This window comes from Trachypithecus francoisi, unplaced genomic scaffold (genome assembly GCF_009764315.1).
Source record: "Trachypithecus francoisi isolate TF-2019V2 unplaced genomic scaffold, Tfra_2.0 Contig00057_ERROPOS647011, whole genome shotgun sequence".
NCBI classification, from domain to species: domain Eukaryota; kingdom Metazoa; phylum Chordata; class Mammalia; order Primates; family Cercopithecidae; genus Trachypithecus; species Trachypithecus francoisi.
Genome location: NW_022680466.1, coordinates 58,156 through 129,553, shown reverse-complemented (window position 1 = coordinate 129,553; position 71,398 = coordinate 58,156). Strand labels below are relative to the sequence as shown.

At 46.7% G+C, this 71,398-nt stretch overlaps 2 protein-coding genes across 8 annotated transcripts; both read right to left on the bottom strand.

Annotated features, from left to right (window-relative positions):
* Positions 1-20,327: 20,327 nt before the first annotated feature.
* On the bottom strand, positions 20,328-65,655 carry LOC117087100 (ADP-ribosylation factor 2-like). 7 transcript variants are annotated; one of them, XM_033217274.1, is made up of 7 exons: positions 65,530-65,655; positions 64,615-64,738; positions 53,590-53,633; positions 53,165-53,280; positions 46,779-46,889; positions 35,791-35,915; positions 20,328-20,396 (listed from the first exon to the last, which is right to left on the bottom strand). In XM_033217274.1, exons 3-7 carry the CDS (start codon positions 53,619-53,621, stop codon positions 20,352-20,354), a joined length of 429 nt encoding a protein of 142 aa, XP_033073165.1. In that variant the 5' UTR covers positions 53,622-53,633; positions 64,615-64,738; positions 65,530-65,655; the 3' UTR covers positions 20,328-20,351. The 7 variants fall into 7 exon arrangements, 6 of the variants coding, with proteins under 6 accessions (XP_033073165.1, XP_033073251.1, XP_033072843.1 ...); XM_033217360.1 differs by lacking the exon at positions 20,328-20,396 and adding an exon at positions 23,858-24,185; XM_033216952.1 differs by lacking the exon at positions 20,328-20,396 and adding an exon at positions 30,718-32,395.
* Positions 26,903-31,043, bottom strand: LOC117088768 (putative uncharacterized protein encoded by CRHR1-IT1). Its single transcript, XM_033219936.1, is given in 6 exon segments — positions 26,903-27,524; positions 27,527-27,733; positions 28,567-28,624; positions 28,626-28,640; positions 29,990-30,031; positions 30,966-31,043. Coding segments are annotated over 6 exon segments (573 nt in total). The 3' UTR covers positions 26,903-27,351.
* Positions 65,656-71,398: the final 5,743 nt, after the last annotated feature.

Here is a 71,398-nt window from a genome sequence, read left to right as displayed (position 1 = left end):
AAACTTGCAGCAGCAGCGGCGGATATTTCCCACCCAAGGGCCCGGGATACGTTTGATGATGCCCAGATGTTACAGGGCACCTGCTGCGTCTACGGGTCCTTTTCCAGACAGAAGAACACCGCCCAGCTGGGAAATAGGACATGTACACGACGTAAGAGCTGAGGAGCCAGGGCAGCATTGCCTGGAGGGGCTGCAGGGAAGAGGTAAGCTGCAAAAAAAATGATGACACACCTTGACTGGGCAAGAGGAAGGTAAACATGTTCCAGAGAGAACAACATTTGTTCATTTACTTGTTCACTCTATAAGCATTTCTTGCTCTCCTCCTCTGGTCGGGCACTGTTTCAGGCCCCAAGCTCAAAGATGAATAGAAAGTGACCTCCCTTCTAAGCAGGGCTGTGTGTAGGGTGACCTAGGAAGGGGACCTAGAATGCAAAATAAGGAGGCAGTCATTATCAGGTACGGACGTGCACTGGTGTGGCTGAGAGTGTCTCCGTAAATTTTGCACCTCGCTTGCCCTACTCCTGAGGGGGCACAGTCTATGATGAGCAAAGGCCTGGAGGTGAAAAGCCATGATCTCTCACTGTGGCATTCAAGGACCTCAGGGTTTGACTCCACCCAGCATTTGAGGACACCTCCTGCCCTTGTACCCTCAAGCCCTTGCCAGGTCAAACCATGTATATTCTTCCAAATATGGTGTCCACCTCCATCCCCTACCTGGAACTCCCTGCACTCCACCCCCTCACCTGCCTGGCAAACCCCTGCCCACCCATCAAGCCTCAGGCGAAGCATCACCTGCTCCCTGGTGCACCCTGAGCCACCAGAACTAGAACTGGCAACCTTGATGCCCAGGACAAGGACAATAAAGGTGGCCTCACATCAGCTTGGAAGTGCCTGGTTGTGGCTGGGGTGACAGTGAGGAGCAGAATAGTATTCAGTGCACTGCCTGGGAGCTTCCTATTGTAAATAACCATTCCTGCCAGGCACTTACTGCATGGGAAAGCATGTCCTAGCCTGTAAGTGTAACATTCTCCATCACACCATCTATAATTATTTCCCCCAAATGTCATAGCCTCTGTATTTGACTGGCCTGGGGCAAAATTCCAGTTGTCTGACTTCCAGCTCTGCCAATCACTGTGCTTCCAAGAGATGAGGGTTTCCCTCTTTGAGCTCCCAAACTCCAATGGGCATCCTGCCATGAGCACAGGCATCTCATGTTAGTGTCTTGCCTTCCCTCCCACCCACGCAGTCAGCTACCCGAAGGTGAGTGGGTGGAGAGGGGGGCTCCCTGTTCATCCCTGGAGCTCCAGGAGATGGTATGGGTTGGAGTATCGCAGAGCTGGCAGATGTGCTGGAGCTCAGAGTCACCATCGAGGGGACCATCAGGCTCGGACAGTGCAAGAAACAAGAGGTGACCGAGGCACGGGCAGGTGCCACCCATGGCAGAGACAGCTGGAGGCCACATGTGAGTCAGCCAGAGAGGGAGGCAGAGAAGGTGGCAGAGGAGGAGGACAGAGGCAGAGAAGGACAGGCCCCAAATCAGCTCCTCTGATTCAGAGCAAAGCACAGGACCTCTGTGAGGCAGAAGCAGTGATGAGGCCTTGTCACACCCATGCAAGTGGCTCCATAGACATGCCCTGTCTGCTCCGATGAGAATCTCCTCACAGCATGCCAACAGATGTCTCATCAAGGAGAGAAATTGCAGAGAAATTACAACCCCTTGTTGTGAGTTCTCCCACGGAACTAAAAACAGCACATCAGTCCCACGCTCCCTGTCTCCAGATGGATTCTGCAGCCTCCCCACCCTGAGTGGGACTAAGGAGGAAGGAACACTGACCTGGGGAGAGGGTCCTTGGAGGAGAAGAACAATCCTTGAAGCTAAGAGAATGGGGTGCCCCGCAGGCTGGGTTTGCAGCCTTGGAGATAAAGCACCTAGTGTGCTTTCTGTGCCATTCCCCATGACACCCTGATCTCCAGGCGAGCCTTGGGGAGCCAGGAGACAGGGGCTCTTCTGTCCCCTTTATCTCAGTGGGGTCAGTCAGGCATGGTAGGCTAGGGCACATCAGCATCAGCTGAAAAATCAACCTTTTCCCCGACGTGACCCACCTGGAAAAGAGCTCTGAACCCTGAGAAAGGAAACAGAGGTTAAGAGCATGGCTTGAGAAGCTGGAGTGAGGCAAGTCACAGGAAAGCACCTGTGAACATGAGGCTGCTATGTTAGTACAGCTGGGTGGGGTGGCATCAGGATTCTGAATGCTGTTAGTCATCTGGAACCTAATTGGGTGGACCCCAAATCAACTATCCAGTCCCCTTCCAGGCCCACTGGTCTGTTCTCTCCTCCCCTGCTCCCTGGTCTATGGGAAGGCTGCCCAGGTGTCAGGTAGGGTGGCTGTGGTGGGCTTGGACACCTTGGGCCCAGCCTTAGCAGTGAGGAGGGGGTGGATTGCAAGTTCTGAAGGAGGGGCTGCCGTCGCCAGAGCACATGGAAGGATGTGACTGTGGTGGGCAGGGAAGACTTCCTGTCCCAGCCCAGGGCAAAGACACTCTCTTCCCAGAGCAAATGGCCCTGGGTCAGAGCAGCACGGCATCCCTTAGGGGTACGTGGGGAGCTCCAGCCAAGCACAGCTTCTTGCTTCCCATGGCATCAAATGGAAGCTCTTTGGCCATCCTGCCACGGCTTTTCCCTGCCATGCCTCTCTTATTTCAATGTTTATTAGAAGCTGCTTCCTTTCAGCCTAACTGGCTATGCCTGTTGTGTACCACACAAGGTACAAGGCCCCTTGGAGGCTACCCACACACAGGGCATGCCTGCCCTCACCAGGGGCAGTTTCCCCAACCTGGCAGGGTGCAGTAAGAACCCTGACCACAGCGGAACAGAAGCTCAGGAGCTGGGGGAGAGGAGGAGTATGTTCCAGGTGGCAGTCTGGACACAGGCAGGTTAGATGACATTTGAATGGGTCCCCAGAGCTGGGACTCATCACAGCTTGCTCACCCCCACCTCATGGCCTTTCTTTGGCCATTGCCCACGCCTGGACTGCCCTCTACCTTCCTGCTGGATTCCTGCTTCTCACTTTGCTAAGTGCACCCAACAGCAATGGATCTAATACCAAGATAAAATAAAAATACTTGTAAATGCTGCCGTTTATTAGCACTGGTTGTGTGCCAGGAACAGTGCTAAACATTTTACATGGATAATCCCTTCTAATCCTTACAACACCCTCACAAAGCAGGTATTATGATCAGCCCTATTCTATAAATGGAGAAACAAAGCCTTGGATTAGGTAACCTGCCCATGTCACACAAAGCTAGTAAATTGAATTGTTTCTCTCTAAAACCTATATTTACGAAGAACTGCCCTCCATGTTCCCTCCCAAACTCTGTTCCCCAGTGGGTCCTCAGGGTGCCCCATTTTCATGATAGTTCCTGGATCAGCCGATCTAAACTTTACATGGGAAAATCCACCTGTCAGGAGGACAGAAAGATGACAGTCCTGAGAGGCAGCTCAGGTCACAGGTCTGACCCAAATGGCACTTTGCCACTTTGGAGGAGTCCCTGAAATCAGACTGACTAAGAACGTAGACCTGCTTACTCTCCCCAGGCTTCAGTTTCCTGATGTTTAAAGTGATGCAGTTGAATTGAGGCAGTGGCTCTTAACCCAAGACTGCATGTCAGAACCACCTCGGGAACTTGAATAAATGCCTATGCTCAGGGTGGGCCCCCAGAAAGTTGATGGAATTGACTTTCTGCGTGGGGCCCAGACATGAGTAGTGTTTGAAAGCTTCTCAGGTGACTTTATTATGCAGGCAAGGCTAGAAATCACTGGTCTCTGAGACTCTCCTAGTTCTGTCCTTCTCCAGGAGTCTATACTCACTGGACCTGTTTTTATAAATAAAGTGTTATTAGAACACAGCCATGCCCATTCATTTACATGTTGTCTGTGGCTGCTTTTCGGTGGGGGTGGGAATGTTCCAGAGGAAGGGGGAGCCTCATGTCAACATGGACCAGGTACCTATGCACCTGCTGCAGGCGTTGCCAGTTTCCTGTGAAAGCAACTTTGCTTCCTAAGGACGCAAGTTCAAAGAGCCAGGAGAGCAACCTGTCACAGCCCCCTTGCAGCTAATAACCCAACTGTTTCCTAAAGATAGTTGTGAAACTGCCCCTCATCCTGCTCTTCTCTAGCTCCTCACCCCGGTTCGCTTCATCCTTCCCTCTAGGTCCTGTGCTTCAGCCCCTTCGTCGCTGTTACATGCTAACGTTTTCTCCCTTTCCCACACGCCTCTGCCTCTGCAAATACACAGCAGGACAGAAGCCCTTAATGCCACCTTCTGGCCAAGGAGAGCCCTGGGCTGATGTTCCCACCTTCCTTCTGGTGCCTCTACTTCCTTCTATGCACTGAGATCCCTGCTCCTGTCTGGGCCTATGGGATAGGGGGGCTTGTGCTCCTGCAAAGTCAGCCACAGAGTGAATTGCTATCAACAGAATCTTTCCCCACAGCATCCATTATGCAACTAGAGATTATTTTCAAGGATGGCAGAGAAGACCTTAACAAGCAGGGTTGTGAATGGTCCTGCATCATGGGGCCCCAGCAGCCTTATAGGAAATGGGTGGTATCACCACCACCTAGTAATTCGTTCCTCCTCTCCTTAATCCGCAATCATCCTCTTTTTTTCTTTTTAGATGCTTTGTTGAGATGTAATTCACGTACCATAAAATTCACGCATTTAATTCAATGGCTTTTAGTAGATTCACAGGCCTATGCATCCGCCCCTTTGTTACCCAAGTTGACAGTGCCTCCAATTTGTGGGCTAAAGAAATGTTTATTGTGGTGTGCCACTGAGGTTTTGTGGCTATTTGTTATACAGCATTATCGTGGCAATAAATAACAATGATCTCATTTGTTTCTTAGCACAATCTTGTGAGGTTGGTAGAAAAAAAATCTAAAGTTAAGAGATTAAAATAGAGGAGAGAGAAGAAATTAGCATGTATTGAACACCTACACTAAACCAAGTTCTAGGCTTGGAATTTTTGCATATTTGTTATCTTATTTAATGCTCACAACAACCCTGTGAGATTGCTGTATTACAGGGAGGAATGCACTAGGTGCAGGCAATGGAATACCCAACTGCCAATGTCATATGGAATAAAGATACTTCACTCTCAGATAAGAAGTCTGGAGGCACACACAATCCCAGAGTCCATGCAGCAACTGACAATGCCCCCAGAGGGTTGACAAGGGTTGCATGGCAAGTTCTGGACAGAAATGTAGTTATAATTCAGCACGAATCAGGCTGTACTTTGGGCCCATTTTCTAGTTGCTAAAGGTCAGGTAGCACTAGATCCTGACTGTTTGCATCCCCATTGCTCCTTATAGACAGGCTCTCTGACATCAGAATCCTAAAGCTTTTTTTTTTTTTTTTTTTTTCTTGGAGAGATGGAGTTTCACTCTTGTCACCAGACTGGAGTGCAGTGGCAGGATCTTGGTTCACTGCAACTTCCGCCTCCCAAGTTCAAGCAATTCTCCTGACTTGGCGTCCCAAGTGGCTGTGATTACAGGCACACACCACCACACCCAGCTAACTTTTGTATTTTTAGTAGAGATGGGGTTTCACCATGTTGGCCAGGCTGGTCTTGCACTCCTGACCTCAAATGAGTCACCCGCCTTGGCTTCCCAAAGTGCTGGGATTACAGGTGTGAGCCACCGTGCCTGGCCAAATCCTAAAATTTTATGTAGTGTATCCATACAATGAAATAATATTCAGCCATAAAAATGAATAAAGTAGTGATACATGCTATAACATGGATAAACCTTGGAAACATTATGCTAAGTAAAAGAAGCCAGTCATAAATACTATATATTAGGTTACTTATGTGAAATATCCAAAATAGGTATACCCATGGAGAGAAAAAGTGGATTAATAGTTGCTTAAAGCTGGGGGATGTAGGGGGTGGGGGAGTGATAGCAAAAGCATAGAGAGTTTCTTTTTGAGGTGAAGAAAATATTCTAAAATTGACTGTAGTGAAGTTTACACAACTCTGTGAAGATACCAGGAATAATTTAAGTGGGTGAATTGTATGGCATGTGTAGTATATATCTCAATAAAGCTGTTAGCCCCTCCAAAAGAAAATCGTAAGTCTTTTCTTTAAGGATCACTTCGGATGTTTTTCACAGAGGAATGGGATCAGCAAGAGAATCCAGCTTCTTCATCTCCCTGTCCCACGACTTCATCCTGCACTCTTCAGCCAATCAACGATCTCCACACTTTGACCCACTCCAAAATCCTTAAAAACCCTAGCCTCAAACTCCTCAGAGAGATGAATTTGAAGTTCCTTCCCCTCTCTTCATTCAGTAACCCTATGATTAAACTTCTTTCTCTGCCACAACCTAGTGTCTCAGCATATTGACTTGCCTCACACATTGAGCAATGAACCTATTACAGTTCCACTGCTCAGCAAAATGCTCAAGGACCCAGCTTCTTTCTATTTCTCTGCATCACCATCCTTGCTGTGTTGTCTTTTCTTTCTTAGGCTTATCAGCTCATGGTTGCAGAATGGCTGCCACAGCTCCAAGCATCACATCCTCACCCAGCCACATTATGGTAGGAAGATGACAGTAGGACTTTTTGACATAATCAGAAAGAAAAATCCCATTGGTTAAAATTAGGTTACATGCCCTCTCCCAAACCAATCAATAGCTCAAAGAAAATGACATGATTATGCTTAGATCTGACCAATTGCAGTTTATCTTGCTGAAGCTGCAGGAGAGGGCCTCTTTCCCTAATGTTTCATCTAAACAAACTCAAAGGAGAAAGGGAGATTGGCTTGTGGATGAAAAACAAACAGTGACATCCTTGGGTATTATTCCTACTTTACAACTAAGGAAACAGATTTAAGAGTTTTCAGATAAGTTGCTCAAGGTCATCCAGCTGCAGATCGGTAGAGCTAGGATTCAAGCCCGAATTCATCTGGCTGCAAAGCCCTTTCTACTCCATTGTCAGGGTCTTTGGGCAGATTTACAGAGCTAAGTGCCAGAGCACAGCTAGAACTGTGGAAACTCCAGTGGGAGCTTCACCCTCACCCCAGGCGCCTGGGCACTCCGTTTACACATAAAATGCCATTGAACAGTTCCCATCTTCCTTCCTCCCTTTGAATATTTCCAGTGCCTCTGGAGTAGCCACGCTGCCACAATTTATGGTGCATCACTGGAGGAGCTCCCACCATGTAATGTATTCTAGCCTGAGAAGCCTCCAGTCAGGGCTTCAGGGTCTTCAAAATGATTTAGACTCCTGCCTTTCCCTCACCATAAATCCAGAAGCCTGTACATCACATTTGCCGCAATAAGGGTACGTGTACCTGAGCCTGATAAATAGATAGTCCCCCGTCTACCCACCCCAGCCCTCTGCCTGCTTCTCTCCAGAAGAAACAGCCTCAGCTCTTTCAACTCTGCATATTTTACCCTCTTCCTATCACCTTTCTGGCTCCCAGAGAAGCATCCCAGGGATGCTTGCTTCTGTCCTGATGATCAGGTATTGCAGGCTTGTTCGTCGTGCTGACGTGTATCACCTTCAGGCCCATGAGGTCAATTTGATAGCCAGAAAACATCCTTGTGGGTGGCTCCCACTTGACCTCCCTTCTCACCCTCCAGTGGGCCTGGGAGTTCACCGATGTTTCACACAGGACTGTCACAGGAACTGTGAAATGGGTTCCTACTCCTTTGCAGGTGGCATCTTCCAAGTGGAAAACACACACACACAAACACACCCAGGAAGGTTCGTAGTGACCACTCAAATCTCCTTCCCCCACTCAGCCCCACTCCACCTGGCTGGAGGTGCCCTCCTAGACTGGCCAGAGGGCTGCAGCAGTCACCGCCAGGCCAGCCGACAACTGTCCTTTCCCTGTCGTGGAAGAAACATGTGTTCCAGAGCACTGAGTTTTGGAAGCTCAAGGAAAACTGAAGGCTGACAACGCATGCAGGCTGGGACTTGGAAACGATGTAATGGTCAAAGAACTATAGAACACAGAAGATGAAACCAGAGGGGAAAATGTTCAAGATCATCTAGGCTGTTGATTTCCAAACTACTTTTTAGCAGCAGAACTTTGTCTTCCAAATGAGATGTTTACATAGAATTTTAAGATATCAAATACAAATGAGGTCACTCTAATAAAGAGGAGGTGGTGAACTTGGGATATACCTTGACCTTCAGTGAATCCTTGGGCTCTGTGGAACATGGTTACAAAATCATTACTGTCATTTCTTTAACTTGAACAATGGGGAAATTGAGGCCCACAGAAGGGAAGTGATTTGTATGCAAAATGGGGAAATCTAAGATGTTGGAAACTGTTTGCCAAAACCAGAGGCCAAGAGTAGGCAAAGGTCTCCAAAGCTAGAGTTTGGGAGAAAGAGAAAGGGGCAGGTCACAGGGAACCAGGGTTGGGAGCTCTGAAGCAGAGAACCCTGTGGCTGGCTACCTTGGAGAGAGCTTCAGTGGAAGGCTCTGGGACCTGGATAAAAGGCCCTCCACTCCAGAGGAGAGGCCAGGCTTCCATTGTTTTTCTCCCACACCAGGCCTTGGGGAGGTATTTCAGGGCGATCTTTCACCAGACTCAATGCCTGTCAGCCATTTAACACACTGAATAAAATGCCAATCCCTCAACGACAACAGTTCCAGAGTGAAAAGTGGATTGAAGCTGATCCAAGACTAACTTGGAACTTTAATTCTTGTGCCACTGTTGGCCCCAGCAAAGGCCCTGACTTGTTTGCAGAGACAGAACAGGGGACACTCATATTCCAGACGGAGCAGGACAGAGGGTCTGGGAATTGAGGAAAGGAAGGAATCCCTTCCCTGACTTCCTCCCCGGAGCTTAACAAGACCTTGAGTTGCAGGGCTTCTGTTTCATGCAAATGTGGAAGGGAAAGAACTAAGCAGAAACCTCCTAGGGCAAAATATAAAATGTGACGCCTTCAAGCCTTGGTTCTCCAGTGATCCCCAGAGCAGCAGCAGCAGCATCTTCTGGAAAGTTGTTAGAAATGCCAATTCCAGAGCCCCACCCCAGACCTGCTGATGTAGACCTTCATCTCAGCACCCCCACTTCTTGGACTACTGCAGCAGCAATTGGGCTAAGGAGACTCAAGTGCGATGGGACCATTTGAGGTCAGGTTCTAAAGAGAACAGAAACCTCCTGAAGATGACCCATAGGAGGCTGTTGTTAGAAAGAATAAGAAGCCTGTTTCGGCTGGGTGCAGTGGCTCACGCCTGTAATCCCAGCACTTTGGGAGGCCAAGGCAGGTGAATTACCTGAGGTCGGGAGTTCAAGACTAGCCTGACCAACATGGAGAAACCCCATCTCTACTAAAAATACAAAATTTGCCAGGCATGGTGGCACATGCCTGTAATCCCAGCTACTCGGGAGGCTGCTCAGGAGAATCACTTGAACCGGGGAGGTGGAGGTTGTGATGAGCCGAGATCGTGCCATTGCACTCCAGCCCGGGCAACAAGAGCGAAACTCCTTCTCAAAAAAAAAAAAAAGAAGAAGAAACCTGGAGAAACCTGTTTCAAAAATAACAAGAGTTGGTCAGGATGGAGAAATCAGAACCCATACATGTTGCTGGTGAGAATGTAAAATGGTGCTCTCACTGGGGAAAGCAGTTTGGTGGTTCCTTAAAATGCTAAACATAGAAGTATCATTTGATCCAGCCGTTCCACTCCTAGGTACGTACCCAAAGGAATCGAAAGCAGGAACCCAAGGCCAGGTCCGGTAGCTCACACCTGTAATCCCAATACTTTGGGAAACCAAGGCAGGTGGATCACCTGAAGTCAGAAGTTCGAGACCAGCCTGACCAACATGGAGAAGCCCCGTCTCTACTAAAAATACCAAAATTAGCCAGGCATATAGCGAGGTGTAGTGGCATATGCCCATAATCCCAGCTACTTGGGAGGCTGAGGCAGGAGAATTGCTTGAAGCTGGAAGGCAGAGGTTGCTGTCAGCTGAGATCATGCCACTGCACTCCAGCCTTGGTGACAAGAGCAAGACTCTGTCTCAAAAAAGAAAAGAAAAGAAAGCAGGAACTCAGACAAGATACTTGTACACAAATATTCACTGCAGCATTATTCACGATAGTCGAAAGATGGAAACTACCCAGTGTTATCAGTAAATGAATGGATAAACAAAGTATATACAGACAATGGAATATTATTCAGCCATAAAAACGAATGATGTTCAGACACAGGCTACAACATGGATGAACCTCGACCTTATGCTAAGTGAAAGAAGCCAGACATACAGGGACAAATATTTCACTTATATGAGGTACATAGAATAGGCAAATTTGTAGAGACAGAAACGTTGATTGGAGGTTACTAGGGGTTGGGTGGTATGGGGGATGTGGAAATATTGCTTAATGGGTTCAGAGTTTCTGTTTGGGGTAATGAAAAATTTCAGAAATAAATAGTGGTGATGATTGCACAACATCATAAATGTGATTGATGCCCTTAAATTATCCCCTTAAAAATGATTAAAATGGGCCATGTGCGGTGGCTCACGCCTGTAATCCCAGCACTTTGGGAGCCCAAGGCAGGAGGATTGCTTGAGGTCAGGGTTCGAGACCAGTCTGACCAACATGGTGAAACCCTATCTCTACTAAAAATACAAAAATTAGCGGGGCGTGGTGGCACACGCCTGTATTGCCAGCTACTCAGGAGGCTGAGGCAGGAGAATGGCTTAACCCAGGAGGCAGAGGTTGCATTGAGCCAAAATCGTGCCACTGCACTCCAGCCTGGGCAGCAGAGTGAGACTCAGTCTCAAAAACAAAACAAAAAACAAAAACAAACAACAACAAAAATAATTAAAAAGGTAAATGGTAAATTTTATGTTATGTCTATTTTCCCACGCAAATTCTCCTGGTGGAAGATTAAGGCAGGGTCGACTTACAGGTGGTTGTGAAGTGAGAACAGGAGTCAGGGAGGAGACCCCTGTGAAGCCAGGCAAAAGCTGAGGTTCAACTGGGAAGCGTAAGAGACAGTGATGGGGCCAGGCAGGCGTGAGGGACAGAGAAGGGGAGAAGGTGTAAGTTCAGGGCCATCAGTAAGTCTATCTCAGGGTCGAAGACACTGGAATACAGTCAAGGCATTAGACAGAAGAAGACAGCTCAGGCTGCTATGATTTTGCTACTGCACTCCAGCCTGGGATGGTTCTGGGTCTGAAGGATTTGGGGACAACAGACTGCAATCCTGACTTAGCTAGTCTCAAAGCTTTAGCTTGCCAGGCTGGCCACACTACTGGCCTGGGTAGGGCCACAGCACTGCTCAGTGGCTATTTAAGGATGCCAGGACACATCTAAAGTTACTGTGCCTCTCTGAACCTCTCAGGTGTCTCGTGCATCTCCTGATGTCTGAGCTACAGCCCTGGAGAGGCCTGAACTCCCTACCTCAGTTGCTTGACCTGAGGGGAAACCAGGTCCCTAGGTGACCTAGGACAGCCAGAAGAAGAGCAGAGTGCATGCGAGTCCCAGGGAGCATGTGGACACACCCAGCTGAGCACTGGCTTGACTTACTCTGAACCTCACCCAAGATCGCATGGATAGTCAATGAAGGATAACCAAGGCCTCCTGGCTGGATTCACCAAGCACCTACACAGGTGCTCAGAGGCCCTTTCTCTGTACTCTAGAAAAGCAAGTCCCTTCCTTTTGTGGGCTTAATTTCCTCCTGTATAAAATGAGGAGCTGAGGCCAGGTGCAGTGGCTCATGCCTATAATCTCAGCACTTTGAGAGGCTGTGGCAGGAGGATCATTTGAGCCCAGGAATTTGAGACCAGCCTGAGAAACATAGTAAGACCCTGTCTCTACAAAAAAAATAATAATAATAAAATAGCTGGGTGTGGTGGCATGTACCTATAGTCCCAGCTACTTGGGAGGCTGAGGTGGGAGGATCACTTGGGCCCAGGAGGTCGAGGCTACAGTGAGCTGTGATCGCACCATCGCTGCACTCCAGCCTGTACAACAGAGTGAGACCCTGTCTCAAAAAAAAAAAAAAAAGTAACTGGACTGGGATCTCTCAGGTCCCTTCTGGCTCTGACCTTCTAGGACTTTCAGGAGAGGGTCATGACTTATGGGGAGGTAAGGATAGGGAGGCCTGAGTAAGAATGGGAAGGGGAGGAATAAACTGAAACTAAAGGTGACAGGTGGCCCCTGGGTGAAGGGATTACCCAAGACCCTTCCATTAGCATCACCTAATGATTCCGGGAGTTAATCTGTAAATGCTGTGTGCAGCCTGGCACATAGTAAGCTCTCAATCATTTTTAGCAGCGATTTTTTTTTTTTTTTTTTTTTGAGACGGAGTCTCGCTCTGTCACCCAGGCTGGAGTGCAGTGGCCAGATCTCAGCTCACTGCAAGCTCCGCCTCCCGGGTTCACGCCATTCTCCTGCCTCAGCCTCCCAAGTAGCTGGGACTACAGGCGCCGCCACCTCGCCCGGCTAGTTTTTTGTATTTTTAGTAGAGACGGGGTTTCACCGTGTTAGCCAGGATGGTTTCGATCTCCTGACCTCGTGATCCGCCCGTCTCGGCCTCCCAAAGTGCTGGGATTACAGGCTTGAGCCACCGCGCCCGGCCTAGCAGCGATTATTATTGTGATTATCAGCAGCCTAGATTCATAAACGCTCTGCTTACTTAATCGCCGGTACCCACAAATCTTCAAATGACCACATCATTGAATCAAGAATTGCTGAGTCATTGAATCTGAACACTGCTGGACCATCAAAAGTGAGTCTCTCCAAGTCACAGCATGGACCCATCGCTGAGTCGGCACAAAGTGCCCTGCCGAGCCATGCCTCAATCCATGTTGCCCTTGCTGCTTTTGGTGTCCTTCTAGATCTTTCCACAAGGCAAATTCTGCTTGAAAGTCCAATCCATGGATGCACTGTGTGGACATGACTTCATGTGACCCTCCCAACTCCATGAATAGTTGTTGCTATATGGTACTAATAAGGAAACTGAGGTCCTCAGAAGTCACACAGCCTGGCGCTTCACGCGAAGGTCCGTGGGTGGCTGGTGTTTCACTTTAAGGCCCATGGGTGGCTCTCCAGCTTCCAGAATGAGCTGAGCTAACCTTTCCCTCGGTGCTGCCTAGTTATTTTACCTTCATGTGCAGCACACACCACAGCATCCTGTAATTTCTCTGGGTGCCTGTTTCCCCAGCCCCCTCAACTAGGAGTGCCAAACAGGCTGACGAGGGTCATGTCTGACCTTCCTCATGTCCTCCACAAGTGCCAGGCTCATCAGGGGTGCCAAACAGGTTCTGTGAATAGGATCATCTGTAGAAGGGTCTTGACTACTGGCCAGGTAGCATGGGTACAAACCTCATGAGGGAAAGGACATCCTGGGGTTTTGAGTCTCCATCTTCCTTTGGGTACCCAGCCCACCCCGAAACTGGAGGTGGTCTGCATTCCCCACTCTCTCAGTGGCCCTGCTGGAATCATGTGCTGGCCCACTTTTTCCTGCCTTAGCATGGTCTACCATGATGGTTTCCATGGTGGGTGCTGAACCCACTGGAGAGCAGGTAAAAGCTCAGGCCCTCTTCCCAGAAAAAATTCTAAACCCGGCCATATGAGATATTTTCACACCCATAAAGTTTTGCATATAATATCAATGGATTTTCTTTTCTAGAGACAGGGTCTCGCTCTGTTGCCCAGGCTGGAGTGCAGTAGCATAATCTTGGCTCACTGTAGCCTCAAATTCCTGGGCTCAATTGATTCTCCTGCCTCAGCCTCTCAAGTAGCTGGGACTACAGGCTCAGGCCACCATGCCTGGCTAATTTTTAAAAAAAATTTTGTAGAGATGCGGGTCTCACTATGTTGTCCAGGCTGGTCTTGAACTCTTGAACTCTTAGCCTCAAGCAATCCTCCCACCTTTGTCTGCCAAGGTGCTGAGGTTACAGGTGTGAGCCACCGCACCCGGCCCACTATCAATGGATTTTAAAGTTCATCAATGGAGTCCCTAAATTGCACCCCAAATTAGAGAAAAGTCCAGGAAGCTTGGGAAGCAACTAGTGTAAATAACAGAGATAGAGCACTGAGCTCTCTGGGTGGAAATAGGGGTCACATTGAACTTCAGAGGGGAGCCCAAATCATCCCTCCCTAAACCTTCTTGGGCCATCCTCACATCTCCCCCATCTCTTCCTTGGCCCACCTTCTCTGAGAAAGCCTCTGCTCTCCCCAGTATGGCTATACCACAGAGGCTTGTCTAATGTGTGAGTTGTTTTGTATTTGCTTCATTAGAAAGCCTTTTAAAATGCATTTTCAGGTCTGTGTTCAGTACAGTGTGTCTCAAAATAAAAATTTTCAGGCAAATCACCTTAAGAAGTTTGGCTGTTTTTATTCCTTCCCACCCAGCACTGTCAGTACCATAAAGCAAATGTCATGGTTTATGTCATAAACCATAAAGCAAATGTGGGGCATCCGAGGGCCCTGACGTGCCTGATGATCTCCACCACTACATCTAACTGCTGGGGACCTGTGGCTATCACCTGGACAGCTAGACCAGAAGATAGACTGTGAGATATCAGTAGCCCCTTCCCACACCCAGACCCAGGTTGACCTTGGCCACAGTCATAAAACTATCCCTTCACAGGAGTTCTCGTGTCAGTTTCACAGAAGAGGAAAAAGGCTTGGGGAGATGACAGAGACCCAGTGGGTCCCTGGCAAGGCCTGGTCATCTGGCAAGGTGAAGAGGGCCTCAGAAACCTCTGCAGGTGTGTGCTTTTCTGCTGGTTAAACATTCCAAGAGAAAAGAAAACACTCAGAGATTGTAGACAGGACCTAGAATTGGCCTGGAGTTTTCTAGACACTGTAGTTCAATCAGCTCAAAAAGGCCCAGACAGGGCCAGGGACAAATGGGGGGACAGGGCTGGCAGCTGGGCTCCAGACCAAGTGTCCAAGTGCAGGGCTGTTGACTCTGAGTCTTGACATTTGACTCCAGTCCCACAAGAGGGGTGATGTGTCTGACAGAGGGGCAGCAGGAAAACAGCTGAGCCTTCCACTCCAACTCAGGCTTCTGAGGTCTCTGTGCAGTTTCTGTGGGAACGAGTCCTTTCAGAAGTGAGACAGAGGGCAGCATGAATTTCTCCTCTGAGCACAGGGGCCTGACATCCTCAGAAGACCACCTGTGTCCTCAGATCAGATGTGGCCCTGCTTCCCATCTGCTTTTCTGTGCCCATCCTACTCTTCCTCTGCCTTGATGGTACCTGCACAGACTCAGGGGCATCTTGAGTCAGATGTGCTTCTCCCTGGATGGGTGATCATCACAGTCCCACCATAGACGCAGCTAATGAAGGGGCACAAACCTATGCCTTGCAGACAGTGGGCATTCAATAAGCTTTTGCTGAGTTAGAAATTTGGTGGGGGGCGGAAATCATGAGGGAGATGTAGAATCTGGAAGAGCAAGTCTGTTGGGGGAAAATGCATTGAAATCTACTGGCTCCAAAGGAATACGGTTCTGTCCTAGACAGAGGAGGCTTTATTGGGAAGCTAATAAGCTTATGCTTAAGGCCCACTACTGCAGAGTTTACGAGCCCCTTCCTAGGCCCTGTATCTAATCTGGCATCCATAATTTTGTATTATTTTTCTTATACCAAGCACCCAAAATTGTGTAAGCTTCAGGTTTCACAAAACCTGGATCTGTCCCTGGTCCTGACACTCTCTAGCTTTGCAAACACTGAGCCCCTCAACCCACTTGAGGGTAGAATCCCAGAATTAGATGGGCTCTCAAAAGAGTATCTGGTTTATCCTTCAAGCAGGTATTAAAGATCCATCAACTCCCAGGAACTCTTTTTTTTAGGGATCTGCAAGGATAGATATCCAGGGGTTGGGTAATTTATAAACAATAGAAGTTTATTTGGTTCACCGTTCTGGAGTCTGGGAAGTCTGAGATTAGGGGACTCCATTTAGTGAGGGCCTTTTGGCTGCATTGTAACACGTGGAGGATGGCCCGGTGCAGTGGCTCACACCTGTAATCCCAGCACTTTGGTAGGCTGAGGTGGGCGGATCACTTGAGGTCAGGAGTTCGAGACCAGCCTGGCCAACATGGTGAAACCTCATCTCTACTAAAAATACAAAAAAATTAGTAGAGCATGGTGGTGGGCACCTGTAATCCCAGCTACTTGGGAGGCTGAGGCAGGAGAATTGCTTGAACCTGGGAGGTGGAGGTTGCAGTGAGCCAAGATTGTGCCACTGCACTCCAACCTAAGCAACAGAGCGAGACTCCATCTCACACATACACACACACACACACCACACACACACACACACACACACACACAGAGACACAGATAAGAGAAGACATTTCACCCGTGAAACCAGAACAAACAATTATACACAAAGGAATAATTTAAATGGGATTGTGGTGATGGTTACAGACCTCTGTAAATTTACTAAAAATCATTGAATTAGACACTTAAAATGAGTGAATTTTAGAGTATGTGAAGTGTACCTCCAATAAAACTCTTTTTAAAAAAAAAATCAGAAAAACAGTGCAAACGACTGAAAATTTGATCACATAAATAAAATAGTTAATAGAGGATTTGGAAGATAAGGTCAAGGAAATCTTCCTGGAAGTGGAAAAAAATAAAGGTATGGAAAATCAGAGAGAAAATAGAGAAGTAGAAGACCCACCTAGGAGGCCCAGCAAAAGAAACAGAGGAGAGGAAACGGAGGAGAGTCCATTATCAAAGAAATAATATATAATTACTTCCTAAGACTGAATGACCTGCGTCTGCAGTTTACCAGTCCATTGCGTACCCAATACAATGAATGAAAAAAGGCCCACGCTAATTTCATAGTGATGTATATGAAGGTAAAAATCTTAAAATTTAGGCCAGGCATAGTGGCTCACGCCTGTAATCGCAGCACTTTGGGAGGCCAAGGCAGGCGGATCACTTGAGGTTAGGAGTTCAAGACCAGCCTGGCCAACATGGTGAAACCCCGTCTCTGTTAAAAATGCAAAAATTAGCTGGCCGTGGTGGCACATGCCTATAATCCCAGCTGCTTGGGAGGCTGAGGCACAAGAATTGCTTGAACTCGAGAGGCTGAAGTTGCAGTGAGCTGAGATAGCACCACTGGACTCTAGCCTGGGTGACAGAGTGAAACTCCAACTCAAAAAAAAAAAAAAAAAAAAAAACTTAAAATTTTCCAGAGAGAAAAAAAACAGATTATAAAAAAAGATCAAGACTAAGAATGGCATGGGACTTCTCACTGGCAACTTCTTATTCTAGAAGTCAGAAAATAGAGAAATGTATTCAAATCTCTGTCTTACAGTGTAAAAACAACAAAAGACAAACTTTAATTCTACAAACCAAGTTTTTCATAAGATCAAAATATGTGCGTGTGGAGGGATGGGGGTTCTATGTTTATCTCTTCTCCACTCTCTCTCTCTTTTTGAGTCATCATCTCTGTGTCCTACTCTCCTTCCTTTCTGTCTGCCCTTCCCATTCTATCTTTTCTGTGCTCTTTCTTTACTGGCCATCACATAGAACTGGAGAAATTTTTTCTAATTACTTCCTTCATTTGTTAAATCATTTTATGTTCTCTGTTCTCCATTTGAAAAGCAAACAAGCGGAACACTTCATTTCTGCATGAAAAAATCTAAATTAAATTGCTTTTTTGTTTGTTCTCTCTGTGGCCTCTGAGGCATCTCCCTGGGAAGCCCCGTCTCACCTTCCTCCAAGTGGGTGCAGTTCAGGTTTTGTGAGTGCCTTCAATTGGGAACAAGAGGCTCCCCTACCTCTAAGCTCAAACTCATCCTGTACATTTAGAGACAATTCCAAACTGGTCCCTCCTAGTTTATTAGGCAAAAAGAGTTGAGATCTTTGGTCCTCAACAGGAAAAGCCCTTCTCATTCTAGATCCTTACATCCAGCGGGCCTTCCAAACTCCAACCCCTCACTAAAGCAGGTGTGTCACTTAGGCCAGGCTTCCAGCAGGGGTTGGAGGCTGCTCCATGTCCAGACTTGTGCAGACGTGGATGGTGACGTCAGTGAGTGGTGAAGCCTGCTGGACTTCTGGGTCCAGTGGGGACTTGGAGAATTTTTGTGTCTAGCTAAAGGATTGTAAATGCACCAGTCAGCACTCTGTGTCTAGCTAAAGGTTTGTAAACGCACCAATCAGCACTCTAAAATGAACCACTCAGCGCTCTGTAAAATGGACCAATCAGTAGGATGTGGGCGGGGCCAAATAAGGAAATAAAAGCTGGCCACCCAAGCCAGTAGTGGCAAGGTGTTGGGGTTCTCTTCCAGACAGTGTTGGGTTTGTTCTTTTGCTCTTCATAATAACAGTTGCTGCTGCTCACTCTTTGGGTTCATGCTACCTTTAAGAGCTGCAACACTCATTGTGAAGGTCTGCGTCTTGACTCCTGAAGTCAGCAAGACCACAACATCGCAGGAGTGGGCGAGACCACGAACCCACCAGGAAGAACAAACGATTCCCTAGGCGCCAACTTTTAGAGCTGTAACACTCCCTGGGAAGGTGTGCGGCTTCACTCCTGAAGTCAGCAAGAACCTCCCAGAAGGAAGAAACTCTGGATACACCATCTTTAAGAGCTGTAACACGGTGAGGGTCCTTGGCTTCATTCTTGAAGTTAGCAAAACCAAGAACCCAACGGAAGGAACCAATTCCAGACACATCAGTAATGACAATCCATTCCTCAGCACGCGTTTGCAGAGTGCCAACTATGCTCTCGGCCCTGCAGAGAAAGCTGAGCCGTGGCTGTCCGTGGCCTCAAAAACTCAAGGTCTAGGGTAAGGAAGAAAGACAACTAAACAAATAATGACCTCCCAGTGTGACGATGTGGTAGTAAAAGCATGCCGAAGGCATCAGGGCCACTCAAGGGAGGTAGGGATTTCTGCGTTTCTGGAGCACTGCAGGCTCCGAGAGCTTCCTGGGGATTGAGGCTTGGGGACATGTGGGACACTCAGATGGAGAATGCCCGATCTAGGGGAGGGCAGGCTCGGCAGAGGGAGCGGCCGTGCCAAGGCATAAGAGGTGTGTAAGAACATTTCTGTGTGACTCTGGGGATGCGTGGCATGAAGACTGAGGGGTGGGTCGATAGCCTGACTTTCCCCCGAAGCTTCCCAAGCCCTTGTGACGTCTATCACCCTGCCGGGGCACAGGCAGCAATGTCTGGTTCAGCACAATTCAGGGGAGATCTGTGAGTGACAGCCCTGTCATTAGCAGGGCAGAGGGGCACTGTCCCCGGATAAGCTTTTGAATGTGACAGGCAGGCTGTCAGCTAGCAGACCGATTCACCCCCAGCCAGAATCTCACCTCTGCTGCCCCCATCTTGTATGGGGAAGGAGGATCTCCCTCCTGCTGAATCACCCGGCTCTTCCTGGAGGCTGAGGCCAATAGCAGCTCTCTCTTCAGTGGGGGCCTGGGCAGGCTCCATCTTCAGGGCCGGGGTGTCTCCAGATGCTGGCTCCCCGTTGACGATGGTGAAGCCTGCAGCAGCATGGACTAACTGCTGTTCTGCATAGCTGTGGGCACTCAGAGGGTCCTGTGCAGGGCTTACTGCTTATTCCATGTCTGTATCCCCCCATCCTCTTCCTCCCCAGCGCCTGGCGCAGGGCAGGGACTTCATCTGTGTTTGTTAAATAAATGTGCTAAGAAAGGGAAGACAAAAGCGAGAAAGATAGGGAGACAGAGAAGCGAGATTGATTTTTTAATGGGAGAAAAAGAGAACAGATATTGGGGCAATGACGGCACCAGATACACAGACATGACCCCGAGACCTGGAACCGCAGCACAATTGGCCACAGAGATGACAGCAGCCCCAGATGATACCTGTGGGGCACTGGTTAAATGCCAGGCAGTGTTACCATCTCTTTATAAGCGTGAACTTGAACTCTCACGACTCCATTTTGCAGTCCAGAAAACAGGCAAAATGGGGCTAAGTAACTTGCCCAAGGTTACACAGCTAATGCATGAACCCAGGCAGCCTGGCCTCAGAACCTGCACTTCTAGCTGTGCAGTGTGACAGGTAATCATGGGTGTGGCAGGGAGCAGTCTTCATGGGATCCAGAGGAGATAGTAGCCCCAGGGGACAAGAGCACTGACCAGGAGGGAAGGGCCGTCACTACTTCCTGGCGATTTGCTCAGTGCAGGCTCTGGACCTCGGGCCGTGGCACTGGCTTCCTGGAGACGATTCTGCACTCACTCACTGGCCGCTGCAGTGTGCTGGATGGAAGATTGCTGACGAGAAGGTGATGGTCTCGAGGAGGACTTCTTTGGCCTCCAGTGCCAACTGTGGGTCAAAGGAGCCCAGCTCCCAAAGCCTTTGACACCATCTCTTTTTGTTGCAGAAACAGCTGACCAGATGGTCAGCTCGCTTTGCCAGATGCCCAGATCCCTGCCAGCACGGCTGCCTGAAAAGGTTAGCAGAGTAAAGATGTGTTCCCACAGCAGTTTTCAAGGGGTACCAAGAAGCCTTTCTCTGCAGAGCCCACCGTCTCTTCCTTGGCACATCCTTCCCTCCCTAGCTCTCCTTGGGCTGATACCTCCTACCCCAGTGTCTGCTCCTGATCTAAGAGTCACCACTATTTGAGTATCCCCATGTGCCAGGCCCCATACCAAGTCTATTGCATGCCTCTTCTCATTGAACCCTCACCACTGTATCCTATAAAGCAGGTATCTCTTCTCTCTATAGCCAGGGAAGGGAGCCTTGCGGCATTCCTTAACAAGCCCCTGGTCTCACAAATGCTAAATGGTGGAGCTTGGATTCCAAACAGGAGGTGTTGGTGCCAAAGTCCACCTCTTTAGCTGGGTCTGTGAAGACTGGCTTTGCTTTCTGAGCTTCACACAGGGGTCTTGGGGTCTTCTTTTAGCATTGGCTTTTTCAGCCTGCCTACCTTCATCTTGGATGGGAAACTAAGTCAGAACAAGGGTGTTTCCAAGAGTGGAGCTGGCAGCCTCTGCACAGGCGGATGGGAGCCCAAAGGTGTCATCTTCATCTAATGCTAAAATGCTTCACAGGGATTAAACACACTGCCTGCCGCAGTGGTTCCCGGGGCCACGTGGGCGCTGGGTGGCTTAAATTGGGGAGATACAAATGTGATGGGGGGGAACCTTTTGTGAGGGATACACACACAGGACGTGCAGGTAAAGGAAATCCAGACTGGATCCACCTATAGTGCCAAACACGCCCACGTCTAGTCTGGCTTGACTAGACGTGGACATGTTTAATCAAGCTGCCCTGACTTATTGCTGGCTGCATTCTCCAGGCCACAGCGCCATCTGCAGGGCAGCCCTGCACTAGCGGGGGCGGGTGCCGGGGCCTGTCCCAAGACCCTGTGATGGTCAGCATTAAGGTAAAGGTTGTGAGCTACAAAGCCGGCACCGATTGCAGTCCTTTCAAACTTAGGGCAGTCGTACAGGCACCACCCCTTCTCAAAAACCAACCTCCTGAAATGATATGGGCAGATACTAGCATGCCCATTTTATAGACAAAGAAACTGGGCCTCAAAAAGCCACAGTCACCCCCCAAGGGTGGAGTCAGGCAGGATTCCAACTCAGGCTCTTTGACAAAAAACTCTGACGTCTGCCTCTCCTGATGCAGAAGAAAGAGAAGAAGCATGGAGGGTAAAGGATGAAGCGAAATCCACTGGCTGGACGGATTGAGAGCCAGGATTCGTGGCTTAGTTTTGTCGCACTGTCTCTGCTGCCAAGCCCTACTCACCCCCGCCAGGAAGAGCAAACATTCCCAGACACAACATCCTCCTGGGTCTGTCATCAGGTTGACAGAGAGAAAATCGAGCTCCTTACAGGAGACTGTCAGGGTGGGCTGGGGTGGAGTTTTTAAATGTCTCAATGACTGGGAAGATAACTGAGGACATTGTATTTTTTACTCTTTTCAGTGCCTGTCTCAGCAGCAAGCACTTGTCAGCCAGATCCTGGAGGCCGAAGGCTGACTACCCTGACAAAAAGAAGACACTCAAGTTGTCTAAATTCATCGATTTTTCTGAAATTTGAAATCTGCAATTTCCGGAGCTGTGTTCTGTTGTTAAGTGGCTGTCCAATTCCTGAGCTCATGTTTAAGTGTCGCCGACAAAGAAAGAAACAATCCAATCAGGTTTACATTGGCGGTTCAATTAGACACATATGAGGTAGTCACTCAGAAGTGGTTCACAGCAAATTTATTCCTGGGACAACCTTCTTTTACCACCCAACTTAAATCTCCCAGGAATTTGTTCCAAGAATAGAAGCTAACTGCTATAATATCCCGAGCTAATTGCAATATTATCCTGATTGGAGCCTAATGAGAAGGCACATCTGCCTCGCTAGCCAGCACTGCCTCTCCCCCTACACAGAGCCCTCAGAGATAGATTATCTTGTTCTAGACAGCTTTGTTATTTGATTATCTACACTATAGCTCTTTCTTGCTAATTTCCCACTTTTACATATTTATGCCCCCTAATTAGTCAACAAGTATTTATTAAACACCTACTGCATGCGCATCCCATGCATCCCAAGCAAACAGAAGGATGTTTGCTTCCCGTTCCAAAGAGAAATACATGCTGCTTTGGGGTGCTGGTCTCTTTTGGGGACTTCAGTCAGATGAACAAGTAACATATATGGAGCAGAAGCTTATGCCTGTAATCCCAGCGCTTTGAGAGGCCAAGGTGGGCAGATTGCTAGCGCCCAGGAGTTCAAGACCAGCCTGGGCAACATAGTGAAACGTCACCTCTACTAAAAATACAAAACATTAGCTGGGCTTGGAGGCGTGCACCTGTCATCCCAGCTACTTGGGAGGCTAAGGTGGGAGGACCACCTGAACTCAGAAAGTCAAACCTGCAGTGAGCCGAGATGGCACCAATGCACTCCAGCGTGGACAATGAACCTTGTCTCAAAAAGTAAAAATCATATATATGCAGCAGTATTTGTACATAAAACACATGCTTGGAAACCCACACGTCTGGGATATCTGCATATGCCTTGTGGAGAATTTCTAGGGTCAGTCAGAAGGAGAAAGAAACATAAATTATATTGTTCTGGAATTCTTCTCTATATCACCCAGCCGAGGAGCATAAGGAGAGTGCTTTCATTTCATTCATTAACTCACCAAATATTTGCTGAACATTGACCCTGTGCTTGGCCCTGGAAGAGAATTTTGCAAAAACACAGTCCCTTATTTCAGATTTGACAACACAGTGGGGAAACTATCTTTTTTTTTTAATGCAAATCATAGAACAGAGGCAACATTCAGGACTGATGAGGAAATTTGGCTCTTGGGAAATGGTCAGAACGGCTCATTCTGCTAAGAGCAGAGCATCTTGTAAAGTTCTACCCAGCTCGTTGGCCCACTTAGCCCTCCACAGGTCGTGGAAGCAGAGGAGGGAGCCACTCCTGTGGACTCAATTCTCACCCTTGCTGGTGAAAACAGAAATCATGGGTTCTCATTGTTCACAGCTCTCCGCCTGGAATGACTTCCTTCTCTCCACTTCCAGACCCAAGCCCAGGCTTCCCAGGTTTCACCTTTGGACCTTTTCCCACTCCCTGCACCTGGGGCCCAATGCTCAACCCACCTCTCCACCCTTCGCATCCTTCCGTGGTTAAATGTAGGCTTCTCTCTTCCCGTCTGTGGCTGTCCGTTACCCCAAGTCAAGGCCTTACATCATCTTGCTCGCCTCAGGGAACCCACCCCTCCTGCAGCCTTGGAAGGCTGAACTCCTCCAGTACCCAGTTTGTCCTGACCTCAGAAGTACAACCCACTCCACTCGGAGGAAGCAAAGAGGGGTTTTTAAAGAAACATAAGCAGCTTCACTGAGAGCTCATGGCTAAACTCAGATTTTAAGAGGACAAGAACAAGAAAAAGGACAAATTGCAAGAATAGTTCCAGAAATGTTTACTAATGAGATGAATATGTGTAAGTCATTTAGCACAGTGACTAAAACACAGTAAGTAACCAACAAATGGTAGGTGGTATTAATACTATTATTATTAAATCCCAGAATGACAAGATTACAGGAACATGCACGCATAACAAAAGCAGTCTTAAAAAGCTAATTTTTTTTTTTTTTCAGGGCCAGAGTAACAGGAAAGAGATAGACCCATTATTCAAGACAGATGATGTAATGTGAATAAAAGAGTGAACATTTTAAGGTGTCTTTTCTCCTAATATTCTTCTACTTTCTTTAAAAGAGAGAATAATCTTCAACCTGGAAAGGATAAAAAACATGATTATGGGGAAATCGGGACCCAAGACAGATGATGCGGCACTCAAGGAGAGCCCTTCTGCTTTATGCGAGCCCAACGCTCTTAACTCCCACTAAATATATCCAAGACCTTTACTGTGTGGTTGCAAACCCCTACTGTAAATATTGAGAAGTCAGGAAGCTGAGGAAGGGCGGGGAAGAATTAGAGATGAGCAAATGTTGCCCAGGTTTGTGAGAGAGAGAAGGGGGATTCCAGAAAATACAGATGGGTATGTCTGAGGTTGATCTGCAATCAGATAGGCTTATAAAAGATGGCAGATGTTACTAGTGGTCAAAGTGGCTTACTAAGAGTAATTAGTCAAATTAACCTTATTTCCATTGCTCAGGGATTGGTACATGAAGGCATTGCTACGCATATTGCATACTTAATTTTAGCAAAGCACCTGATAGAATCTTTCAGGATTCTTGGTGGGTAAGATGGAGAAATAAGGGCTAGATTTAAAGTATGATTAGCCAAGTTTCATAGATGGCTGAACCTCCACATCTAATGAATGGAACAGTGTCCACTACAGAGCACATTATAGGTGCTTAGTAAATATCTGTTACTATTACACAAATGAATCAAGTTGGAGGGAAGTTTCTGATGGTATGTCCCCATCTAATTTTATATATATATAAAATATAGTATATTTTGCACCCAGGCTGGAGTGCAGTGGCGCCATCTTAGCTCAGTATAACCTCTACCTTCTGAGTTCAAGCAATTTTTGTGCCTCAGCCTCCCAAGTAGCTGGGACTACCGGTGTGTGCCACCACACCCGGCTAAGTTTTGTATTTTTAGTAGAGACGGGGTTTCACTATGTTGGCCAGGCTGGTCTTGAACTCCTGACCTCAAGTCATCTGCCTGCCTCAGCCTCCCAAAGTGCTGGGATTACAGGTGTGACCCACATGCCCAACCTCAGGTGTAGTATTGATCCAAAATGATATCTGATGTACAGAAAGGGGAAAAGATCTGTTTTGTATGTAAGAGTAAGTTAGTCGGAATATAGTGAGGACAGGCAGTGAATGGAGGGGACACCGGAAGAGACAGTGCTGGCAGAAGGCTGCAGGATGTTTACAACCCTGGGACCCCGAGGAGGTTGGTGAGAAGAGAGTCAAGTTAGATTTCAATCAGATGGCGCCATAGACCCGGCTGAGATTGGACTGGGTAGGCCCACCCTAGGCTGATCCAGTTCGGGAGCCTCTTCCTTATATGAACGGATTGTAATAAGAAAAGCCTGTGATAATAAAGCCTATTAAGGGTTGAAGTAATATGTGGTCTAGTTGGCTCTGCCTTGGGAATAGTTTTAGGGAGGGGTTTGTGCAGTGGACAAAGGATGAGATCAAGAGGAGACTCCATTGAAAAAAAGAAGAAAAAAAAAATGCCAGCCAGGCGTGGTGGCTCATGCCTGTAATCCCAACCCTCTGGGAGGCCGAGGTGGGTGGATCAGCTGAGGTCAGGAGTTCGAAACCAGCCTGGCCAACATGGCAAAACCCCATCTCTACTAAATATACAAAAATTAGCCAGGTGGGGTGGTGCACGCCTGTCATCCCAAATACTCAGGAGGCTGAGGCAGGAGAATCACTTGAACTCAGGAGGCAAAGGTTGCAGTGAGCCAAGATCACGCCATTGCACTCTAGCCTGGGTGACAGAGTGAGACTGTCTCAAACAAACAAAACTGTTGAGGAAAGGAAGAGAAAGCCAGCAACTTCCTGGGTACCCAAGTCCGGCACATCAGCAGGTGTTTGTGTGCTCCCCCCGACAAGTTCCTCACCTCCTTTACCAGGGGTTACAGCTCCATGGGAGAAAAGCCTGATAGATGGAGATGGCAGAGCCCCTTCTCCTAATGGTGGCTGTGTGTCTGCTTGGCTTAGCAGCAGTGTGACAGCTTGCTGTTTGGATCACTCTTCCTTGCCCAACTATTGCCAAACCAGGTTGAGCCCACCTCAAGGGATTGGGCAGGTAGAAAGTGTGGGTCAGTACAATCCTCACAATAACTTAGATGACCACATTAGAGCTCAGAAAGGTAGATGTTTTTAACCATGGTCACACAGCTGGCCTACAGTGGAGCAAGGATTTGAACCCAGAGTCTTAATGCTAGGATCCAAATTGTTAACCACACAGCACTGGGCTGGCATCTGCAGAATCTCAGGTTCTGAGATTGGGTCCCCACATTTTAAGAAGGATGTGGACAGATCAAGGGGCTAGCTCCTGGAGCGCTACCAGGAGAATGGGAGAATGGGAGAGGCTGGCAATCTTGTCCTGGAAGAAATACAGGGAGGGCCAAGCGCAGTGGCTCACACCTGTAATCTCAGCACTTTGGGAGGCCGAGGAGGGCGGATCACCTGAAACCAGGAGTTCGAGACTAGCCTGGCCAATGTGGTGAAACTCCATCTCTACTAAAAATACAAAAATTAGCCAGGTGTGGTGGCTCACACCTGTAATCTCAGCTATTTGGGAGGCTGAGGCAGGAGAATTGCTTGAACTCGGGATGTGGAGGCTGCAGTGAGCCAAGATTGCACCACTGCACTCCAGCCTGGGCAACACAGTAAGACTCCATCTCCAAAAAAACAAAACAAAAAAAAAACAAAAACAAAAAACCTACAGGTCATCAGGGAATTCTGTCTGAGATAAAAATGACTTGGGAAAATGCAATAACTGTCCTCAAGCTCTCAGAGAAATGTTATGTGGCAAAACACAGACGTTTATTTTTCATAGCAGTGTAAGAATAATGGTAATGATGTATTTTGACATTCTAAGGATTAGAGAGTTATCCTAAACCGGAGTGGGCTGCTTTGAGATACTGAGCTCCCGGGCACTGAAAGTATTCAAGCAGAAGCTGGATGTCATGGGCCAGGCTTTCAATAAACCTGAAATCTACTCTTCCTCTTCTCAAAGTGCCTACAGCATGGCTGAGACCTACTTTCTCAGCTCCCTTGTCACTATTGGTTTCTTGACTATAAATTTCATACAGTTTCACTGAGGGATAACCTATGTACTGTACAATTTATCCATTGTAAGTGAACAATTTGATAGTTCCTAGTAAATCTATACAGCTCTGCAATCATTGCTACGGTCCAGTTGCAGAAACTTTGTGAGTATAGTTTTTTTCCCCAAAGAACATTATTAGCATCAAGGGTAGATCCAGGTCCCATGGGCCGTGGTCTCCGCAGACCTAACAGCAGGATTCTGTGCTGTGGCTCTCGCCTCACATCCTTTCCTCATTCCTTCTTGGGTGTCACCTGATGCTGCCCTGCCACATGCTGCTTGGCCTTCCTGGGCCCTGGGTGCCTCCCCCAACCCAAGGTGTCTCCGATGGGCACCTTTGCTTCCTTCCCTCCTTCTCTGCCATGGCATGGGGGCAGGGGCTTAGTCTTCAGCAGATTCCAAGGCAGTAGGGTGTACTCAGAAGTATGTGAGCCCTGGTACCCCAGAGCTGTATTTGGCTCATGGCCACGTGGCCTCCAGCAAGTCACCTTATATTTGTTATTTCTGTTTTGAGACAGGGTCTCACTCTGTTGCCTAGGCTGAGTGCAATGGCTCAGTCTCATCTCACTGCAGCCTCTATCTCCCGGGGCTCAAGTGATCCTTCCACATCAGCCTCCCAAGGAGCTGTGACTACAGGCACGCACCACCACACCCAGCTAATTTTGTTTATTTATTTATTTTTTGTAGAGACGAGGTCTCACTATGTTGCCCAGGCTGGTCTTGAACTCCTGGGTTCAAGCAATTCGCCTGTCTCAGCCTCTTAAAGTGCTGCGATTACAGGCATGCGCCACCATGTCTGGCCACTTTATCTTCTTGAACCTTAATTTTTCCCCTGTTGTAATGCAGACATAATATACATGCCTTGCTCGGTACACAGCTCAGAAATGATGAAATGATGTGTATCAAGTGACTAGCACAATATCTACTTTTTTTTTTTTTTTTTTTTTTTGAGACAGTCTTGCACTGTCGCCCAGGCTGGAGTGCAATGGCGCGATCTCGGCTCACTACAGCCTCTGCCTCCCAGGTTCAAGTGATTCTCCTGCCTCAGCCTCCTGAGTAGCTGGGACTACAGGCGTGCACCACCACACCTGGCTAATTTTTGTATTTTTAGTAGATAATTTCACCATGTTGGCCACGCTGGTCTCGAACTCCTGACCTCAAGTGATCCACCTGCCTTGGTCTCCCAAAGTGCTGGGATTACAGGTGTGAGCCATCATGTCTGGCCAGTATTCACTATTTTTAATAAATGGTAGCCATGATTACTGCTGCCACCTTCATTATTGACACTCAAATGTCCTCTGCTTTGAGTGCTTATTTTGCCTTTCTCTTCTAGGAATATCCCTGTTTTCTGGGTCTCTCCTGGTGTCCAGCCCTTACCATAGGCACAGAGATGGATTCCCCTACACTTGGGAACCCCCCAAGGCTGACCCTAGCCAGGGAGTGCATGTGGGTTAGTTGGGATGGAGCAGCAGCACCACCTAGTGGCAATGTGCAGCAGCACGCTAATTACTGGCCAAATGCAGGAGTTGGTCTAATAGCTACATTAGGACACTTTGGAAGTCGCCTACTCCAGCTGTTCGTCCAGTGCCTGTGTGACCACAGCATCCTCCTAGAGAGGGCTTCCCATGCCATGCACTAGAGCAAAAGAGGATGGAGAGAATGAAAAAACAGGAGAAAAGTTCTCAGTGTAATGCTCCTCAGGGACCACAGGATAGTAAAAAAAGTTTAAAAAACACCTCCACCAGATGTAGAGATAGGAAGTAGGTCGGTGATTAGTGGTTGCCCAGTGCTACGGGGGATAGGGGAAATGAGGAGTGATCGCTAAAGGGTACAGGGTTTCTTTTCAGGGTGACAGAAATGTTTTAAAAGTGACCAGGCACAGTGGTTCACGCCTGTAATCCCAGCACTTTGGAGGGCTGAAGTGGCAGATCGCTTGAGGTCAGGAGTTCAAGACCAGCTTGGCCAACATAGTACATCCCCGTCTCTACTACTAATACAAAAATTAGCCAGGTGTGGGTGATGCATGCCTGTAATCCCAGCTACTCGGGTGGCTGAGAAAGCAGAATCGCTTGAACCCAGGAGGCAGAGGTTGCAGTGAGCTGAGATTGTGCCACTGCACTCCAGCCTGGGCAACAGAGTGAGACTCTGTCTCAATAATAATAATAATAATAGGCCAAGTGCGGTGGCTCATGCCTGTAATCCCAGCACTTTGGGAGGCTGAGGTAGGTGGATCACAAGGTCAGGAGATCGAGACCATCCTGGCTAACACGGGGAAACCCCATCTCTACTAAAAGTACAAAAAATTAGCCGGGCATGGTGGCAGGTGCCTGTAGTCCCAGCTAGTCGGGAGGCTGAGGCAGGAGAATGGCGTGAACCCAGAAGGCAGAGCTTGCAGTGAGCCGAGATCGTGCCACTGCACTCTAGCCTGGGTGACAGAGCAAGACTCTCTCAAAAAAAAAAAAAATAATAAAAATGCTGATGAGTTTGTGGCCACCACTGCTGTTCATACTTGGACAAGATATCTCCAGGGAAACACCAGAGCAAGACATTCAAAGGTAGGAGACATTTAATCCTCATAACCCTATGAGGCAGGAATCAGTATCCCCATTTAACAGTTAGGCAAACTGAGGCTCCGCGATACAGAGGCTAAGAGTCAGTGGCCTGAGGCTAGCAGCCAGTGAGGGACATGGCAGGGATGCAAACATGGCTTTCAGGGACCCAAGTCTTTCCTCAAAACTATTGTACTGAAAACTGCTCCCCACTTATACTTAATCTGACTCACCGGCTCCAGCATCACAGTGTGGGAAAGGCTGTAGTGGATGTGCTGTGAAAAGTCCCAGCAAGGTGTACTACCAGGGCCCAAGGCCAGGACAGCACCTCTTGAGTTTTTCCTCCATCAACACAGCCTAGGAGTTTCAATAGAAACTCTGCTAAACTGGATGGGGAAAGAGATTTCAAAAAGCTCAAGACATTCAGAAGCACACAGCTATCCTCTCCTCCTTCCAAAGCAAGTTCTTTATTGTCTGAGCAGTCAATAAGTATTTAATGAGGGCTGGCACTGTACTAGGTACATTGCAGCATAAATACAAAAGTGTAAGACACAGTCCCTGCCCATTTGAGGTGTACAATCTAAATATTTCTCGGAGGCTGGGTGCGGTGGTTCGCGTCTGTAATCCCAACACTTTGGGAGGCTGAGGCGGGCAGATCACAAGGTCACGAGTTCAAGACCAGCCTGGCCAACATGATGAAACCTTGTCTCCACTAAAAATATAAAGATTAGCTGGGCGTGGTGGCGGGTGCCTGTAGTCCCAGCTACTCAGGAGGCTGAGGCAGGAGAATCGCTTGAACCAGGAAGCAGAAGTTGCTGTGAGCCGAGATCACGCCACTGTACTCCAGCCAGGGCGATACAGCAAGACTCCATCTCAAAAAAAAAAAAAAAAAGTTAACTAGTAGAAGTGCTTAGGTACTAATGTGGCCAACAGTTGTCTGGATAAATGAGCTCTAGACTACTTAGTGAACCTCCTCTCCAGGACATTTTTATTAATATTTGAAGAACAACATAAAGCACATTTCCAAGTGGTTCATGAGATGCCATGGCCATCCAAAAGAGGGAGGCAATGTGGTGGAGCTTGGTCCTGACAAGAGCTATTTCCCATAGTGAAACCTGCCACTAACTCGGAGGCAATACCAGGGGTAGCTGGGAATCTCACATCTCCCAAATTAGCCCCTTGAGTCTGTCACAAACTCTCAGAACTCACAGGCGTGTGGTTCTGGGAATGGAAAGTAACCAAAACCATCATCTGGACTGAGACAGCCAAACCTGGGGACAGCGCCATCCCAAAAGTGAACCGTCTGCTTCACGGGAAGAACATTTATCTCAGAGCAGGGATGTGGGAGCTGCAGTCACAGAGGACCGAGACCCCAGACGGTGATGCCCAGAGCGCAAACACGACCCTCCGCTGGCCTGCGGGGCTCTGGGAAAGAGCTTCAGCCTCACACTGGGTCACCTCCCCACAGGGTCCCCATCTGGCAAATAAGGGAAGGAACTAGCATATGGAAAAGGCTGGATATCTTCCTAGTGTTACGAAGTCTTGATATGCCAGTGAAAAAGCTCACTGATACCTTTAAATAAAGCATCTTACATCAGGAACTCTGGGCTAAAATATAGCATCAGGGAAAAGTTCCACCAATCTGAACCTCTTCGCACCTGCAATAAGCAAGTACCTTTTCTTTCCTGAGGATCATTTGCTTTAAAGCACTGAAGAGTGAGCTGCTAGCTCCAGCAGTGATGGTAAAGAATGATGATATCTGGGGAGCATAGTGGCTCATGCCTGTAATCCCAGCACTTTGGAAGGCTGAGGTGGGTGGATCCCTTGAGCTCAGGAGTTAGAGACCAGCCCAGGCAACGTGGCGAGACCCCATCTCCACAAAAAGTACAAAAATTACCCAGGTGTGGTGTGCACACCTGTAGGAGGCTGAGGTGGGAGGATTGCTTGAGCCCGAGAGGCGGAGGTTGCAGTGAGCTGAGATCGTACCACTGCACTCCAGCTTGGGCGACAGAGTGGGAGGCTGTTTCAAAAAAAAAGAAAATTTTTAATAAAAAACATGAAAAGGTACAGTAAAAATATGGTTTAAAAAAAATAAAAGAATGACAGTTCCTTCCTTTTTATGAAAGGACGCCAAAGACTAACAGGACTCCAGATGCCAGACCAGAATTGCAACAGCTGAACTCAGTTCCGGCTCCAACTCTTCTCCTCCTTTCCACCATGTAGCCCGCTCTGGCATTCGAGCACCCGCAAGCCCTCTGGACTTCTCCATCAATTGCAAAAATGATCATCAAAGCTACTGAAATGGAAGGTGGTGTTTAAAACTTAACACTGGGTTTCTTAAAATGTAACACTGCTTTTCTTATGGCATGGATAAGGCACTGTGAGAACGCTGCCTCCACTCCCAGCACACAGGTACACATGCATGCAGCAGAGGCCAACCGATGTGGCCACAAGGCACAAAGAATAGATCCTTCTGGTCAATTCTGGTTCTGGAGCTGGTTGGCGAGCCAGTCCAGGCCTTCGTAAAGCCCATGTCCGGTAGTGGCACAAGTAGCCTGAATGTGCCAGTTTCTGTAGCGGAGGGAATGGAGGCCGAGCTTGTCTGTTATCTCTGCAGCGTTCATAGTATTAGGGAGATCCTTGAAAAAGAACATTCAAAAGCCAATGTATACTGTTGTATCCGTATAGCAAAATATGCTCTTCCCTGCTAAATGTGCCCAAACCCACAGTCTTCTCTGTTGATGGCAACCCCAACCTTCCAGTTGCTCAGGTCAAAAAGCTTGAAATTATCCTTTTTTTCTCTCAATGTCACAGCCAATCTGTCAGGAACTCCTAATGGCTCTACCATCAAAATGTATCCAGAATCTGACCACTTACTAACTTCACAACTGTCACCCCAACCTGACGCCACATCACTTCTCACCTGGATGACTGACATAACTTCCTAACTGGCCTCCCTACTTCTCTGCTCTGGATCCCATGAAGCCTATTCTCAACCAAGCCACCAGTGAATCAGATTGAATCATTCTTCTATCAAAACTGCAACAGCTCCCGCTCTCTCAGGATACAAGTCAGAGTCCTTACGGTCTACAAAGCCTTCTGGACTGGAGACCTCACCGAAGTGGTCTGTTCCATCTTTTCAATATGGTACTCACCATACGTTACTATATCATGACATTTACTTACTTAAGTATATTTATTATTAACTGTCTATCTGTCTCCCCTAACTAGAATGCAAGCTTTACGAAGGCAGGAATCTTGATCTATCTTGCCCTCTGATGTGTCCCAAGTGCCTCAAAATGTGCGTGGCACAGAATAAGCTCAAACTAAATTTGAATAAATCAGCATTAAAGAACAAAGTAAGGCCAGGCACGGTGGCTGACACCTGTAATCCCAGCACTTTGGGAGGCTGAGGCGGGTGGATCACCTGAGGTTGGGAGTTTCACACCAGCCTGACCAACATGGAGAAACCCTGTCTCGACTAAAAATACAAAATTAGCCAGGAGTAGTGGCGCATGCCTGTAATCCCAACTACTTGGGAGGCTGAGGCAGGAGAATTGCTTGAGCCCAGGAGGCGTAAGTTACGGTGAGCCGAGATACTGCCATTGCACTCCAGATTGGACAACAAGGGTGAAACTCAATCTCAATAAACAAACAAACAAATGAACAAAGTAGCTGTAGATGTACTGATATGGAAGGACTTCCAAGATATGCTAAGTGAAAGAACACAATCATACAATTGCTTACACAGGCAGAGAAAGTTGGATTTCTGGAAAGAAAAAGAATAAATTTAACAATGAAGAGTAGCACTAGACTATTTCACTTGAATATTCTGAACTGTATGCGTATTTATACCATGACAACATTCTGTTTTTATCATTGAAAACAACAAAGGCACCAAGCACAGTAGCTTATGCCTGAAATCCCAGCACTTTGCGGGGCTGAGGTGGGAGGACAGTTTGAGCACAGGTGTTTGAGACCAGCCTGGGCAACATGGCAAGATCTCAGCTCTACAAAAAAAAAAAATTTTTTTTTTTTTTTGAGATGGAGTCTCACTGTCACTCAGGCTGGAGTGCAGTGGGGTGAACTCGGCTCACTGCAAACTCCGCCTCCCGTGTTCACACCATTCTCCTGCCTCGGCCTCTCAAGTAGCTGGGACTACAGGCACCCGCCACACGCCCAGCTAACTTTTTGTATTTTTAGTAGAGACAGGGTTTCACCGTGTTAGCCAGGATGGTCTTGATCTCCTGACCTTGTAATCCGCTCGCCTCGGCCTCCCAAAGTGCTGGGATTACAGGCGTGAGTCAAAAAACAAAAAAACAAGAAAAAAGAAAAATTTTTAAATTAGCTGGGCATGGTGGCATGTGCCTGCAGTCCCAACTACTTGGGAGGCTGAGGAAGAAGGATCACTCGAGCCCAGGAGTTCGAGGCCGCAGTGAACTGTGATCACACCACTCCACTCCAGGCTGGGCGACAGAGTAAGACCCTGTCTCAAAACACAACAAAACAAAAAAATCACACACACATACACACACACTCCAGATTCATTTTCTTTCTTTAATAGTCATATGTTCACTTGTGCAAACTCTGGACTGACATTGAACCTGAACAGTGGAGTAACGGTTGTACAAATGATGATCCATTGACCATTTAAAATCATGTCTACAAAGAGTTGGATAACAACAGACAATGCTTTTGATAAGTCTAAAGTGATAAAACAGGATGCAACATTGTCAAAACAGTATGATCTCAATTACATAATGAATGCACTCATGGAAGAGAAAGTGAAGGAAGGATGTCAGAATGTGACAGTGGTCATCTCAGGCTGCTACAATTCCACATGGTTCTTTCTACCTTCTTTTTCATGCTTAGTTTAGCTCAGAGTCCTGAGGCTGGATAGTTCTACGATTGGTCTTCCTCCCATGTTTCTTTTACTGTTTTACATTTATGCACAAGCCCTTTTCCTCCTCCAAAACAGGCCCTATATGATCCAATCTCATCTCCTCTCTCCCCCGCTCATTCTGTTCCAGCTGCGCTGGCTGCCATGCTGTTCCTAGAACCATGTGGCTCCCTTCCTCCCGGCCTTCTGGTTTCTGCTCAGATGTCATCTTATCAGAGAGGCATTCCCAGTCTTTCCCACACCTACCCTACCTCCTTACTATGCTTTTCCTTCTTCCACAACACTTACCATCTGACACGTATTATTACTTATTTTACTCTGTAGCCCAGGATGGAGCGTAATGGAATAATCTCATCTCACTGCAGCCCCGAACTTCCAGGCTTAAGGGATCCTCCCACCTCAGCCTCCTGAATAGCTGGGACCACAGGTGCAGGCCACCACATCCAGCTAATTTTTGTACTTTTTTGTAGAGATGGGGTTTCACTATGTTGCCCAAGCTGGTCTTGAACTCCTGGGCTCAAGTGGTCCCCCTGCCACAGCCTCCCAAAGTGTTGGGAGTATAGGCATGAGCCACCACACCTGGCACATTACATTTTATTTATTGGTTGACTCTCTTCCCACTAGCAACGTAAACTCCATCAACACGAGGATTTTGTCTGTCTTGGTTTAAGCCTAAAACCAAGTCTGGAACTTAGTAGATGCTCGATGGCTCACACCTGTAATCCCAGCATTTTGGGAGGTCAAGGTGGGCGGATCACTTGAAGTCAGGAATTCAAGACCAGCCTAGCCAATATGGCAAAACCCAGTCTCTATTAAAAATACAAAAATTAGGTGGGCATGGCAGCACATGCCTGTAATCCCAGTTACTTGGGAGGCTGAGGCAGGAGAATCACTTGAACCCGGGAGGTGGAGGTCACAGTGAGCTGAGATCACACCACTGTACTCCAGCCTGGGCAACACAGTAAGACTCTGTCTCAGTAAGAAAAAGATATTCTAGCAAGGAGATGGTGGGAGACATTATAGCTGGGACTGGAGAGAGGGAGGCAGACATCTCATTTAAATGTCTATATTTGTAAGTGAGACATTTGGCAGTAAACTTCAGTTCCAGCATTCAGAAAGTCAGTAACAACATACCTGTTTATTGGTAAATACCAATAAAACTGCATTTCTGAGCTCATCATCCTCTAATAAGTAAGTTAGTACTTCCCGGGCCTCATCAATCCGCTCTCTGTCATTACTGTCAACCACAAAAATCAGACCTAGAAAGAAATCACGAGCATGTTAGTGATCTGAGCCTGGAAAACACAGCTGTTTATGTATCTTCACGGCTTCTCCCTGCTTATGTGTGTGACTTCACAAAGGCAATCAATATGGAAGGATACATCATCTCTAGAGTTAGGAGGCCTGTTGTACACTCAACTCACCTTTTGCAGAAGCATCACAGCTCTGTACCATATTAACGACAAGAATATATACTGAAAAAGTTAGTCTCATTTTATAATCACTTAATTTCCACATCAGAGAACAAACATGTTTTCTATTTTTTAATTGATTGATTGATTGATTGATTTTGAGATAGAGTCTCACTGCAGCCCAGGCTGAAATGCAGTGGCATGATCTCGGTTCACTGCAACCTCCACCTCCTGGGTTCAAGCAATTCTCCTGTCTCAGCCTCCTGATTAGCTGGGATATAGGCACACCATCACACCCAGCTTATTTTTGTATTTTTAGTAGAGACGGGGTTTCACCATATTTGTCAGGCTGGTCTTGAACTCCTGACCTCAGGTGATCCGCCTGCCTCAGCTTCCCAAAGTGCTAGGGTTTATAGGCATGAGCACTGCGCCTGGCCAAAACATTGTTTTTTAAAACATGTAAAGTTTATTATAATAAACAGCATTCTAGGTCTAGCTCTCTACAGCAAAACTTGAGACAAAAGCTTAAGTGCAGGTACTTTCTTTGGGAAGTGATCCCAGGGAGCAGGAATGAGGGCCTGAGGGAGTAAAACAGGGCAGAAGGGACAGACAATAGAAGGATGAGTTATCAAGCTGGGCCCCCACTGTGGGACCAGTGCTCGCTGTTGCTGGACATTCTAAGAAGCCATATCAAATGCCCGTCAGAACTGTCCACCAAGGAGACAAAAGAGGAAACAAGTATCCTTCAGTACCCATTCCCTGTTAGTCAAGAACAACTCAACAGGTGTTAGGCCACCCACACTTCTGGGTCACATTGGTATGAACACCAACAGATTCCTAGGGCATCTGTATAGTAATGAATTTGGCTGTTCTAGAAAGTAGCCTCTAAACCCTTGGACTTTGCAGAGTGATAGGAGTGTCTTTGTTATCATGGCGGGCCCACATCTGTAAGTTTATGCTAACAAGATGACTCAGGGTGGGCCCCTAGATAGTTTATGCTAACAAGATCACCTCTGGAAAAATGAGGGTGCTAAAGTTTGAGTCACGTGGCCAATGATTCAATCAATTGTGCCTACGCAATGCAGCCGTAATAAGAATGATGAATACTGAAGCTCAGGAGAATGTCCCTGGTTGGCAATATTCTATACATTGTCATGTGTCGATGTGCTGGAAAGGTAACGGCCCCTGACTCCACGGGGAAGAACACTGATGGCTTTGTGTTTGGTGCCCTCCCAGATCTATGTGTCTTTCCCTTTGACTGATTCATTTGCATCCTTTTGCTTTATTGATCAATTAATAAAACTGTAATTGTACAGTTGTACATGAGGGATGGGATGTAACTGTACATCCCTGAATTCTGTGAATCATTCTAACAAATGATCAAACCTGAGGGGGTAGTGGAAATCGCCAAATTCGTAGCCATCTGGCCAGAAGTGAGGGTGGTCTGAGGACCCCCAAACCTACTGCCAGCTGGTGGCTGAAGTTGGGGATTCTTGTGGAGGATGGTGCCCTCAACCTGTGAAATAAAGCCCAACTCCAGGGCATTGGTGCCAGAAGTCTCTGCAGCATCCCATACTATAGCATCAGATACATCCCAGGAAGTAAAAGATACCTGGAGCAGGCCAAAGAAAGGCACCACCCCATCACACCTGAGTGAGGGTGACTAAAACCTGCACAGACCCAGTCACTGCTACATTGGCTGGAGGAAGCTGTGGGGCCAAAAGCATCTCCAGGGAGGGGCACAGGAAGCATCCAACACATCCTCCAAGAACAGGAAGGGGAGATGCCCTTGGCGGTAGTTCACGTGACATTAATGATAACAACAATCTGTCAGCCAGGTGTGGTGGCTCACACCTGTAATCCCAGCACTTCAGGAGGCCAAGGTGGGCAGATCACTTGAGGTCAGGATTCGAAACCAGCCTGGCCAACGTGGCAAAACCCCATCTCTACTAAAAATACAAAAATTAGCCGGGTGTGGTGGCGCACACCTGTGGTCCCAGCTACTCAGGAGGCTGAGGTGAAAGAATTGTTTGAATCCGGGAGGCAGCGGTTGCAGTGAGCCAAGATTGTGCCACTGCTCTCCAGCTTAGGTGACAGAGTGAGATCCTGTCTCAGAAAAAAAAAAAAAAATTGTGTTTGGCTAACAGTAAGCCCTTAACACAAAAATGTGAAGTGGCTGCCAAAAGAACAGTTTGATCCTAGACTGCATCACTAGTAGTGACGGGGTCTCAGTTCCTAGGACATGGGTGACACCAGGCTTACTCTATATCAGGCAGAACATTCTGGGAACGTTACACAGGCAGTGCTGGACCCCACACTCTGAGATGTGGGCAAACTGAAGAAATTCAAAAAATGACCAGGAGAGCAAAGGCATTAGACACTCGGCCATATGAAGACCAGCTGCTGTAACTGGAGATTTTACCTGGAGAAAAGACTCGTGAGGGGCTGATGGCTATCTTCAAGTAGCTGAAAGTCTATGATGTAAAGAAGATCCAAGCATTTTATAGAGCTCTGTGAGGTGGACTGAAGATCAGTGGTGAAAACTACAGAAGTCAGCCTAACAGAGTGTCAGCAGATGAAGATGCAATGGGCTGCCTCAGAAGGCATTCCTGTCACTGGAGACATTTGTTTGTGCCCAGCTTCAGTCACAATTCATGGGGACCCTGCAGAAGAGACCCTGGAAGGAAAACAGTAGCAGGATAAGATGACTTCTTGGTTTCCTTTGACAATGAGATTTCATGACTATGTCCAGGAGACTAAACCAGTGCTGGCTCTCTTCCCTTTCCCTCCGTACCTCCCAGGCCCACTCAACAGCTGCCTGAACCCGCGGCTCCAGAGCAGCCTCCTATGGCTGATAGAGAGCTCCCGCGGCTTCGGCATGTTTGGGGCTTACGCGTGAGTCAATGTCATGTCTGCTACATCATATCAGATTAAAAAATGAAAAACATTCAAATCTCCCCTGAAGATTTCATATGCTATCAGCAGTTCTGGTCTCTCATCATAACTAAGCAAGCCAGATTATCCAGAAATTTGAGATCCTTAGTCACCAATGCAGAACTGACAGGGAGGAAGCTGCCATATTATCCCTTTGCCATTCCTAATAAAGCTTTGTAATATTACGTACCATTTTATACTGTCTTTATATAGATCCTTACCTAAGAACCTAACATCAGACTGATCCTACATCTGAACTAGGAGAACCTACAAAAAGCATATTTACGGCTGGGCACAGTGGCTCACGCCTGTAATCCCAGCACTTTGGGAGGCTGAGGTAGGCGGATTACCTGAGGTCAGGAGTTCAAGACCAGCCTGACCAACATGGAGAAACCCCGTCTCTACTAAAAATACAAAATTAATCAGGCATGGTGGTACATGCCTGTAATCCCAGCTACTCGGGAGGCTGAGGCAGGATAATTGCTTGAAACCAGGAGGCAGAGGTTGCGGTGAGCCGAGATCACAGCATTGTACTGCAGCCTGGGCAACAAGAGCGAAATTCTGTCTCAAAAAAAAAAAGTATATTTACACGTTACTATTAATGTGTTTTTTTAAATGGGAATGTATGTATATAGAGCTGGTATATACACAAAATATGTCTGGACAGATATACAAGAAATAAAAATGGTTGTCTGCCAGGCACAGTGGCTCGTGCCTATAATCTCAGCACTCTGGGAGGCCAAAGTGGGCAGATCACCTGAGGTCAGGAGTTTGAGACCAGCCTGGCCAAATCGTGAAATCCCGTCTCTACTAAAAATACAAAAATGAGCTGGGCATGGTGGCACACACCTGTAGTCCCAGCTACTTGGGAGGCTGAGGCAGGAGAATTGCTTGAACCCAGGAAGTGGGCGTCGCAGTGAGCTGAGATCGAGCCATTGCACTCCAGTCTGGGCAACAAGAGCAAAACTCTGTCTCAAAAAAAAAAAGTTGTCTATGGGAAGGGAACTGAATGGTTAAGGGACAGGAATGAGACAGTGACTTTTCACTATACAGTCCGCCCTCCACATCCATGGGCTCCATATCCATGGATTCAACCAACCATAGATAGAAATTATTCAGAAAAGAAAAAAACTGCATCTGTGCTGAACATGTACAGACTTTTTTCTTATCATTATTCCCCGAACAATAGAGTTTCACAACTATTTATACAGGATTTATGTTGTATTTAGCATTATAAGTAATCTAGAGGTGATTTAAAGCAGGGGTCCCCAACCCCTGGGCCACAGACCAGCACTGTTAAGAATTGGGCCTGTTAGGAACAGGGCTGCACAGCAGGAGGTAAGCAGCAGGTAAGTGAGAGAAGCCTCATCCGTATTTACAGCCGCACCCCCTTCCCATCTCTAGCATGACCACTTGAGCTCCACCTCCTGTCAGATCAGCTGCAGCATTCGATTCTCATAGGAGCGTGAACCCTATTGTGAACTGCGCAAGCGAGGGATCTAGGATGCCCGTTCCTTATGAGAATCTAATGCCTGATGATCTGTCACTGTCTCCCAACACCCCCAGATGGGACCATCTAGTTGCAAGAAAATAAGCTCAGGGCTCCCACTGATTCTACATGATGCTGAGTTTGTATAATTATTTCATTATATATTACAATGTCATAGTAATAGAAATAAGGCAAGGTGCTAAATCATCCCAAAACTATCCCCAATCCCCCTCTCCAGCCCCCGGGTCTGTGGAAAAATTATATTTCACGAAACCAGTCCCTGGTGCCAAAAAGGTTGGGGACCACTGATTTAGAGTATAAAGGAGGATATGCATAGGTTATATGCCAATACTATGCCACTTTATATCAAGGCCTTGAGTATCCAAGGATTTTGGTATCCATGGGAGGTCCTGGACTAATCTCCCACAGATACCAAAGGACGAGTATACACCTTTTCTTACTTTTGAATTTTGAACCAGATAGATACACTGCAATTCAACAAATTAAAATAACTGAACCTACAATCAAGGAGAAAAATATTTCTCCATAATAACTAATGGACCATCTTATGCATTCTATAAAAATATCAATCAAGAAATCACGGCCGGGCGCAGTGGCTCACGTCTGTAATCCCAGCACTTTGGAAGGCCAAGGCGGGTGGATCATTTGAGGTCAGGAGTTCAAGACTAGCCCGGCAAACATGGTGAAACCCCATCTCTACTAAAAATACAAAAATTTAGGCGGGCATAGTGGTGGGCACCTGTAATCCCAGCTACTCGGGAGGCTGAGGCAGGAGAATTATTTGACCCAGGTGGAGGTTGCAGTGAGCCGAGATCACACCACTGCACTCCAGCCTTGGTGACAGAGCTAGACTCCATTTAAAAAAAAAAAACTCAGTGATACACGCCTGTAATCCCAGCACTTTGGGAGGCCGAGGCGGGCGGATCACCAGGTCAAGAGATCCAGACCATCCTGGCCAACATGGTAAAACCCCGTCTCTACTAAAAATACAAAAATTAGCTGGGTGTGGCACGTGCCTATAGTCCCAGCTACTCAGGCAGCTGAGGCAGAAGAATCACTTGAACCTGGGAGGTGGAGGTTGCAGTGAGCCGAGATCGCGCCACTGCACTCCAGCCTGGCGACAGAGCGAGACTCTGTCTCAAAAAAATAAAAATAAAATAAAATAAAAAAGAAATCAGGCCGGGCGCGGTGGCTCAAGCCTGTAATCCCAGCACTTTGGGAGGCCGAGACGGGTGGATCGCAAGGTCAGGAGATCAAGACCATCCTGGCTAACACAGCGAAACCCCGTCTCTACTAAAAAATACAAAAAACTACCCGGGCGAGTTGGCAGGCGCCTGTAGTCCCAGCTACTCGGGAGGCTGAGGCAGGAGAATGGCGTAAACCCGGGAGGCGGAGCTTGCAGTGAGCTGAGATCCGGCCACTGCACTCCAGCCTGGGCGACAGAGCGAGACTCCCTCTCAAAAAGAAAAAAAATAAATCACAAACTGTTCAAATTCCAATCTACCTACACAGTTAAATGTCTTAATAGAGATCTAAAAGCATTAAGTTCTATCACACTCAACATACTGACGAAGAACATTTAAACTAAAAGGCAGCCTGATCTTTAGAAACTGGCAGAAAAGATAGGGGCTGCATCCAAGACCACTCACAGCAAGTCCATTCTTCCAGCAGCTCCCAGTTGCTATTTCATGAAAAGTCCAAACTACCCACCCCAAGGTCCTAGAATACAGCCAGCTCCCTACCATCAAAAGCAACAGTCACTGAAACTTACTAAAATTAGGCTTGTTATGAAGAAAAGAGTGAAGAAATAAAGGCATTTATTTCATCTTGTTATTTGAATGTGAAAACTCCCAGTAGGGTAAGAAAAAAGAATTCTGCCAGAGAAATGATGAAGTGAAACCTCAAACAATTTGGGCTTTTGAGTGCCTCCTGTCATCCAGCCATGAAATGGCTTTTTACATAAGCATTTTACATAAGTAATTTAAGCCCGATGATGCAGACAGTAGGTATCATCTCCATTTTAAGATGAGGAAATTGAGACAGGTGAGATTACCTAACTGTCAAGGTTTCACCACAGAGCTGTGGTTCAAACCCACGTGCTCTAGTTTTACTGCAGTTAAGAAACTGCAAGGGTTTGCCAAGTTGTCAAGTGCCAGTCCAAGACAAATGGATGCTCTGAGTATCAAAAAATATATATAATCTGCAGATCGAAACACAAAGATACAAACATCTAAGAGTCACCATGGGAGTTGCTGGGGCATCCAGTGGTTTCTCTGAAAATCCATGAAGGAAAAGAATAAAGCATTTTTCCAGCCTTTCTTGTACAAACTATATTTCAGGGAAACCAAATATTTGATGAGGGAATTCTTTGTTTAGAAAGATTTTAGCTAATAAATGGAGAGGAATAACAAGATTTAGGAGGGGAAAAAATCACCATTTTTTAACTTCTAATAAAATAATGGGTTTAGGCAATAGCTTTCAACGGATGCTAAAATGATCAGGTGAAAAGTTGATGGAGAATTTTAATTCAGGGGAATTAAGCTGATATCATCTGAAACCATTTGGCATCACTAAAAATGTGACAACCTGGTGGCTGCCAGGGAGTGGGGGGACTGGGTAGGGGGAAGCAACAGGAGTTATAGTTTATGGGTACAAAGTTTCAGTTTTACAAGATGAAAATAGTTGCAGAAATGAATAGTGGTGATGGCTGCAGAACATTATGACTGACTATATACTTAAAAATATTTAAGATAGAGCTGGGTGCGTGGTGCTGCACACCTGTAGTCCCAGTTATGCAGGAGGCTGAGGCAGGAGAATCACTTAAGCCCATGAGTTCGAGACCAATCTAAGTAACATATAGAGACCTCATCTCACAGAAACATCACTACCACAAAACAAAACAAAACAAACAAAAAAAATGGTTAAGATGCTAAATTTTAAGTTATGTGTATTTTACCACAACAACATAAAAATGAGGTTGGGTGCGGTGGCTCATGCCTGTAATCCCAGCACCTTGGAAGGCAGAGGCAGGTGGACCACAAGGTCAAGAGTTTGAGACTGGCCTGGCCAATATGGTGAAACCCCGTCTCTACTAAAAATACAAATAAACTAGCCAGGCGTGGTGGCTCACGCCTGTAGTCCCAGCTACGTGGGTGGCTAAGGCAGGAGAATTGCTTGAACCCAGGAGGCCAGGGTTGCAGTGAGCCGAGATTACACCACTGCACTCCAGCCTGGGCAACAGAGGGAGACTCCGTCTCAAAAAAAAAAAAAAAAAATTAAAACATAGTTACCCAGCAATTCCACTTCTAGGCATATACCCAAAGAACTCAAAGCAGGGACTCGAACAGATACTCGGACACGAATGTTCACAGCAACATCATTTATAATAGCCAAAAGGCAGAAGCAACTGAAGAGTCCATCAACAGGTGAATGGATAAACAAAATGCGGTATATCTGTACAATAGAATGTTATTCAGCCATTAAAGGAATTAAGTTCTGATACATACTACTGCATAGACGAACCTTGAAAACACTGTACTAAGTGAAAGAGGCCAGGGGCTGAACTTCGAAAGACTAATATACAATTCCACTGAATAGGCAAATTCACAGAGAGAGTAGAACAAATGTTACTAAGGGTTGGGGGAGAGGGGAATGGGCAGTTATGGCTTAATGGATACAAAGTTTCTGTTGGGGATGATGAAAAAATTGTGGAAATGGACAGTGGTGAAGGTTATAAAACACGGTGAATGTACTTAATGCCACTGAATTGTATACTTAAGAACAAACTTATAATTTTTATATTATGTATATTTTGCCACAATAAAAATTTAAAAAAATGTTTAAGTGTGACAACTGAACTTCTGTGTTAGGATAGGAAGAATATTTATGAAGTATTCTTGCCTCTGAAATGAACCAGAATTTAATCAAGTCTCTAGAATAAACAACCAGTTCACAGGAAATCCACAGATAGCCAAGCAAGTTAGAAGGCACCATAATAAAGTAATCAGCCAAATCCAGAATGTGAAATAAACAGTTAACAACCAAAAAAAAAAAGGGGAGGCCAGGTGAGGTGGCTCACACCTATAGTCTCAGCACTGTGGGAGGCCAAGGTGGGCAGATGCTTGAGCCCAGGAGTTTGAGACCAGATTGGGCAACATGGTGGAAAACCCATCTCTACAAAAAGTAAAAAAAATTTGCTAGGTGTGATGGTATGCACCTGTGGTCCCAGCTATCTGGGAGGCTGAAGTGAGAGGATCACTTGACTCCAGGAGGCAGAGGCTGCAGTGAGCTGAGATTGTGCCACTGCACGAGACCCTGTCTCAAAAATAAAATAAAATAAAATAAGGAAAACAAAAGGCACAGAAAAAGAACAACTGCTGTAGAATAAAAGACTAAAGGGGCAAAACAACAAAATGCACTGTGTGAACTTTGATCCAGATGCAAACAAAGCAGATGTGGAAAAGATACTTTTTTTTTTTTGAGATAGAGTCTTGCCCTGTCGCCAAAGCTGCGGTGCAATGGTGCAATCTTAGCTCACTGCAACCTCCACCTCCCGGGTTCAAGAGAATATCCTGTCTCAGCCTCCCGACTAGCTGGGATTGCAGGCACACACCACCATGCTTGGCTAATTTCTTTGCATATTTTTAGTAGAGATAGGGTTTCACCGTGTTGGCCAGGCTGGTCTCCAACTCTTGACCGCAGGTGATCCACCAGCCTTGGCCTCCCAAAGTGTTAGGATTACAGGTGTCAGCCACCACACCCAGCCAGAATACATTTGATACAACTGGGGGAATTAGAATAAGGACTAGGTGCTAGATATTAAAGAATTAGTATTAATTTTGGAGATGTTATAATGGAATGGAGATATATATATATATGGCCTTATCAGATGGAAACAAACACTAAAGGATGTATGAATAAAAAGCATCATGTCTGGGATGGGCAAAATGCTAATAACTGTTGAGGCTTGGTGATGGGTACGTGGGGGTTCGTTATGTTATCTTCTCTGTCTTTGTATTTGTTTTAGATTTTCCGCTAAAAAAGTTAAAAAAAATAAATGCACTACTTTGAGAAAAAACATTCTAAAATCTATAGCCTGGAAAAGCTAACTGCAAATAGAGTTAATTGCCAAAGGTAACAGCTAAAACAATGATATAAAATATAGAGGGACAGTCGACGAGAGTATTTAGTCGGGAAAGACTGACGAATGTGTAAGTCTTTACTATCAGGTACATGCAGGAGAACCTTCAAAACGAACAGACTCCAAATAAATTCTAAAATGAATAATTTGTAGATTCCATATGGTTAATATTCTACATGAAAATCAGGGTGTAAAAACTATAGTCAGCCCTCTGTATCCAGTTTCAACCCACCTTGAACCAAAAATATTACAAAGTAATAACGCAGGCTGGGCACGGTGACTCACGCTTGTAATCTTAGAACTTTGGGAGGCTGAGGCGGGCAGACCACCTGAGGTCGGGAGTTCAAGACCAGCCTGACCAACATGGAGAAACCCTGTCTCTACTAAAAATACAAAATTAGCCGGGCGTGGTGGTGCATGCCTGTAATCCCAGCTACTCAGAAGGCTAAGGCAGGAGAATCACTTGAACCCAGGAGGTGGAGGCTGCGGTGAGCTGAGATCATGCCATTGCACTCCAGCCTGGGCAACAAAAGTGAAACTCATCTCAAAAAATAAATAAATAAAAAAATAAAAATAGTAACACAACAGTAAAAAAAAAAACAAATAAAAAAATACAATCTAACTATATAGCATTTACATGCTAGTAGACATTAGAAGTAATCTAGTAGTGATTTAAAGTAGACAGGGGGGCCGGGCGCGGTGACTCACGCCTGTAATCCCAGCACTTTGGGAGGCCAAGGCAAGCAGATCACCTGAGATCAGAAGTTCAAGACCAGCCTGACCAACATGGCAGAACCCCATCTCTACTAAAAATACAAAAATTGGCCAGGCATGATGGCGCATGCCTGTAACCCCAGCTACTCGGGAGGCTGAGGCAGGAGAATCACTTGAACCCGGGAGACGGAGGTTGCAGGGAGCCGAGATCACACCACCGCACTCCAGCCTGGACAACAGGGCAAGACTCTGTCTCACAAAAGAAACCTCCCCAGTAAGTGTAAGGAGACCCTAAGAGGGGAAATGGCTGACTGTCAATAGAGCAGAGCACCACAAGGTATCACTTCAAGCATCCATCTTTAGAGACATTTCACAGAAACAGTATCGAGGCTATAGACTGAATAATCTTTACCTTTTGTGTTCTGGAAAATATGCGGCCACAGAGGTCTGATTTTGAAGTGGCTGCCAACATCCCAGACTGTGAAGGTGATATTTTTATATTCCACCGTCTCCAAATGGAAACCTAAATGAAATAGGGGAAAAATGTTTAATTATGATTTGTGCTGCTTGAACAATTCAAAATAATTTCAACATGTGGATAGTACTTTTAATTTACAAAGCAGCCTGCTAGTCAAAGATCTATAGCCTTCAAAGAGAATGTGCTGGCCCCCTCTCCCATTCATTAGGACAGGTGTCTCAAACCTTCTCTACTCCCCAATCTCCAGCCATGCACCTGCCCTTTCTCTCAGCAGGAGACTATCACAGTGTACTTCAGAGCAGAGAAGCCACTGATGGGACTGACTTCCACTTCCACCATACAGTGTAAACGCCAGTCTACATCTTTACCCGTGCTTTTCTTCCTCCCTCTTGGAACAACAGAAGAGGATAACTCTCCTTCACCAACTCCCTCCCTCTATGAGCCAGATCCACTCCACCCAGACTGTCTGGAACTTTTTACTATTCCTATTCTCTCCCATATCTGAATATCTCCAATCTGTTCACCTTGGCATGCTTAAGTCTTTTACATCTTTAAAAGCAACAGAACAAACCTTTCCTTGACCCCCACATCTTCATCTGCACCCTCTTTCTTCCTTCCTTCACCCTCTTCTTTCCTTCCTTCACATCTTCACCCTCTCTTTGCTTTTTTTTTTTTTTTTTTTTTAAAGAGACAGGGCCTTGCTGTGCTGGCCAGGCTGGAGCACAGAGGTAGAATCATAGCTCACTGCAGCCTCAAACTCCTGTGCTCAAGGGATCCTCCTGCCTCAGCCTCCCAAGTAGCTAGAACTATAAGCATGAGCCACCATACCTAGCTAAATATAAATTTTTTTTTGTAGAGACGGGTCTCACTATGTTGTTCAGACTGGCCACAAATTCCTCAGGTCAAGCAATCTGCCCATCTTAGCCTCCCAAAGTGCTAGGATTACGGGTGTGAGCCACTATGCCTGGTCTATTTGCTCTTTTAAAGTCAAATGTCTCAAAGAAGTGTGGCTATATTCACTGAGCTTTCTTTGGTCCTCTCACACAACAGCACCTTATCTCTGCTCCACCATGTTGCTGGTTTTCACTAAGGTCAGCAATGACCACCAGGTCAATAAATCCAACACATGCCTTTTCAGCTCTTCTATAATCTGATCTTCTATCTGACACTGCTGCTCACTCTCTCCTTGACACTCTTCCCAAGCTTCCCTTTTCCTTCTATCTCTATGGACGTACTGTCTCAGTCTCCTTAGTGAGCTCAGCCACGTTTAACTGATCCTGCAATGATGGAGTCCCCCTGGCTCACTGGCCCCATCGATTCTCCTCTTTCTGCACCCCTCCCTACGCAATCTCACTCACTGCCATGACTTCATTCCTATCTCTGTACTAACTCTGAGATTTATATCCTCCAATCTAGCTCTGAGATTTATATCCTCTCTCCTGAGCTTCAGGCTCATAATCTAACAGCTTTGGCAAATGTCTTCAAGGCCCCAAAACAAGGTATCAGTCAAAAATGGAATGTAAGGTCCCTACCCCCTAACCTCCTCCTCTGCTAGTTATCCCCTCATTGACTTCATTCCACAAGCTGATAGCCTAAGAGGTGCCCTGGAAACATCCGATGCTCTCACTCCTAGAACCCTACTACCATATCTTATCAATTCAACCTCTTTTTTTTTTTTTTGAGACGGAGTCTCACTCTGCTGCCCAGGCTGGAGTACAGTGGCCGGATCTCAGCTCACTGCAAGCTCCGCCTCCCGGGTTTACGCCATTCTCCTGCCTCAGCCTCCTGAGTAGCTGGGACTACAGGCGCCCGCCACCTCGCCCGGCTAGTTTTTTGTATTTTTTAGTAGAGACGGGGTTTCACCGTGTTTGCCAGGATGGTCTCGATCTCCTCACCTCGTGATCCGCCCATCTCAGCCTCCCAAAGTGCTGGGATTACAGGCTTGAGCCACCGCGCCCGGCCTATCAATTCAACCTCTTAAACAGCTAATAGTCACCCTAACCCAACAGACCATCATTTCTAGCCTTAATTCCTGAAACCATATAACTAATTTCACCTCAGCCACTCTCCCTCTCTCCATCCAGTCACCATCTTCTAATCAAAGCAATCGCTTAAAAACACGTAGTGTGGTCACGTCATTTCTCTACACATTTATGTTTGATTGGAATATTTTCAAGCTTACAAAAGAAAGAATAATCTCCCCAAAAAATAAAATTAAAAATTAAAAAAAGAAAGAATAGGCCGAGCACAGTGGCTCATACCTGTAACCCCAGCACTTTGGGAGGCTGAGGTGGGCAGATTGCTTTGAGCTCAGGAGTTCGAGACCAGCCTGGGCAACATGGCAAAACCCTGTCTCTACAGAAAAAACACAAAAATTAGCCAGGCATTGGTGGCATGTGTCTGTAGTCCCAGCTTCTTGGGAGGCTGAGACAGAAGAATTGCTTGAGCTAGGGAAGCAGATGTTGCAGTGAGCTGAGATCACGCCACTGCACTTCAGCCTGGATGACAGAATAAGATCCAAAAAAGAAAAGAAAGAGAGAGAGAAAGGGAGGGAGGGTGGGGAGGGGAGGGAAGGGAGGGAGGGGAGGGAAGGGAGGGAGAGAGGGAGGGGAGGGAGGACAGGGAGGGAAAGGAAAGAAGGGAAAGAAGGGAAGGAAGGAAAGGGAAGGAAAGGAAAGAAGGGAAGAAAGGGAAGACAGGGAATGAAGGGAAGGGAAGGATAGGAAAGAAGAGAAGAAAGGGAAGACAGGGAAGGAAGGGAAGGGAGGGAAGGGAAGGGAGGGAAGGAAGGAAGGAAGGAAGGAAGGGAAGGAAGGGAAGGAAGGGGAAGGAAGGAAGGAAAAAAAAGATGTCCCTTTGGCAGCTTCCCACACCCAAATCCCAAACATGACTGTCAAGACCCACAGTCAGCTGGGCCTGCTCACCTTCCAAACCTCTATTCTAGTCATGCCTTATTTTAGTGAGAGACACTCATTACATTGCAACAATCTAAATTCTTGCTAAATAAATAAATACAATGCCATTCCAATCCCATAGTGATGGTAGGGGCAGGGGCAGGAAACTTAGCAAAATTATCTAAAATTTAACCTGGAAAAATAAACAAGTAAGCACAACCAGGAAATCTCTGAAAATGAATAATGAATTTTTTTTTTTTTTTTTTTTGAAAGGGAGTCTCGCTCTGCTGCCCAGGCTGGAGTGCAGTGGCCAGATCTCAGCTCATTGCAAGCTCCGCCTCCCGGGTTCACGCCATTCTCCTGCCTCAGCCTCCGGAGTAGCTGGGACTACAGGCGCCCGCCACCTCGCCCGGCTAGTTTTTTGTATTTTTTTTAGTAGAGACGGGGTTTCACCATATTAGCCAGGATGGTCTCGATCTCCTGACCTCATGATCCGCCCGTCTCGGCCTCCCAAAGTGCTGGGATTACAGACTTGAGCCACTGCGCCCGGCCGAATTATTTTTAAAGATATGCCAAGCCCTAGTAACACTTGAAGTAACAGAGTTCAAATATAAATGTAACTCTGTAGTTGTCCAGAAAAAGGTAGTTTTCCAGAAAAAGACACACATACCAGTGAGAATTTAGTATGTGACAAAGAAGGCATTTCAAATCAGCATGGAAAAATTATTCAATAAATGACACTGAACAACTGTCTACTCCAGCACTGTCCATTTGTGACTGTTTGTTTATTCATTTATTTTTTTTTTGTTTTGTTTTTGAGACAGAGTCTCACTCTTGTCGCCCAGGCTGGAGTGCATGGCGCTATCTTGGCTCACTGTAACCTCCGTCTCCCAGATTCAAGCGATTCTCCTGCCTCAGCCTCCCAAGTAGCTGGGATTACAGGCGGCTGCCACCACACCCCCACTTTTTTTTTTGTATTTTCTGTAGAGGCGGGGTTTCACCATGTTGGCCAAGCTGGTCTCGAACTCCTGACCTCAAGTGATCCACCGGCCTCGGCCTCCCAAAGTGCTGAGATTACAGGTGTGAGCCACCACGCCTGTCCTATTTATTTAGTTTTTGAGACAGAGTCTTGCTCTGTAACCTAGGTTGAAGTGCAATGGTGCAATCTCAGCTCACTGCAACCTCCGCCTCCCGGGCTCAAGTGATTCTCCTGCCTTAGCCTCCCGAGTAGCTGGGATTACAGAAGCATGCCACTACATCTGACTAATTTTTGTACTTTTAGTAGATATGGGATTTCACCATGTTGGTCAGGCTGGTCTCGAACTCCTGGTCTCAAGTGATCTTCCCACCTCAGCTTCCCAAAGTGCTGGGATTATAGGCATGAGCCACTGCGCCCAGCAATGTGGCTATTTAAACTTAAAGTTAAAATCAAAAATCAATCAACAAATAAAAATAAGTAAAAAATAAACTTAATGTTAAATACAATTAAAAGTTCAGTTCCTGGCTGGGCACAGTGGCTCATGCCTGTAATTCCAACACTTTGGGGGGCCAAGGTGGGCGGATCACCTGAGGTCAGGAGTTTGAGATCAGCCTGGCCAACAGAGTAAAACCCCGTCTCCACTAATAATACAAAAATTAGCTGGGCATGGTGGCACACACCTGTAATCCCAGCTTCTCAGGAGGCTGAGGCAGGAGAATGACTTGAACCCAGGAGGTGGATGTTGTAGTGAGCCGAGATCGCTCCACTGCACTCTAGCCTGGGTGACAGAGCAAGATTCCATCTCAAAAAAAAAAAAAAAGTGTTCAGTTCCTCAGTTGCATTAGCCACATTTCAAGCACTCAACAGTCACATAGCTATTGGCTACCACTCCGAACAGCACAGACACAGAACAGTTCAATCACTGCAGAAAGTGCCTCCTGTACAGCACTGGTTTACCCATTTGAAAAATTTAACCAAATTCCTACCTTACTCACAACCATCTCATAACTCGAACATTCTCATCGGTTTCCCACTCTTCAATTGATGCAATCTCTGCAGTTACTGCCCAAGTTGAAAGGTGATCATTTGGAAGCCAGGTGCGGTGGCTCACGCCTGTAATCCTAGCACTTAGCAGGGCAGATCACTTGAGGTCAGGAGTTCCAAACCAGCCTGGCCAACACGGTGAAAACCTGTCTCTACTACAAATACAAAAATTAGCCTTGTGTGGTGGTGAACGTCTGTATTTCCAGCTTACTTGGGAGGCTGAGGCATGAGAATCGCTTGAACCCAGGAGGCAGAGGTTGTAGTGAGCCGAGATCGCGCCACGGTACTCCAGCCTGGATGACACAGCGAGACTCCATCTCTAAAAAAAAAAAAAAAAAAAAGTTGATCATTTGAGTCCTGTGCCTAATTCAGTGTTCAGAACAGTAGTCATGTGCACATGCCACCCTGTGGGGTGTATCCTCAGTCAGAAGTTTCGATCTAGAGGCAGTTCACAAGGCAAAGATTCAGTTCTGTCAAAACTCGCTTTGCAAATCTCTTAACGAGCCCATAAAATACACTGCTGGTTCAGAGTAAGAGCAATACAGCCAGCTTGTCTATTTCTCTAGTTGGACATCATCTCAAGCAGTTAGCTTGAGCCAGAGTGAAGAAAAGAAATCATACTCCATCTCTAAGCACCGGGAGTGTACTTGGTGTAGAGAGATGAGATGCTGCTGTTAAGGAAGGCCAGCTGGAACAGAGGATGACTGAGGAGGCACCAGCAGATTCCCAGCTCCCACCGCAGCCTTCTGCTGGGACACTAGCTGCGAGGAATGGGGGGCAGAACTACCCTCCCTGTTTGGCCCATTATCTTTTTCTTTTTTGCCAAGCAGATAGCGTTAAATTTGCTTAGTCTACCTGTGTTCACACGTCTCCTTTATGAACCTAAGAACGTGCAAGCCACTAGAAAAGGATAGAAAACCTGGTCAGGCACGGTGTCTCACGCCTATAATCCCAGCACTTTGGGAGACCATGGCAGGAGGATCGCTTGAGCCCAGGAGTTCGAGACCAGCCTAGGCAATATGGCAAGACCCCATCTCTACCAAAAATTCAAAAATTAGCTGGGCATGCTGGTGCATGCCTGTAGGTCCGGCTATTCAGAAGGGAGGTGGAAGGATCACTTGAGCCCAGGAAGTTGAGACCATAGTAAGCAGAGATGCGCCACTGCACTCTAGTCTGGGTGACAGAGTCAAAAAAAAGAAAAAGATATATAATGTAACCTGGTTTTTGGCCTCTAAAAATGTATCTCTTGGAGTAGACAAGATTTTTAAAAAGGATTATTCAATAACAGAAGAAGCATGTAAAAATAAAACATATTTCTCTGGTGAAAAAGAACCTAAAAGAAAAAATATATATAACATACTAAATTGTAAACTGGAATTGCCGCAGGTCTTTCATTAACTTACCTACTGTAGGGATGGTAGGCACAGTCTCCCCCAGCTTCAGTTTATACAAGATGGTGGTTTTTCCAGCTGTATCCAAACCCAATATAAGAATCCGCATCTCTTTTTTCCCAAGTAGATTCTTTTTTTTTTTTTTGAGACAGAGTCCCGCTCTATCGCCCAGGCTGGAGTGCAGTCGCCGGATCTCAGCTCACTGCAAGCTCCGCCTCCTGGGTTTACGCCATTCTCCTGCCTCAGCCTCCCGATTAGCTGGGACTACAGGCGCCCACCACCTCGCCCGGCTAGTTTTTTGTATTTTTTAGTAGAGATGGGGTTTCACCGTGTTAGCCAGGATGGTCTCGATCTCCTGACCTCGTGATCCACCTGTCTTGGCCTCCCAAAGTGCTGGGATTACAGGCTTTAGCCACCGCGCCCCGGCCTCAAGTAGACTCTTGATGAGCTTTTCAAAAATGTTTCCCATTGTAACTGAATTCTGTAACATGACAAGAAAAGCAAGTCAAATAATTGTTCTTTGCAGAGATATAGAAGCAACATGCATAAAATACAAGTGTCAATTAGAAATGGCTTCCAGGAAAAATTAAACAATTTTAGGTACACTTTGGCCAATGAGTAGTGAGTCTTATCTTCAAAGGGAAACTCAACTAAACCTTTCAATGCCTTACCAGAAATTCTATTTTCCACTGCAGCATCCAAGTGGGACATACAACATAACCTCAGCACTGCTACAACAGTGGTAGCCTTTAGTCAATTTAGTACAGAGGTACAGGACCAGGCGCGGTAGCTCACGCCTGTAATCCCAGCACTTTGGGAGGCCAAGGCGGGCGGATCACCTGAGGTCAGGGGTTCAAGACCAGCTTGGCCAACATGGTGAAACCCCACCTCTACTGAAAACACAAAAGTTAGCCAGGCCTGGTGGCGCACACCTGTGATACCAGCTACTCAGGAGGCTAAGGCATAAGAATCGCTTGAACCTGGGGGGCAGACGTTGCACTGAGCCAGGACCACGCCACTGCACTCTAGTCTGGGTGACAGAGCAAGACTGTCTCAAAAAATAAATTAATTAATTAATTAATTAAATTAAAAAAAAACCAGAAGTACAGAAGCAATGATATAACAAATACAACTGTACCTCATTCTAAACTGTACTGAAATGAGAATTTGTGAAGCAGAGAAGCTGTTTATTTTATGCAATATAAAACAAAGTCTTTAAGGCAGGTTAAACAACTATATCCCTTGGAAATGTAGTAGTTCCCTATGGCTAGCAGACAGCCTAGTAAATAACCTAAGAAATTTCAGAGGCAAAGAAATTCAGCATTGGGAAGCTTCACTGCCAAGAGAGAGAACTTGGCAGAATTGAGGAGGCACCACAGCATCCAGTTTTCATTTGAGTTTTTTGTTTTAAGACAGGGTCTCACTCTGTCACCGAGGCTGGAGTGCAGTGGCACAATCACGACTCACTGCAACCTCAACCTCTCCATCTCAAGCAATCCTCCCACCTCAGTCTCCAGAGCAGCTGCGACCACAGGCATTCGCCACCTCGCCCAGCTAATTTTTGTATTTTTTGTGAAAATTAGGTCTCACTCTATTTCCCAGGCTAATCTCAAACCCCCGGGCTCAAGAAGTGATTCTCCCACCTTAGCCTTCCAAAGTCCTGGGATTACAGGCGTGAGCTACCAGGCCCAGCCAGTATCCAGTGTTCTATTGCTGTAACTATCATCTTACTCTCAACCAGTTCTTAGAACTTTTTATTTAAGTATAGTTTACATACAGATATAAACGTACATAACTATAAAGTTCAATACATTTTCATGAACCAAACACACCTATGTAATCAAATCAAGAAAAGATGATTTATCAGGCTGGGTGCAGTGGCTCACGCCTGTAATCCCAGCACTTTGGGAGACCAAGGTGGGCGGATCACCTGAGGTCAAGAGTTCAAGACCAGCCTGGCCAACAGGGCAAAACCCTGTCTCTACTAAAAACACAAAAATTAGCCAGGCATGGCGGTGCACAGCTGCAGTCCCAGCTACTCAGGCAGCTAAGGCACAATAATCACTTGAACCTGGGAGGTGGAGGTTGAAGTGAGCTGAGATTGGGACACTGCACTCCAGGCCAGGGCAACAGAGCGAGACTCCATCTCAAAAAAAAAAAAGATGATTATTGGATCAATTCTCCTTGTGCCTCCTCCCAGTCATTACTCCATAAAAGGTAATCACTATATTGACTTCTAACAGCATAAATGTTCAATATTTTATTTTTCAGTAGAGATCATGGTAGCTTACATAAAGTACATCAATAGCAAAGTTAGACTAACTTTACAGAAATTTACAGTCTCTTTGAGATTAGCCTACTTGAAATGTGAACTTGACATTCTAAGTAAAGACTTAAAAGCAGTGCTGGGTCTACACCTCTAACCAAGCTCTTGGAAGTCTATAAAGATCTTCAGACCAGGCAGGGTGGCTTACCCCTGCAATTCCAGCACTTTGGGAGGCCGAGGCTATAGGATCACTTTATTTTTACTTACTAAGATAACAGAAAACAAGGGAGGATTGCTTTAGGCCAGGAGTACGAGACCAGCCTGGGCAACATAGCAAGACCCTGCCTCTATTTTTAAAAATAATACAAAAAAAAAGACCTACATCCGTGTTCCAGAGACTGTGATTTATTTTCCTTTTAAATTGCTAACCAAAGAAAGCTTTACTCCTGGGCAGGGGAGGGGGAAGACACAAAGAGGATAGGCAATCAACCATTCATTCGAACTCTGGTGACCACAGAGGGGAGGTAACCAAATTCCACAGGCCTCACCGCTGAAATTCAACAGTGGCCAGCAGTAGCTTAATATCATGGATTACGCCCAAATACACAACATTCCTTTCTAGGATGAGGGAAAGCGAGCCCAGAATTTTTCCTATTCACAAATATGGAACATGCTGGGGGAGGGGAGGTATTTCCCGCTCAGATGCCCCCGAGGCAGAGATAGTTCCCCAGATTCCCCCTGCCAACCGCACAGACACACCCCCTTGACATCCCTCTCCTTTCTCTTCTTGCTACTCATGTGCCCCAGACCCCCGCGGTCCTGACACCCCTGCGCCGCTGGAGACCCTCTGGGGTATGATGGCTCCGATTACAGGGCCTTTTTGGCACGCTCACTCTCCCGGCCCCAAGCGCCAAAAGTGCATTAGGGAGAAACGTCGGCAAGACGTCAAGAACACGAACGAGCGCGGTGGCCCAGGTGAGCGAGCGCGGTGGCCCAGGTGAGCGAGCGCGGTGGCCCAGGTGAGCGTGCGCGGCAGCCAGGCACGCCCGGCTCCCGGGGAAGGATGCCGAGTGCCTTTTTTATCCGGGCCGCCAGGCCGCTCCTTCTCAATTTGTGCGCCCCTGGAAGAGCAGAGAGAGGGCCTTGCGTGGAACCTACGAAGCCTCCTTCGGTTCCTCGCTGCTCCCGCCGTCGAGAGGGCAAAGAAGGAACAGCGGAGCCCAATACCTTTCCGCAAGTCACCGCCACCCTCCAGTTTCTGGCCCGCAGACGAAGTGGAGATCCAGCCAGGTATTGAGTGCTGCCGCCCCAGATGAGCCAGAGATTGACCTGTTGCCACTCAAGGTACCGCTACCTACATCACCGCCGACTCCGCTGCCTTTAGGATTTCGGCTCAGCTCAGCTAAACCACAACCGGCGTGGGGACAGGAACAGCAACCAACCAATCACCCACCGCCTCCTGGAGCTTTTGCACCAATGAGCTGGAAGTTTTATGAGTGACGACACATCTGACCAATGCAAGAACAGTAAGGGCCTAGGAGGGAGGGAGCGCCGTAGGCGACGCCACGAAGCCCTGCAATACCCCGTTCATCTTCAAATGACAGTTCAGCGAGTTCCGGCGAGACACGCCCACGTCCTCCATGCCACGTGCGACCAATCAGAAAAGGAAAAGGATTGTCTATTTGCACAGCCAATCCGCTGGGAAAATCGCTGAGGTTTGAGCTAACCCCGGAGCGTTCACACCAACCGGGAGCGGACATGTGGGCAGGGCCAGGTTAATAGTGCCATGGAAGGAAGTTTACCGCAGTTGAGTTATACGTAGAAATTAGTTTGGGGAGGTGTTCCGCGTAGGAAATACCAGACACTGACACTGAAATTAGGCATAAGGAAGGTTTCCTATTCCGCCTGAGGCTAGACTGCCCTCCCACCTCTAAAAAGATTTTCAACAGTTGGGGAAAATACTGGCCACCCGCACCTCGTTAAGACCTCGCAGAACCATTCGTGGTTTCTGAGCAATGCTTTCCATAATCAGTTCCCTAAATGCCCACCTTGTTAGCTAAAAAGGTTACAAACGCCTGTAAATGGTACATAACTGAAATCATCAGAATTACAAATATCTATTAAACATACGCTATGTGCCAGAACCTATATCAAGAACTTTAGCCGGCGCGGCACGGTGGCTCAATCCTGGAAGGCCAAGGCTTTGAGCTAAGAGTTCGAGACCAGCCTGAGCAACATGGCAAAACCCCACCTCTACAAAAAAAAAATTAAAAATTAAAAATAGCCGGGAATGGTGGCACACGGCTGTAGTCCTAGCTACTTGGGAGGCTGAGGCAGGAGGATCACTTGAACCCGGGAGGTCGAGGCTGCAGACAGCCGTGATGACGCCACTGCACTCCAGCCTGGGCGACAAAGTGAGACCCTATCTCAAACAAACAAACAAAGTTGGAAGGTACTGCTAGAATTGACTAAATAAATAAGAAAAAGAATTTTACCTGTAGGACCGTCACATCCAGTGAATTAGAAACTATTTGCCCTGCTGTTTTACAGAAAAATATTAAGTAGCCTGGGTCTGTCCCACTCCTACACCTTAATCTTTTTTTTGTTTGTTTTTTGTTTTGAGACGGGGGTCTCTGTTGCCCAGGCTGGAGTGCAGTGGCACGATCTCAGCTCACTGCAACCTCCACTCGCAGCAATCTCCGCCTCCCCGGTTCAAGCAATTCTCCTGCCTCAGCCTCTCGAGTAGCTGCGATTACAGGCACACACCACTGCGCCTGGCTAATTTTTGTATTTTTAGTAGAGACGGGGTTTCACCATGTTGGCTAGGCTGGTCTTGAACTCCTGAACTCAAGTGATCCACCCACCTTGGCCTCCCAAAGTGCTGGGATTACAGGCATGAACCACCGCGTCCAGCCACCTTAATCTTTTTAAGCAAATACAGAATTGAAACTGCCCTCACAGGATTAAGGAGAGTTACAAGCCAGGCTTTAAGACAGCATTATATATAGTTAGCTATTATCTAGGGTGCACAAGTGTACTTTGACCTACTTCCCTGCAGCTGCTAACTCACTGAACGTCACCCAGCATGCTAGACCACCTGCTACCTGTTTCCCCACGGTTCTTACCATGAGTAAGAATTTCTGACGCTAGACTCATAAGATCTTTCTGCTCAAGAACTGTTTGTTTTTCAGATCCTGAATTCTGACATACCCCACCAAGGAACCCACTCAGCACAAGAATGAGGTTTCTTGGTCTCCCTGTCTCATGACTTCGCCCTTCACTTCTTGACCAATCATCGATCCCCACACTACAGCCCCTGTCCAGAGGACTTAAAAACCCTGTCCCCCAAACCTCTCAGGGAGGTGGATTTGAGGCTTCTTCCCATCTCCTCGTTCAGATGCCCTGTGATTGTTAAACTCTTTCTTTGCTGCAGCCGGGTGTCTCTGTATGCTGACTCACTGTGCATTGGGCAAACAAAACTATTACAATTACAGTACTGTACTTACTCTTCTAATTACAGTGCTTGTAATGTATGAGGGTTAATATAAATACATATGACTCCTTAAAAATTAAAGTATCTTTTTTCTGACTATAAAAATTATACATAGCTGGGTGTGGTGGCTCACACATGTAATCCTAGCACTTTGGGAGGCCAAGACTGGTGGATCACCTGAGATCGGGAGTTCGAGACCAGTCTGACAAACATGGAGAAACCCATCTCTACTAAAAATACAGATTTAGCCAGGCGTGGTGGCACATGCCTGTAATCCCAGCTACTCGGGAGACTGAGACAGGAGAATCGCTTGAACCTGGGAGGCGGAGGTTGCGGTGAGCCAAGATCTCACCATTGCACTCCAGCCTGGGTAACAAGAGTGAAATTCGGTCTCAAAAAACAAAAAAATTATACATAGTCATTTGTTAAAGTACATGGGAAAAAAGACACTCCCCTCACCAGAGAGACAGAGGGAGAGAGACAAGAAAACGAGTCAGGGGAGGAAAAGGAGGAAAAACAAATAATCACCCATCATCCTACCATCCAAATATAATCACTGTTACCATTTTGGTTTATTTTTATTTTTATTTGAGACAGGGTCTCGCTGTTACCCAAGCTGCAGCACAGTAGTACGATCTTGGCTCACTCCAACCTCTGCTTCCCCAGACTCAAGCAATCCTCCCACCTCAGCGTCCCCAATAGCTAGGACTACAGGCATGTACCACCATGCCTGGCTAATTTTTGTATTTTTTGTAGACAGGGTTTCACCACATTGCCCAGTCTGATACTGAACTCCTGGACTCAAGCGATCCTCCAACCTCAGCCTCCCAAGGTGCTAGGATTACAGCTTGAGCCACCTTGTCTGGCCAGCTCTTTCAAACAGTGGATTTTTATAGAGCAACAGGAACTCTCATTCATTGCAAAATGGAACAGCCACTCTTGAAGACAGTTTGCTGTCTCTTACAAAATTAAACATACTCTTACCCAAAGGAGCTGAGTAAGAATTGGGTATAAGTAAAACATGTCCACACAAAAATCTGCACATGGATGTTTATAGCAGCTTATTCATAATTACCAAAACTGGAAAGGAACCAAAATGTCCTTCAATGGGTGAATGGATAAATAAACTGTGGTACATCCAGACAGTGGAATATTATGCAGCACTATAAAGAAATGAGCTGGCCGGGCGCGGTGGCTCAAGCCTGTAATCCCAGCACTTTGGGAGGCCGAGACGGGCGGATCACGAGGTCAGGAGATCGAGACCATCCTGGCTAACACGGTGAAACCTCGTCCCTACTAAAAATACAAAAAACTAGCCGGGCGAGGTGGCGGGCGCCTGTAGCCCCAGCTACTCTGGAGGCTGAGGCAGGAGAATGGTGTAAACCCGGGAGGCGGAGCTTGCAGTGAGCTGAGATCCGGCCACTGCACTCTAGCCTGGGCGACAGAGCCAGACTCCGTCTCAAAAAAAAAAAAAAAAAAAAAAAGAAATGAGCTGACCGGGTGCAGTGGCTCACACCTGTAATCACAGCACTTTGGGAGGCCGAGGCGGGCAGATCACCTGAGGTCATGAGTTCAAGACCAGCCTGGCCAACATGGTGAAACCCCATCTGTACTAAAAATACAAAAATTAGCTGGGCATGGTGGCAGGTGCCTGTAATTCCAGCTACTCAGGAGGCTGAGGCTGGAGAATCGCTTGAACCCAGGAGGTGGAGGTAGCAGTGAGCGGAGGTTGTGCCATTGTACTTCAGCCTGGGTGACCAGAGAGAAACTGTGTCTCAAAAAAAAAGGATTTATTTTTTGAAGGTGAAGTTTTTTGTTATCCCTTTGCCAGCAGTTGTTTGCCCTCGAATGTCCATTTTGCTCTGTGCTTCCAGACTTTTTTTTTTTTTTCTTTTTTGAGATGGAGTCTCGCTCTGTCGCCCAGGCTGCGGTGCAGTGGCACTATCTCGGCTCACTGCAAGCTCCGCCTCCCGGGTTCACGCCATTCTCCTGCCTCAGCCTCCCGAGTAGCTAGGACCACAGGCACCCGCCACCATGCCCGGCTAATTTTTTGTGTTTTTTAGTGGAGACGGGGTTTCACTGTGTTAGCCAGGATGGTCTCGATCTCCTGACCTTGTGATCCACATGCCTCAGCTTCCCAAAGTGCTGGGATTATAGGCGTGAGCCACCGCGCCTGGCCTCCAGACTCTCTTAAACATGGCCTTGCCGTTAAGAGCACCCGGCGCGTGCCCTGGCTTCCCCCAGAAAAGATCAGCTCTGAGGAGTTGGTTCTGAGTTCAAATTCTCCATGAATTTTCTCACTTTTCTTTGTAGGCGTACTTGTTTTCCTAGTTGCTGGAATTGTCATCGTTGGCAGTTTTATTTATGTGTAGCCTGGAAAACTCAGTATTTTCTTCAGATTTGAAAGCGAATTGTGATTATTTTTATTAAATATTTGTCTTTAATAAAGGCAACTTGTATCTTCGACAACCTTGTCATTCCCCAGCGTTGTTTCATTTTAGACACTATATATGGTAGAATCTGAATAAAATATGCCCTAAATTCAGCCTTGTTGAACTTCAATGTTTCCACCATACTGTTCCTCCACTGGAATCTCAGAATATCTAACTTCAAGCACCCTGGGAGGAGAAAGATTCTGTCGAATGGATTCCCTTTCGCTTTTATTTTCTCCACTATCATATCTCTCTTCATATTTGTGTAAGACAATAGGGAATGATAGGATTTGTTCTCTTTCTTTTCTCACAGTTAATTAGAATAAATCGGGTTTTTTTTTTCCCCAGCATGAGAAAAGAAGGGAAATAACTAGAAGAGCTGAGCATGCATAGTGATTTAAATTTGAGAACTAATAAAATCAGACAGTGACCTGAAGATGAACTAGGGACAGAAGAAAAAATTAACGCCAGCTGGGCGGGGTGGCTCATGCCTGTAATCCAAGCACTTTGGGAGGCCAAGGCGGGCGGATCACCTAAGGTCAGGAGTTCCAGACCAGCCTGGCCAATATGGTGAAACCCCATCTCTACTAAAAATACAAAAGTTAGCCGGGTGTGGTGGGGGGCGCCTGTAATCCCAGCTACTCAGGAGGCTGAGGTGGGAGAATCGCTTGAACCCGGGAGGCGGAGGTTGCAGTGAGCCGAGACTGTGCCACTGCACTCCAGGCTGGGCAACAGAGCCAGACCCTGTGTCAAAAAAAAAAAAAAAAAAATTCACGTCAATTTCATGAAGTCTCACACTGAACCTGAGGACCAGGCTGCTTCCTTGACCAAATCAGATGTTAGCTAAATCATGGGTGGGTCAGAGAGGTTATGAGGAAATACAGGAAACTAGTTGAGTTCTGATCTACTAACTTGCAGAAGTTACTAACGTACAAAAACAAATATTAGAATGGCTTGGGGAGTCCAGAGGGTTAGGTTCTCTTCTTTGTCCCTATCTGCCCGTCACCTGTGTACCTTCATATCTCTGAGCCCAGTTTCCTTATTTGTTTTTGTTCGTTTGTTTTTGAGATGCAGTCTCACTCTGTCACCCAGGCTGGAGTGCAATGGCATGATCTCGGCTCACTGCAAACTCCGCCTCCCAGGTTCCAACGATTCTCCTGTCTCAGCCTCCCAAGTCGCTGATATTACAGGTGCCCACCACTACGCCCAGCTAATTTTTGTATTTTTAGTAGAGACAGGGTTTTGCTGTGTTGTTCAGGTTGGTCTCGAACTCTTGACCTCAGGTGATCCACCTGCCTTGTTCTCCCAAAATGCTGGGATTACAGAGGTGAGCCACCACGCCTGGCCTAGTTTCCATCTTTTTTTTTTTTTCCTTTTTTTTTTTTTTTTGGCACCTTGAATTTGAACCTAGAAATCAAAGAGATTTTGTCCAAATAATTACCTGATCGAGAAAATGACATTGGCTCTCAGTCCAATAATCTGACATTATTTTCAAGGTTGGAAAATAATGCAAACGTGTTTCTCCATCTCACTGGTTAATTTGTCTTGTTTTACTAGGTAAGCTAGACTGCAAGTACAAATGTCTTCAATTTCTCCAACAAGGAAGAATATTTATCATCTTGGAAGGATATGCCTGCTGGAAAATTTCCAGTGTATCAGCTAATGTGCGTATCTACCCATTATAAGAGGCCCTCTGTGCCCTCTCAAAGCCCTCCGTGCCTTCTCACAAGTAGTAAAAATTAAATAGAATCATTTGTACAGCCCTGCAGGGCCTGCCAAATAAATTGCAGGCAAACATAGCTCCTGTCCTTCAGGTCCTTAGCATCCAGCAGGAGGGGAAGGATTGTAAGACATTGCTCCAGATACTCCACATGTCTCTGCATCCTGTTTGTGCCTTGCTCTGACATTCAAGGTCATCTTAGAAATAGAGGGGTGCTGATTCTGCATCACCCTCTGAGTAATCCTTGCAGCGATAGTCGATAAGTAACAAATGTTTTTGCTGCCCCAGATTCACTCTGCCCTTTTCTGGTAACATCTCTTCCTAATGTATTACCCTTCCCAGGAGTAGTGGCAATTTAGGAGAATACCGACAGGACAGCAGTTAGTATTCTCCTAACTAACCTAAGAAAACAAACCTCAAAAGGCAACACTTCAGAGACTGTGACACTGTATGGGGAGCCATCTGTGTATAGAAAGCCTCCTCTTGCCCCTCCAACTGTAACTCACAGGTCAGCCACACATGCCATGCAAGCCTAGGCTTTCTGGGAGCCCCATGGACACTTAATTTTACAGCCCTGTCACAGCCAGTTTTAGGATGATGGAGTTGCCATCTGTTTGTTTACTGTCAGAGAAACTTGTTTTCTACAATGATGGATAAAGCTAGAGAACAGAGCAAAATGGAGAAAGGACATGGAATTTTAAAGTGAAAGGAAGACCGGCTGATGCAATGCAGTATTCTAGCTGCAGTCAGCTGCGGGGTGGGGTGGAGTGTTTGTTTTAAATGAATATGTCTTTTCTCTTTGCAGGATCAAGGACAAACACCTATAGTCAGAAAAATCAATTCATTCTAGAACGCCTGAGTGGGCAGGAGAGATGATAGAATCCTCCGTGGAAAGGAAGGACTGTTGCTATGGAAACCAGATGATCCTTCAGTGGGGGCCACAATGCACTTGCCAGGCTGCCTAACCCTGTGTATTAACATCATGGCTGGGCATGGTGGCTCACCCCTGTAATCCCAGCACTTTGGGAGGCTGAGGTGGGCGGATCACCTGAGGTCAGGAGTTGGAGACCAACCTGGCTAACATGGTAAAACCCCGTCTCTACTAAAAATATGAAAATTAACCAGGAGTGGTGGCACATGCCTGCTAATCCCAGCTACTTGGGAAGCTGAGGCATGAGAATTGCTTGAATTTGGGAGGCGGAGGTTGCAGTGAGCCAAGATTGTACCACTGCACTCCACCCTGGGCAACAGAGTGAGACTCTGTCTCAAAAACAAACAAACAAACAAACAAACAAAAAAACAATTCCCTCAAAATCACTTTTGGAAAAAGGCACCGGCCTATCTCCCAGGTGAGCGTCCTTAATTTTGGCAAAATAAACTTGTAAATTGATTGAGACCTGTCTCAGATACATTTTGGTTTACAGGCTCAGTGCAGATCTTGGAAAATAATGAATATTCTTAGGCTATGAGGGATGGAAGGATAAATTCTCATAATTATCAGCTCCAGCATTCCTTCTGTAGGAACAAACAATGCTAAGTAAAAAATCTTACCTTTATTATTTCACCTTTTTTTTAGGTTATGATGACTCCATTCAAACAAATAACCTTCACAGTTGCTGGTCAAACAACTTTCTGTCTTTGCCTTCGAAGTCAGTAGGACATGAATATATCATTTCTAATAGATGAAATAAAAATACTAGTGAATATTGGAAAAATAACAAGTCATCAAAGAAATGAAAATTAAACTAACATGAGGTGTTTTTCTGTTTTTTTTGAGACAGAGTCTCACTCTGTCACCCAGGCTGGAGTGCAGTGGCTCCATCTCGGCTCACTGCAACCTCCGCCTTCCGGGTTCAAGCGATTCTCCTGCCTCAACCTCCCAAGTAGCTGGGATTACAGGAGTGCGCCACCACGCCCAGCTAATTTTTGTATTTTTAGTAGAGACGGGGTTTCACCACGTTGGCCATGATGATCTCGACCTCCTAATCTCGTGATCCACCCGCCTCGGCCTCCCAGAGTGCTGGGATTACAGGCGTGAGCCACAGTGCCCGGTCTTCTTCTTTTTTTTTTTTTTTTTGAGACAGTGTCTCACTCTGTCACCCCAGGCTGAAGTGCAGTGGCACAATCACGACTCACTGCAGCCTCAACCTCCTGGGCTTAAATGACTCTCCCACCTCAGCCTCCCAAGTAGCTGGGACTACAGGCGGACAGGGTTTTACCATGTTTCCCAGGTTTATCTGAAATTCCTGAGCTCAAGCGATCCTCTCGCCTTGGCCTCTCAAAGTGCTGGAATTACAGGTGTGAGCCGGCATCATGGTCAGCCGAGAGTTTTTTTTTTTGGGGGGGGGGCGCGGGTGGGGTCACCAAATTAGCAAAACCCGGCGCAAACGGCCAGGGGGCATGAGACTCGCAGGAGCAGCCCTCGAGCGAGCAACGGACGGACGCGCACGCTGGAAACGGACTAACCTGCCGCCGCCCCGCAGCTCCAGCCAAAATGGCGCCGCCCCTCTGCCCGCCCCGCGCGCGCGCCCTGCGGAGCGAGGACTCCGGGGACGCGGCCGGGGACGCACGCGTCCTCACCGCGGCTGCACGCCTGCGCGAGGCCGGGCGGCGGGGGCGCGCGCGCGCGGCGGGGGCGGGCTTTGCCGAACGCAGAGCTGCAGCCGCCTAACCGGACGTGTTGGCGAAGATCCGGGCCGGGTGAGTGCCGGTCTGGGAGCCCAGGCTCGAAGCAGGGGCGCCGGGCTTGCGGCCACTGCGGGGGTCCAGGCGGCCCCAGGGGAGTGGGAGTGAATCCGAGCAATGGGGCGCGAGGCCAGAGCGGGACTCGAGGGTAGCAGGGGAGCGGTGGCAGAGGATTAGCCCTCCTCAACAACTCCACCCCCCTCGAGGGGAGATGACCCCCTCGTTACCCGCGTCTGCTGCGCCTCCTGTCGTCCTCTCCCGTCCCTTGGGGCTTGTTTCCCTCGTCCTCCACATAGCCGCAGGGTCGCGGTCGCCGAAGCCCCTTCTGACTGGCCCTGGGGGTCTTTCCGCACCCCCTTGCGAGGGCTTATTAGGGGGCGCCGGAGTAACTGCCGGGAGCACGTCTGCTGCATTCGGGGCGAGCGGTGTAGGAAGGATCATCAGCAACCCATGTCTGGCTCTTCACAAATTAAAGGTCGTTGGGAAAGAGGAGGGGGTGCCAATGACTTTTAGTGTTAGAGCCCTGCCATCTGGGGGGACCTGTCAACTGTCGGGTCAGGCGGGAATTTGCTTTAGCTTGGAGTGAGGATGGATTTGGGCTGTCACGTTTTGTTTTTATGGATGACAGTCGCTTCCAATGCAGCAGGATATGCTGTAGTTTCAGGGTTTTAAATTTACTTCCTCTTTAGGCTTTAAGATCGCTGGGTAGGATGGGTTTGGCGAGGAGAGAGAGAGCTGGTTGAGTGCTGTATTGCAGTCTGCCTTGAGCTAAAAGCTCTCAAGGGATGAGTCCTGCCCAGAGATTACACTGGTTATAAACCTGAGGACATTAACTGCGTCACTGGGGGCGAAAGATGTGCTTGACTGATCTCTTTGTACCGGAATTTTTGAATCAGTTTGCACAGATTTATGCATATATGCAAAAGCCCTATCTAAAGGGACTTGTAGGTCATGAGATTCTAGAGTCAGAAGGCATCTTAAAGGTCATTTAGTTTGGCTTCTTTCTCTTCCTTTTCCCCATGGTCTCTCCTTTTAAGGCTAGTCCTTCTACTAATACTTCAGACCCTATCTGTATATTCATCTGCTCCTTCTTAATGTAATCAAGCTTCTCTATCTTAAAATAAACCCTTCCGCCACCCTCACAGCTGTCACCTTTTCCCTTCCCACTTTACAGCAGGAAATTTGATATGAGTTGTCTATATTTATTGTCTTCCATTTGCTTACCACCTACTCACCCCTTAACCTACTGCAGTCTGATTTCTGTCCCATCATCCCACTGAAACCTGTCCGTCAACTTAATTGAACTTACATGTGTTCTTGGATGCCTAGCTCCTGGTTTGACTCAGACCTCTCTTTTGCAGACTCACCCTCCTCTACTTTGTTATTCATTGCTGGTGTTCCTCAAAGGCCATCTTCTCTCAATTTTCTGCTCAGGCAATCTCTTGTAAGCCCATAGCTACAACTGTCTATATGGCAGTGATTCTCAATCTTTTACCTCCAGTCCAGACCTGCCCTTTAAGTTTCAGGTTAATACATCCAACTGCTTATTTAAAATCAAGGCCCCTGAAACTCAGCTTTTTCAACTCTGAACCCAGGATCTTAGCCCACCTAACTTGTGTAGATGCTCCTCAACTTAACGATGTAATTACCTTCCGATAAACCCATTGTAAGCTGAAAGTATCAGAAGTTGAAAATGCATTTAATACACCCCATCTACCGAATATCATAGCTTAGCCTAGCCTACCTTCCTTACACATCCCCAGAACACTTACATTAGCCTACAGTTGGGCAAAATCATCTAACATAAACCTATATTATAAAATGTTGAATACCTCATGTCATTTATTGCTGTGCTGATAGTGAAAAACAGAATGGTTGTGTAGGTCCTCAAAGTACAGTTTCTGCTGAATGCCTGTCACCTTTGCACTATTGTAAAGTTGAAAAATGTTAAGTGAAACCATTGTAAGTCAGGGACTGTCTGTACCTATTCAGTGAGATAGGAATATCTCACTGAATGATACCCTCATCCACCCAGTTATATAGGCTGGGAATCTGGGGGAGGGAGAGGGTGGGTAACCCTTTATATCTCCCCTCTGCCCTATCCATGTCCTCTGCCCTATACCCTGGTAAAATTTGTCAGAGTTCTGCTCCTGCCCCCCATAAAGGTATTTAATTAGGGCCAGAGACTCTGGTTTGGGAGAATGGTTGCTTTAAACTAGATCCAAATCACCCACTGGACTAGCTGGATTGGTCACATGGGTTCTGTCATTTTAACCTAAAAATCTCCTGTCTGTCCACCTTTCCACATCTTCATTTTTACCTCGTTTTCCCAGACTACCATCATTTCTGGTCTGGACTACTGCAGGAAGCTTACAAGTAGTTTTTTTTGTTTTGTTTTGTTTTGTTGTTTTTTTGGTTTTATTTTTAGGTCGGAGTTTCGCTCTTGTCACCCAGGCTGGAGTGCAATGGCGCGATCTCGGCTCACTGCAACTTCCGTCTCCCGGGTTCAAGCCATTTTCCTACTTCAGCCTCCTGAGTAATTGGGATTACAGGTGTCCGCCACGACACCCGGCTAATTTTTGTGTTTTTAGTAGAGATGTGGTTTTACCATGTTGGCCATACTGGTCTCAAACTCCTGACCTTAGATGATCCACCTGCCTCGGCCTCCCAGAGTGCTGGGATTACAGGCCTGAGCCACTGTGCCCGGCCTCCCAAGTAGTCTTCTTAGAGTGTATGGCCCACCTCCAATTCATTCTGGACACTGACATTGATTGTTCCTTCGCATGCCCATTACTACTTAAACCCCTCCTCAGCAGCATCCCATTACTTTTCAGAGAAAACCAAATCCTTATTGAGGCCTTCAAGACTCTTTGTGGTTCTGCTTCTGCTTCTTTCCACTCTCTCTCTTAACTCTCTGTCCTCAGGTTATATGGTAAATGAGCCTTTCAATTCCTTCAGCCTGTAGTTCCTCTTACCACAAGGTCTTTGCAAGTGGTGTTTCCTTTCTTTGTAACGTTCTTCGCCACAACCATTTACCTGTAATCCCAGCACTTTGGGAGGCCGAGACAGGCGGATCACGAGGTCAGGAGATCGAGACCATCCTGGCTAACATGGTGAAACCCCGTCACTACTAAAAAAAATACAAAAAACTAGCCGGGCGAGGTGGCGGGCGCCTGTAGTCCCAGCTACTCGGGAGGCTGAGGCAGGAGAATGGCGTAAACCTGGGAGGTGGAGCTTGCAGTGAGCTGAGATCCCGCCACTGCACTCCAGCCTGGGTGACAGAGCAAGACTCCGTCTCAAAAAAAAAAAAAAAAAAAAAAGATTAAGTAAAATGAAAACTTCGCTTTCTCCAGTGGCACTAACTATTATACGTTCATTTCGAGTGCTCTGTATTCACGTGTATTGCACCACACAAATGTAGAGCATTTGGGACATTTCATATCATTGCAGAAAGTTCCCCTGGACTCATTGTAGGCAGTGTGCCTCTGTTAGACAGTGAGAATTTACCTAACATCTCTTTTTTTTCTAGCATTGTATTTGCCCTAAATCCTGCACAGCTTGGGTAGCCCCAACGATCTGGCTGAGTGAGGTCCTCCTTTGTGGAGACTCTGGGCCCCGCATTATTTGTGTATGTGATGGTATCGCATTTCTGCAATAAGATTTGGGGTCACGTGTGAGATGACTTTCCATTATTTGTTGTTCTTTGTGGTAGGGTGAAGAGGCAGTCAGTTAACACATAATTAGAAAATCTGCCACAGTCCTGGTAAAATTAAGCTAAGAGTCATATATGTAGGCCAGAAGGGAAGGAAGGATTAGAATTCAGAGACTTTTGGTTGAGAAATTAAATTTGATAACACAGAGAATTTCAGTGTTATAAAAGTGTAAATGTTGATATGCAAACTGAATTGTGAGATGTTAGTATGTCCTAGTGTGTCTGGATTCTCCTATATAAAACCTCTTTTTCAGGAGTCACTGGTCAAATTATTTATCTATGGAACCCCCTGAGATTTGCTAAGAAAGTTATTCTGAGACTCCTCTCTACTCATGGATATGTTCTGTAATTCACACACTTGGGAAACGGCATGGCCATGTGATTCATACCAAATGGCAACGTTCAGTAGGTGCAATTTATATATTTACTAGAAATATGGCTTTTTGCTTGATTTCAGAATGTTCATAGTGCCTCTTTTGAGGTCTGTTGTGTATATTCTATTTATGGGAGTTAAAAAGTATTTCAGAAATGCATATATTAATCTGTGTGGAATTTCTCTTGTCCTTGGACCAAGAAGTGGTCCAACACTTAAAACAGTGAATAACAGCCCATCCTAAAACAATCCTTCCTAAAGGTTTATGAACTTAATAACAGAGCCTCAAAATACATGAGGACTCATAGAACTCCAAGGAGAACCAGGCACATCTTTAACAATATTGTAGACTTCAACACTCTTCTCACAGTAATCAAGAGAACAAGTAGACAGAAAGAAAGTGCACTTTTCCCCGTTTCTGTAGACTTCAAAATTATTTCACCCACTTCTGAAAGTCTCATTCAGTAAGTTACTCATTTCTCCACCTTATGACAGTACTGTGCTTTCAAAGTGCTGTGCAAAGAATAAAAAGTTTTAAGTGGCTTTACTATAATTTCATATACATATTTGAACTTTTGAGTCTGAATTATCCAGGTGAAATGCATTGGATCTCTGATCCTCTGTAAACTGGGAAGATTACCTTCTTCCAGGTATGCTAGTTGTCCTTCACTGCCTTCATGGCGTGAGTTGTGAATATTCTGTGTCTTGGAAGAAACCTAACAGTGGAGATTGTTTATGGCAAGGGTCACAAATTTACATGCTTAGAAGGTTAGGACCCTCTGTAAGGTAAAGACGTGAAGCACCCCCTTCTTTATTAACACATAACTGCATTTGCTGATAATATTTATTTGCCTAGAATTCAGGCCCTTTTTGCTTTTACAGACAGCGCTGTCCTAAATGTGCTAGAGAAGTATCTTCAGTCACTTAAGCTGGTGTTTCTATAGGGTAGGTTTCTAGGAGTGGGATTGGATTGTTGGGTTACAGTGTGTGCCATTTAGAAGACTGAACCAGATTATACTCTCAGCATCTGTTTGTTTTTAAACCTTCCCTAGTCTGTGCTTATGTGTTTTTTTGTTTTGTTTTTTTGAAGTGGAGTCTCACTCTGTCACCTAGGCTGGAATACAGTGGTGTGATCTCGGCTCACTGCAACCTCCACCTCCCTGGTTCAAGCAGTTCTCCTGCCTCAGCCTCCCGAATAGCTTGGATTACAGGCGCATGCCACCATGCCCAGCTTATTTTTTTGTGTTTTTAGTAGAGACAGGGTTTCACCATGTTGGCCAGACTGGTCTCAAACTCCTAAACTCAGGTAGTCCGCCCGCCTGGGCCTCCCAAAGTGCTGGGATTACAGGCGTGAGCCACTGCACCTGGCCTATGTGGTTTTCAAAGTAACTTTTTCTAGAATCTACTAAGGTTTACTCAAACCTTTAGCAGGTGTTGGATAGTTACTAGGCCCAAAGTCCTCTTCTCGTGAATTTATTGGCAAATACACTCACTTGCGATGTGATAGGAGACTCTGAGGTTTACCTCCCAAACAGCAGGATGTCTGTTTTGAGAGTTTCCTGGCC

What these genes read in the sequence shown, in the direction of transcription:
- LOC117087100 (XM_033216952.1), bottom strand. Translation starts at nt 53,621, where the DNA reads ATGGGAAACATTTTTGAAAAGCTCATCAAGAG. An exon ending in GCCTACCATCCCTACAGTAG is followed by an intron (nt 46,890 to 53,164) that starts GTAAGTTAATGA and finishes TATTTCATTTAG; the next exon opens with GTTTCCATTTGGAGACGGTG. An exon ending in TGGTATTTACCAATAAACAG is followed by an intron (nt 32,396 to 35,790) that starts GTATGTTGTTAC and finishes TTCTTTTTCAAG; the next exon opens with GATCTCCCTAATACTATGAA.